Source organism: Somniosus microcephalus, chromosome 31, assembly GCF_052327205.1.
Source record: "Somniosus microcephalus isolate GS21.2 chromosome 31, FLI_Smic_1.0, whole genome shotgun sequence".
Classification (NCBI taxonomy): Eukaryota; Metazoa; Chordata; class Chondrichthyes; order Squaliformes; family Somniosidae; genus Somniosus; species Somniosus microcephalus.
The window spans coordinates 39657154-39728687 of record NC_141017.1 but is presented as its reverse complement, the minus strand read 5'-3'; the positions used below and the strand labels follow the sequence as shown (position 1 = coordinate 39728687).

General features: G+C 48.0%; 1 protein-coding gene across 2 annotated transcripts; it reads left to right on the top strand.

Moving 5' to 3' along the window:
- Positions 1–14865: 14865 nt before the first annotated feature.
- LOC147097788 (vascular cell adhesion protein 1-like) lies at positions 14866–63202 on the top strand. 2 transcript variants are annotated; one of them, XM_085971897.1, is made up of 8 exons: positions 14867–15076; positions 26114–26377; positions 27700–28014; positions 31880–32158; positions 48783–49046; positions 50369–50683; positions 54549–54827; positions 62714–63202. In XM_085971897.1, the coding sequence occupies exons 1-8, from the start codon at positions 15010–15012 to the stop codon at positions 62887–62889; spliced, it is 1959 nt and encodes a 652-aa protein (XP_085828023.1). In that variant the 5' UTR covers positions 14867–15009; the 3' UTR covers positions 62890–63202. The 2 variants fall into 2 exon arrangements, with proteins under 2 accessions (XP_085828024.1, XP_085828023.1); XM_085971898.1 differs by lacking the exons at positions 48783–49046; positions 50369–50683; positions 54549–54827; positions 62714–63202 and adding an exon at positions 33420–35293 and having other exon boundaries at positions 14866–15076.
- Positions 63203–71534: the final 8332 nt, after the last annotated feature.

Here is a 71534-nt window from a genome sequence, read left to right as displayed (position 1 = left end):
AGAAACTGAAGGCAGGAGTTGGTTTCACAGGTGTTTACTGAACAAAGTCTGGAGGTTAACTAACTGATACAAGACAATATACAGGCTTAAATAGCCCGAGTGGACATTACCGGCATTACAGTGCACAGGGGGCTCTTAAAGGCACATGCACTACAAGTGGGGTTTCACGGGGCTCAGTGAGAGGCTATGTTGGGGTGGGCGGCACTGAGTGGGGTTCCACGGGGCTCAGTGAGAGGCTATATTGGGGTGGGCGGCACTGAGTGGGGTTCCACGGGGCTCAGTGAGAGGCTATGTTGGGGCGGGCAGGGAGTGGGGTTCCACGGGGCTCAGTGAGAGGCTATGTTGGGGTGGGCGGCACTGAGTGGGGTTACGGGGCTCAGTGAGAGGCTATGTTGGGGTGGGCGGCACTGAGTGGGGTTACACGGGGCTCAGTGAGAGGCTATGTTGGGGTGGGCGGCACTGAGTGGGGTTCCACGGGGCTCAGTGAGAGGCTATGTTGGGGTGGGCGGCACTGAGTGGGGTTACACGGGGCTCAGTGAGAGGCTATGTTGGGGCGGGCGGCACTGAGTGGGGTTCCACGGGGCTCAGTGAGAGGCTATGTTGGGGTGGGCGGCACCGAGTGGGGTTACACGGGACTCAGTGAGAGGCTATGTTGGGGTGGGCGGCACTGAGTGGGGTTACATGGGGCTCAGTGAGAGGCTATGTTGGGGTGGGCGGCACTGAGTGAGGTTCCACGGGGCTCAGTGAGAGGCTATATTGGGGTGGGCGGCACTGAGTGAGGTTCCACGGGGCTCAGTGAGAGGCTATGTTGGGGTGGGCGGCACTGAGTGGGGTTCCACGGGCTCAGTGAGAGGCTATGTTGGGGTGGGCGGCACTGAGTGGGCTTACACGGGGCTCAGTGAGAGGCTATGTTGGGGTGGGCGGCACCAAGTGGGTTCCACGGGGCTCAGTGAGAGGCTATGTTGGGGTGGGCGGCACTGAGTGGGTTCCACGGGGCTCAGTGAGAGGCTATGTTGGGGTGGGCGGCACCGAGTGGGGTTCCACGGGGCTCAGTGAGAGGCTATGTTGGGGCGGGCAGGGAGTGGGGTTACACGGAGCTCAGTGAGAGGCTATGTTGGGGTGGGCGGCACTGAGTGGGTTTACACGGGGCTCAGTGAGAGGCTATGTTGGGGTGGGCGGCACCGAGTGGGGTTCCACGGGGCTCAGTGAGAGGCTATGTTGGGGTGGGCGGCACTGAGTGGGGTTCCACGGGGCTCAGTGAGAGGCTATGTTGGGGTGGGCGGCACCGAGTGGGGTTACACGGGGCTCAGTGAGAGGCTATGTTGGGGTGGGCGGCACCGAGTGGGTTCCATGGGGCTCAGTGAGAGGCTACGTTGGGGTGGGCGGCACTGAGTGGGGTTCCACGGGGCTCAGCGAGAGGCTATGTTGGGGTGGGCGGCACCGAGTGAGGTTCCACGGGGCTCAGTGAGAGGCTATGTTGCGGTGGGCGGCACCGAGTGGGTTCCACGGGGCTCAGTGAGAGGCTATGTTGGGGCGGGCAGGGAGTGGGGTTACACGGAGCTCAGTGAGAGGCTATGTTGGGGTGGGCGGCACTGAGTGAGTTTACACGGGGCTCAGTGAGAGGCTATGTTGGGGAAGGCGGCACCGAGTGGGGTTCCACGGGGCTCAGTGAGAGGCTATGTTGGGGTGGGCGGCACTGAGTGGGGTTCCACGGGGCTCAGTGAGAGGCTATGTTGGGGTGGGCGGCACCGAGTGGGTTCCACGGGGCTCAGTGAGAGGCTATGTTGGGGTGGGCAGCACTGAGCGGGGTTCCACGGGGCTCAGTGAGAGGTTATGTTGGGGCGGGCAGGGAGTGAAGTTCCACGGGGCTCAGTGAGAGGCTATGTTGGGGTGGGCGGCAGGGAGTGGGGTTCCACGGGGCTCAGTGAGAGGCTATGTTGGGGCGGGCACTGAGTGGGGTTCCACAGGGCTCAGTGAGAGGCTATGTTGGGGTGGGCGGCAGGGAGTGGGGTTACACGGGGCTCAGTGAGAGACTGTGTTGGGGTGGGCGGCAGGGAGTGGGGTTCCACGGGGCTCAGTGAGAGGCTATGTTGGGGTGGGCGGCAGGGAGTGGGGTTCCACGGGGCTCAGTGAGAGGCTATGTTGGGGTGGGCGGCACTGAGTCGGGTTCCACGGGGCTCAGTGAGAGGCTATGTTGGGGTGGGCGGGCAGGGAGTGAGGTTCCACGGGGCTCAGTGAGAGGCTATGTTGGGGTGGGCGGCAGGGAGTGGTGTTACACGGGGCTCAGTGAGAGGCTATGTTGGGGTGGGCGGGCAGGGAGTGGGGTTCCACGGGGCTCAGTGAGAGGCTATGTTGGGGTGGGCGGCAGGGAGTGGGGTTCCACGGGGCTCAGTGAGAGGCTATGTTGGGGTGGGCGGCAGGGAGTGAGGTTCCACGGGGCTCAGTGAGAGGCTATGTTGGGGTGGGCGGCACTGAGCGGGTTCCACGGGGCTCAGTGAGAGGCTATGTTGGGGTGGGCGGCATTGAGTGGGGTTACGGGGCTCAGTGAGAGGCTATGTTGGGGTGGGCGGCAGGGAGTGAGGTTCCACGGGGCTCAGTGAGAGGCTATGTTGGGGTGGGCGGCACCGAGTGGGTTCCACGGGGCTCAGTGAGAGGCTATGTTGGGGTGGGCGGCACTGAGTGGGTTCCATGGGGCTCAGCGAGAGGCTATGTTGGGGTGGGCGGCACTGAGTGGGTTCCACGGGGCTCAGTGAGAGGCTATGTTGGGGTGGGCGGCACCGAGTGAGGTTCCACGGGGCTCAGTGAGAGGCTATGTTGGGGTGGGCGGCACTGAGTGGGTTCCACGGGGCTCAGTGAGAGGCTATGTTGGGGTGGGCGGCACCGAGTGGGGTTCCACGGGGCTCAGTGAGAGGCTATGTTCGGGCGGGCACTGAGTAGGTTCCACGGGGCTCAGTGAGAGGCTATGTTGGGGTGGGCAGGGAGTGGGGTTCCACGGGGCTCAGTGAGAGGCTATGTTGGGGTGGGCAGGGAGTGGGGTTCCACGGGGCTCAGTGGGAGGCTATGTTGGGGTGGGCGGCACTTTGTGGGGTTCCACGGGGCTCAGTGGGAGGCTATGTTGGGGCGGGCAGTGAGTGGGGTTACACGGGGCTCAGTGAGAGGCTATGTTGGGGTGGGCGGGCGGGGAGTGAGGTTCCACGGGGCTCAGTGAGAGGCTATGTTGGGGTGGGCGGCACCGAGTGGGTTCCACGGGGCTCAGTGGGAGACTATGTTGGGGTGGGCGGCACCGAGTGGGTTCCACGGGGCTCAGTGAGAGGCTATGCTGGGGCGGGCAGTGAGTGGGGTTACACGGGGCTCAGTGAGAGACTATGTTGGGGTGGGCGGCACCGAGTGGGTTCCACGGGGCTCAGTGAGAGGCTATGCTGGGGTGGGCGGCACCGAGTGGGTTCCACAGGGCTCAGTGAGAGGCTATGTTGGGGTGGGCAGTGAATGGGGTTACACGGGGCTCAGTGAGAGGCTATGTTGGGGTGGGCGGCACCGAGTGGGTTTCACGGGGCTCAGTGAGAGGCTATGTTGGGGTGGGCGGACACCGAGTGGGGTTACACGGGGCTCAGTGAGAGACTATGTTGGGGTGGGCGGCACCGAGTGGGTTCCACGGGGCTCAGTGAGAGGCTATGCTGGGGTGGGCGGCACCGAGTGGGTTCCACAGGGCTCAGTGAGAGGCTATGTTGGGGTGGGCAGTGAATGGGGTTACACGGGGCTCAGTGAGAGGCTATGTTGGGGTGGGCGGCACCGAGTGGGTTTCACGGGGCTCAGTGAGAGGCTATGTTGGGGTAGGCGGACACCGAGTGGGGTTACACGGGGCTCAGTGAAAGGCTATGTTGGGGTAGGCGGCAGTGAGTGGGTTCCACGGGGCTCAGTGTTGGGACCACAACAGTTTCTAACTTACACCAAGGACTTGGATTCAGAAACTCGAGGCAAAGTTTGAAAATGATACCAAACTAGAAGGGGCAGTAAAATCAGAGGAGGCAGTTCAGAAATTAGAGAATGGGTTGGACAAAATATGTAAGTGGGTAGAACAACAGCCGATGAAATTTAATGCAGACAATATGTAAAGTGCTGCACATAGGAAGGAAAAAGTGAAATGGCTTAGAATTAAACCGAAAGATGCCTCGGACCCTGAATAGACTGGAGGCTCAACATGTCCAACCAATGCAGAGCAGTAATCAGCAAAGCCAACAGGATGTCGAGCTTCACAGTCAAAAGTGAAGAATATAAGTCAGAGGAAGTGGTGATCAACTGTACAGGGCTGTGGTCAGACCACTGCGTCCATTAAGAACATAAGAACATAAGAAATAGGAGCAGGAGTCGGCCATTCAGCCCTTCGAGCCTGCTCCCCCATTCAATGAGATCATGGCTGATCTTCTGCCTCAACTCCATTCACTGGCCCTATCACCATATCCCTTGATGCCCTTACTAGTCAGAAACCTATCGACTTCTGTTTTGAATATACCCAATGACTGAGCCTCCACAGCCTTCTGGGGTAGAGAACACATGGATAGGACAGTGAAGCCAAAAGCCTTGCACATTTGATAAAGAATTGGATGCTGCAGTCTGGATATTTCACTGAGAAACAATACCGGGGCAGTGTAGAGAAGAGCCACGAGCTTCATCCATAGTGATAGTGTAGTGAGGAAAGATAAAAGAACCAGGGCTTTTCAGCCTGGAGCGGAGCTGTTTGAAAGGTGATCTTACAGAGTATATTAGATAGTAAACTGTACAGAAAGGTCAAGGTAAAGTATTAAATAAAACTGCAAGAGTGGGACAATGGGACTCAGGTTGAAGCTAGTAAAAGGTAAATTTAGGACTGATATCAGGAAGCTCTTATTCACACAGAGCATGATCAACACATGGATAGAACAGTGGAGACAAAAGCCCTGCACATTTAGTAAAGAATTGGATGCTGCAGTCTGGATATTTTGGGATGGATGAGCCAAGGAGATTGGAAAGGCTTTCATCACTCTCAAAGACCTTGTGAGCACTGCACACCTGCAGGTTCACAGACACAAACCCATTGATTGTTAAATAACAAGGCTCTAAAAAAAATCATTGCACAGAATTTCCTCAAGTGTAACAACAACAACTGGTATTTATAAAGCGCCTTTAACGTAGCAAAACGTCCCAAGGCGCTTCACAGGAGTATTGTAAGACAAAAAATTTGAAACCGAGCCACATAAGGATAAATTAGGGACAGGTGACCAAAAGCTTGGTCAAAGAGGTCGGTTTTAAGGAGCGTCTTAAAGGAGGAAAGAGAGGTAGAGAGGTTATGGGAGGGAATTCCAGAGCTTAGGGTCTCGGCAACAGAAGGCACGGCCACCAATGGTGGAGCAATTATAATCAGGGATGCTCAAGAGGGCAGAATTAGAGGAGTGCAGATATCTGTATATCCGCCGTGATTGCACCAAAAAGATGAAGGAAATTGCGTTTAGTGCATTGTGCCACTTATGTGCCGTTAGTGCGCTGAGGGCGAGTTTCCTCAATCTTTTTAAAAAGCACAAATATGATGCCCATCAAAGCCACTCAGGGCTCATTTGCATAACTGCAATATGCAAATACACAGAAGTTTCCTGAGTTTATGTTCCTGGTACAAGTTGTTTTTGTTGTTGTAGTTTACACCACTCCTGCATTCGGTGTAAATTACACCCCCAGGAACCAGTCGAACAGCTGTGGTCACTACAGACCAGTGTAAGTGAGGAGCTGCTGAGCTGAAGAGGGTTCCAACTGCTCGCACTGGCTGCAGGCTACCCACAAACTATGTTTAACCCCTTCCTTCACATTGTTAAAATGACTTCCCAAATTCCTGACCCTACCTTCTCCGCTGCCCCAGTGTTGTGCCCAGTGTCTGTAGCGCGACAGGTGCTTGTCTGCTCAGGCTGGACAAGAGGGTCGGGCGACTGCGGTGGCCCCCGCTGAATGGTTCAGCAGCGGGGTCCCGGGACAGCCTCTGCTGCCGGTTTCTCTGGCAGGGCTCCTGCAAAAGCCTGGTCTCTCTGGAGGGGCTCCTGTAACAGCCTGGTCTCTCTGGAGGGGCTCGTGTAATGGCCTGGTCTCTCTGGAGGGGCTCCTGTAACAGCCTGGTCTCTCTGGAGGGGCTCGTGTAACAGCCTGGTCTCTCTGGAGGAGCTCCTGTAACAGCCTGGTCTCTCTGGAGGGGCTCGTGTAACAGCCTGGTCTCTCTGGAGGGGGCTCGTATAACAGCCTGGTCTCTCTGGATGGGCTCGTGTAACAGCATGGTCTCTCTGGAGGAGCTCATATAACAGCCTGGTCTCTCTGGAGGGGCTCGTGTAACAGCCTGGTCTCTCTGGAGGAGCTCCTGTAACAGCCTGGTCTCTCTGGAGGGGGCTCGTATAACAGCCTGGTTTCTCTGGAGGGGCTTGTGTAACAGCCTGGTCTCTCTGGAGGGGCTCCTGTAACGGCCTGGTCTCTCTGGAGGGGCTCGTGTAACAGCCTGGTCTCTCTGGAGGAGCTCCTGTAACAGCCTGGCCTCTCTGGAGGGGCTCGTGTAACAGCCTGGTCTCTCTGGAGGGGCTCGTGTAACAGCCTGGTCTCTCTGGAGGAGCTCCTGTAACAGCCTGGTCTCTCTGGAGGGGCTCGTGTAACAGCCTGGTCTCTCTGGAGGGGGCTCGTATAACAGCCTGGTCTCTCTGGAGGGGCTCGTGTAACAGCCTGGTCTCTCTGGAGGAGCTCATATAACAGCCTGGTCTCTCTGGAGGGGCTCGTGTAACAGCCTGGTCTCTCTGGAGGAGCTCCTGTAACAGCCTGGTCTCTCTGGAGGGGGCTCGTATAACAGCCTGGTTTCTCTGGAGGGGCTTGTGTAACAGCCTGGTCTCTCTGGAGGGGCTCCTGTAATGGCCTGGTCTCTCTGGAGGGGCTCGTGTAACAGCCTGGTCTCTCTGGAGGAGCTCCTGTAACAGCCTGGCCTCTCTGGAGGGGCTCGTGTAACAGCCTGGTCTCTCTGGAGGGGCTCGTGTAACAGCCTGGTCTCTCTGGAGGAGCTCCTGTAACAGCCTGGTCTCTCTGGAGGGGCTCGTGTAACAGCCTGGTCTCTCTGGAGGGGGCTCGTATAACAGCCTGGTCTCTCTGGAGGGGCTCGTGTAACAGCCTGGTCTCTCTGGAGGAGCTCATATAACAGCCTGGTCTCTCTGGAGGGGCTCGTGTAACAGCCTGGTCTCTCTGGAGGAGCTCCTGTAACAGCCTGGTCTCTCTGGAGGGGGCTCGTATAACAGCCTGGTTTCTCTGGAGGGGCTTGTGTAACAGCCTGGTCTCTCTGGAGGGGCTCCTGTAACGGCCTGGTCTCTCTGGAGGGGCTCGTGTAACAGCCTGGTCTCTCTGGAGGAGCTCCTGTAACAGCCTGGTTTCTCTGGAGGGGCTCGTGTAACGGCCTGGTCTCTCTGGAGGGGCTCGTGTAACAGCCTGGTCTCTCTGGAGGGGCTCCTGTAACGGCCTGGTCTCTCTGGAGGGGGCTCGTGTAACAGCCTGGTCTCTCTGGAGGGGCTCCTGTAACGGCCTGGTCTCTCTGGAGGAGCTCCGGTAACAGCCTGGTCTCTCTGGAGGGGCTCGTGTAACGGCCTGGTCTCTCTGGAGGGGCTCGTGTAACAGCCTGGTCTCTCTGGAGGGGCTCCTGTAACGGCCTGGTCTCTCTGGAGGGGGCTCGTGTAACAGCCTGGTCTCTCTGGAGGGGCTCCTGTAACAGCCTGGTCTCTCTGGAGGAGCTCCTGTAACAGCCTGGTCTCTCTGGAGGGGGCTCCTGTAACAGCCTGGTCTCTCTGGAGGGGCTCCTGTAACAGCCTGGTCTCTCGGGGGGGCTCCTGTAACAGCCTGGTCTCTCTGGAGGAGCTCCTGTAACAGCTTGGTCTCTCTGGAGGGGCTCCTGTAACAGCCTGGTCTCTCTGGAGGGGGCTCGTGTAACAGCCTGGTCTCTCTGGAGGGGCTCCTGTAACAGCCTGGTCTCTCTGGAGTGGCTCCTGTAACAGCCTGGTCTCTCTGGAGGAGCTCCTGTAACAGCCTGGTCTCTCTGGAGGGGCTCCTGTAACAGCCTGGTCTCTCTGGAGGGGGCTCGTGTAACAGCCTGGTCTCTTTGGAGGAGCTCCTGTAACAGCCTGGTCTCTCTGGAGGGGCTCCTATAACAGCCTGGTCTCTCTGGAGGAGCTCCTGTAACATCCTGGTCTCTCTGGCAGGGCTCCTGTAACAGCCTGGTCTCTCTGGAGGGGCTCGTGTAACAGCCTGGTCTCTCTGGAGGAGCTCCTGTAACAGCCTGGTCTCTCTGGAGGGGCTTGTGTAACGGCCTGGTCTCTCTGGAGGGGCTCCTGTAACAGCCTGGTCTCTCTGGAGGGGCTCGTGTAACAGCCTGGTCTCTCTGGAGGAGCTCCTGTAACAGCCTGGTCTCTCTGGAGGAGCTTCTGTAACAGCCTGGTCTCTCTGGAGGGGGCTCGTGTAACAGCCTGGTCTCTCTGGAGGGGCTCCTGTAACAGCCTGGTCTCTTGCGGGGGCTCTGGTAACAGCCTGGTCTCTCTGGAGGAGCTCCTGTAACAGCCTGGTCTCTCTGGAGGAGCTCCTGTAACATCCGGGTCTCTCTGGAGGAGCTCCTGTAACAGCCTGGTCTCTCTGGAGGGGCTCGTGTAACAGCCTGGTCTCTCTGGAGGGGCTCGTGTAACAGCCTGGTCTCTCTGGAGGAGCTCCTGTAACAGCCTGGTCTCTCTGGAGGAGCTTCTGTAACAGCCTGGTCTCTCTGGAGGGGGCTCGTGTAACAGCCTGGTCTGTTGCGGGGGCTCCGGTAACAGCCTGGTCTCTCTGGAGGAGCTCCTGTAACAGCCTGGTCTCTCTGGAGGAGCTCCTGTAACATCCTGGTCTCTCTGGAGGGGCTCCTGTAACAGCCTGGTCTCTCTGGAGGAGCTCCTGTAACAGCCTGGTCTCTCTGGAGGGGCTCCTGTAACAGCCTGGTCTCTCTGGAGGGGCTCGTGTAACAGCCTGGTCTCTCTGGAGGGGCTCCTGTAACAGCCTGGTCTCTCTGGAGGGGCTCGTGTAACGGCCTGGTCTCTCTGGAGGGGCTCCTGTAACAGCCTGGTCTCTCTGGAGGGGCTCCTGTAACAGCCTGGTCTCTCTGGAGGAGCTCCTGTAACAGCCTGTTCTCTCTGGAGGGGCTCGTGTAATGGCCTGGTCTCTCTGGAGGGGCTCGTGTAATGGCCTGGTCTCTCTGGAGGGGCTCCTGTAACAGCCTGGTCTCTCTGGAGGAGCTCCTGTAACAGCCTGGTCTCTCAGTGGGGCTCCTGTAACAGCCTGGACTTGCCCCTTGTTATATGTAGGCCACAATTTGTTTGCGATTATAAAATCCAGAATAGATAAAAGCCTGCGCGGATGCGGGTACTCTGGATTTTTATAGTAATTCATAGTAACTTTTTCTTTTAAATGGACAACGGAAAAGAGCAGAACTGAAAGGAACAATTTCAGCTTGTTTAAATATTAACAGGAAGGGAAAGCGAACAAACACTGTTTCTTTAAAATAAATGCAGAACACTTCTTTCAGCTCAAGAATGATCTCAAACCCAGTCCGTAAAAAGGGACTGAATGCAAGTTAGCAAGTTGAAACTGCCACTTATTGGCAGAATTTTGTCATTCTTGCTCAGGTGGACCCTAAAAGCAGGGAATTGGAAATGGTACACAGTCCCACGGACAATCGTAGTACGAAAAGGTTGAGCAACTGCCAAGAGTTTGGTCTTTACAGCAGGGGGTGATTCTATAGACATGAACTTCCACACAGTTCAGTTCTTTTAATTTCTGTTCAGTTCAGTTACTGGCCATTCAACTGATTGCTGTCTGTGGGACCTTGCTGTGTGCAAATTGGCTTCCGTGTTTACCTACAAAATAACAATGCCTGCATGTCAAAAAGTAATTAATTGGCTATGAAGTGCTTTGGAGTGTCAGGATGCCAAAGTGCTGGTTCTTTGAGTACTGCACTGTGCAATGTTGTGGACTTTGGGTAGATTGTGTAAGGAAGTCCAGGGTGTCTGGCTCCAGGCAGCTTCTCTGATGTTTGGAGCTTGAGCACATTGTCTGGGCAACATAACCGGATAGGAGCCCTGCACTGAACACCACTCAACATTCTCGCCAGATGCAAACGGAAAGGTGTTTCTATCCTCAGCACCGGTTTGTAAAGCAGAGAAAGCTTCTAATAGTTTGAACAGGATCACTTTTGTCCACAGGAACACCGGAAAAGTCCAATCTGCATTTTTCTGACTGTTGTGTGAAACAACAGAATTTCCTGTGAAGCAGTTACGGGTCCTTTCATTAAATGTGTATTAGCAAAATTGCTGGTTAGACCTCAGCTGGACTATTGTGTTCAATTCTGAGCACCACACTTTAGGAAGGATGTCAGGGCCTTAGAGAGGGTGCAGAGGAGGTTTCCTAGAATGGTGCCAGGGATGGGGAGAGACTGGAGATGCTGGAGTTGTTCTCCTTAGAGCAGAGAATGTTAAGAGATGTTCAAAATCATAAAGAGTTTTGATAGAGTAAATAAGGAGACACTGTTTCCAGTGGCAGGAGGGTCGGTAACCAGAGGACACAGATTTAAGGTGATTGGCCAAAGATTCAGAGGTGACTGGAGGAAAAATAAATGTATGCAGCGAGTTGTTGTGACCTGGAATGCGCTGCCTGAAAGGACAGTGGAAGCAGATTCAATAATAACTTTCAAAAGAGAATTGAAGGGAAACAATGGCAGGGCTTTAGGGAAAGAGCAGGGGAGTGGGGCTGATTGGATCGCTCTTTCAAAGAGCTGGTACAGACACGATGGGCTGAATGGCCTCCTGTGTGGGATCAGTCTATGAATGTCGTCTTTGGTGTCCATAGGTCATTGGAGAAAATGAGAAAGAAGTACTCTGAACTGAGGACTAAAGTGTGCCTATTTAATGGAAAGCATTCACCTAACACTGAACCTACAACATGCTGCCACATCAACAATGCAACCTGGAAAGATTTGGCTCCATCCCTCATATATATTACAGCTCCTAAATCCCATGTCTGAAAAGCTACAATTTCAAGTTGGTGGCTCCCAAATGGAAGCTTCCTTTAACTCGCATAACTGTCGCAAGTCCTCCCCAAGTCACTGAGGATCCTCTTGCATGCTCCGTATTCCGTATTCATTAAGGTGTTGTTTCCCAAACTGGGGAGTGTGCAACAATGTTATTGGGGGGGGTGGTGCGTGAGGAGGACGGGCTGAGTTGGAACATTGGCCCGGAATTTACAGTGTGTAATAACGACGAACTAACAGCGTTCGCTGTCATTACCCCTTTGAAACTGACCGCAACTTCAGGATGTAGTGCACGTGCATCTGAACATGGAGATCCTGAAGTTGCGGTCAGTCATTCACTGCTCCGACACTGGCTACGCTGTGGCCTTCCCCCCACCCCCCTTCCCATAGCTGGCAATCACTGAAACTGACGAAAACTTGTGCTTTTCTGCAGTAATATCGCTGTTAAACACCCCATTAAATGTTAAACCTTGTTGGATTAGGTGCAACTGGGGTTTTTACAGCGTATTGACAGATAAACTTGCCAGCGACGTCCACGTCCCACGAATGAATAAAACAAACATTATGGCCCTGAAAAACTAATTTTAATTTTATGGAGTGTCAAATTTCTCTATTATGATAAAAATTACAGTTTTTAAGAAACTTAAAAAAAAATTCTATATTTTTTTTAAAGTTCATTCATACTTATTTCAGGTTTACCTTTTCCTCGTGTAAGAGCCCCAATCTTTGTTTTTCTCTCTGTAACATTTATAAAAAGTCCGGATCAAAGCAGCTTCTCATTTCCTGGTTCACTGTCTGTGAGAATTCTGCATTGTGATTGGTTGCTTAGACAGCTTGTTGCCATCACAGTAGCTTGCGTTAGGGATTCCCCATTATATTGCACTGAAATCACTTAGGCGTTGAAAAAGGCAAACTTCTCGCCACAGAGATCGCAAGATCTTTGCGGGCAGCTTTCTTCGGGGCCAGCGGCGAATGCCTTTGCTTCGCCGCTGACCGCAAATTCTGGGCCATTAGTTACCCGGACAGCCACTAGCTCCTGTCTTTCTCGCTCCTTTTTCGGGTTGCCGGCCAAATCACATTTACTGCTTGCTAGGCTTCCAGGCACTGTTTCCATGTTTGCGAGCAGTTGGTTGATGGTTTCTGTGGAGTTGGGGCAGACGGACAGTCTCCAGGCGCGAGCAAAGCTGTCTCGGAATCGCCAGTCTGCCGCCGCTGCCACACACACGGGGGGGGGGGGCAAGTGTGACAAGTCCCGCTGCGGCTTTTTCTTACTAACACATTCATCCAATAAGAGCAAGTGTGAAATCCATTCCCTCCACCTGCTTCACCGTTCACCATTCACCACACCGGGTACATCAGTGAAATACAAGTAATGTCCTCACAGCAAAAGGTCATGCAAGAGAATTTACACAAAGGGGAAATACATTAATGTAGGAGATAGAGTGCAACGTGAAACAGGATATTTTATAAATTTTACACCAACATGGACTCAATAATGCTTTCCTATGGCAAGTCTCTTTGTGACTATAAAATGGAGTAAAAGACTTGCAAACACTCTGGCAGTGCTTTACATTTCAGGGCCAGAGAGGTGCTACTAAAAGCCTGATTTTATTCAGTGCGGAATTGTCAGTTTCTCCCAAGATTTCATTTTTGTGCAATTCAGTTATAAACTGGTTGAGACCTGGAAAGACACCCAGAGGGCTTGGAAGGTGTTTGATGTTGACTGATTTGTGGTTGAAATTCTGAAATCAAACCGAGATTTTATAAATTGTACGCTAGCAGCAAACAGGCTCATCGTGCTCACTGTCTACAAGGCAACTTCACCCCACCACTAGACTGCAGACCTCTTATATCATCTCCGCCCATCCTCTGTTTACAACCAGGACATGTCCTAGTCTCTGCCATTCCCATGTAACCTGAATTCCCTCTGCATCCATTTGCACAATGCGGCTGCTGTTCTGGACCTCAGAGCACATTATCTCTTACTCGGGCTCCTCTCTCCTGTCTCCTCCCCTTCTTGTCAACCAGTCACGCCAGCTTCTATTTCTTCCCTCTCAGGACCTTCCCCACTCCCAATCCCTACCCAACAAACAAGGTAGGACAAATGCACATAATGAAAATCCTCAGGGATAAAGGAAAGTACATCGTGAATATGATTATTCTGTATTTTAACTGAGGAATTCTGGTGTCAACCAGAGTTTATGAACATCAGCCGAGGCAATGAATTTTATCACCTTACCCAAATTTGGCTCACTAGTAATTTTGATGAATTGCATTGATCCTTTTGAAGAACACAAGTGTGAGATATTTTGAACTGGGATTGTTTTAAAAGAGTTATCAAGAAAACTTTTAAATCAAAGCGAGTTTGTGTGAATGGCAGAGAATGTAGATCGGCAGCTATGCCTCTTCACAGAAATAGATTTAAAACATTCTGGATGAGGAGGCCTGTTTCAGCTCATTCTGTCCAGAAATAAAGCACATCCACCAATCACAGCCTGCGACTGGCTGAGGAGTGACTCCACTATCACACATACCAGTCTATTCAAGTCTTGATTACTCATGTGAAGAAATTCTTCATCATCTCGCTGCTGAATTCTTTCCCTACATTGAACCCATACCCATTGTGACATTATAGTGGTTTACCTTGACGTATTGCAGAGTTGTGAGGATGTGCAATTCATTTCCAGAGTTAGTGATTGAGGCAGAAACTATGTCAACATTCAAGATTGCCTGGATGAGTGCAGCTCCAGCAACATTCAAGAAGCTCGACACCATTCAGGACAAAGCAGTCCGCTTGATTGGCACCCCATCCACCACCTTAAACATTCACTCCCTCCACCACCGGCGCACCGTGGCTGCAGTGTGTACCATCTACAAGATGCACTGCAGCAACTCGCCAAAGCTTCTTCGACAGCACCTCCCAAACCCGCGACCTCTACCACCTAGGACAAGGACAGCAGGCGCATGGGAACACCACTACCTCCAAGTTCCCCTCCAAGTCACACACCATCCTGACTTGGAAATATATCGGCCATTCCTTCATCATCACTGGGTCAAAATCCTGGAACTCCCTCCCTAACAGCACTGTGGGAGAACCTTCACCACACGGGCTGCAGTGGTTCAAGAAGGTGGCACACCACCACCTTCTCAAGGGCAACTAGGGATGGACAATAAATGCTGGCCTTGCCAGTGATGCCCACATCCTGAGAATGAATAAATTAAAACATATATTAGATTGGATAGGTGGATAAAAGAAGAGGGGATAAAAGGATATGGGTTGAGGGTGGGTTCATGTGATTAGAGCCTGTGTCAGATAAACCTGGACAGGGACTAGTTGGGCATTTTGGACTGTTGTATTTTTTATGTATTTTCTTTTTCTACATCATTTAATAGCTTAGATACTTTTGTAAAGGTACCCTCTTTACCAAAGAAATATAAATGTTGGCCTTTGTGGAATTAGACCAAAGAGGGAGAATTTTGCGAGAGAACCTCAGACAATCTGTAGGACAATCTACGAAGCACAGCTTGAACTGCTCGCAGGCAGTTCACTATTCACATGGATCTCTGCAGAATTATTTTTTCACAAAATGTTGCATTCACATATGTAGCTCTCTGTATCTAAACTTGCCATGGGCCTATCGCTTACTTTGATTTAAATTTATGGTGAAAACAGGAAATGAAAGGATTACTGGCAGAACAGGCCAGTGTTCCAGCTGCCGGTAATGATAATACCCAATACTGTTCCCGGACTTTAAAAAAAAAGGCGGGGCCCATAGATTCTTCAATCCGCGAAAAATCCTGCCTGCATTTACCAGTCACTATATAAATAAATCAGGGTTAACCCAAGAGTAGGGAGCGTGCGAACCTTTCAGGATTAGAAATCTGGACAAGCAATTCTCTGAAGATTTTGTACTTGCAGACTCTTAATTATGGATTTCAGGCTCACTTCGTGGTTTGGATATATTTGGCTTTTCAGTCTGTTTTTCACTGTAACAGGTAATTGCATGTTGATAGAGTGTTTATACAGTATGTCTGTGTGTTGTTGATGGGGTTAGTCCAGGTTATACTGTGGGTGGCAGATGCGACCTGGCTCGTTGGCAGTGTCTATCGCCGTGGGTTTTATGCAGCGTGCCTTCTGAAGGTCACTTCGTTTTAAAAAAAAAGTTTTTCGAAACTTTGATTGCATCTCCAGCACCACCCGCTCCCCAACCATTGAAGAGTTTCTCTCAATGATTAAAACACTCAGCCGAAGCTCTCCCTCGGCATGGCATCCAATACTTGTTCTGGACCTCGGCTGCTTTTCTGAGTTTGGGATCGCGGGGAGCCGCCTCCCTCCCTCGGTCAGTCAGCTTGAAGTTGCTGGCGCCGGCTGCAGCAATATCCAGGATTCTCATTAACCCGCAGGAATGGGCAAGCCGGCTTCGGCAGTGTCAGTATTGGCGCATTGACTGAGCGCGTTAATCGGATCAACATAAATAACTAACTGGTTTTAGCAGATAATTGTGGTCAATTTATAATGTATTATTAAATAAACCAACAAATTAGCAAAAGAACCAGAGGTGAGACGAGGAGAAAGTTTTTAACAGTGAGCTTGCCATGAACAGAGGGACAACCAGTAAACTAAGACAAGAGTATATATAAACAAGGCGAATGTATATTTATAAAGTCAGGGATATACCTGTTTATACACTGTATGAATGGAACCGCGTTTATGTGTTCAACCATAAATGTATTTTGATGCTTTGGCAACATAAGATGTACCTTATCATGCCAATAAAGCGATTTGTATTGTATTGTATTATTATTGAGTGGTTGTGATCTCTGTGATCTTAACTCTGTAATCTCCTTCAGCCCCACAACCCCCCCAGATATCTGCGCTCCTCTAATTCTGCCCTCTTGAGCATTCCTGATTTTAATCGCTCAACCTTTGGTGGCCGTGCCTTCAGTTGCTGAGGCCCTAAGCTCTGGAATTCCCTCCCTAAACCTCACCTCGCTACCTCTCTTTCCTCCTTTAAGATGCTCCTTAAAACCTACCTCTTTGACCAAGCTTTTGGTCACCTGTCCTAATTTATCCTTATGTGGATCGGTATCAATTTTTTTGTCTTAAAATACTCCTGTGAAATGCCTTGGGATGTTTTACTACGTTAAAGGCGCTATATAAATACAAGTTGTTGTCGTTGTTGTGATCTGGAATGCACTGCCTGAAAGGGCGGTGGCAGCAGATTCACTTTCTAAGGAGACTTGGATAAATACTTGAAGGGGAGAAATAGCTGTGGGGAAGGGGTGGGGGGGGGGTTAATTGGACAGCTCTACCAGAGAGGCAGGATGGGCCGAATGGCCTCCATCTTTCACACGTTGCACTAACAGAAGAACGCAGTGCCTTCTGATACTGTTCATCTCAGAAGAATGAGAGGTGATCTCATTGAAACATACAACATTCTTACAGGGCTTGACAGGGTAGATGCAGGGTAGATGTTTCCCCTGGCTGGGGAGTCTAGAACCAGGCATCACAGTCTCAGAATAAGGGGTCAACCATTTAGGACTGAAATGAGGAGAAATTTCTTCACTCAGAAGGTGGTGAATCTTTGGAATTCTCTACCCCAGAGGGCTGTGGAGGCTCAGTCGTTGAGTATATTCAAGACAGAGATCGATAGATTTTTGAATATTAAAGGAATCAAGGGATATGGAGATAGTGCAGGAAAGTGGAGTTGAGGTCGAAGATCAGCCATGATCTTATTGAATGGCGGAGCAGGCTCGAGGGGCTGAATGGCCGACTCCTGCTCCTATTTCTTATGTTCTTATGAATGTCCACAGTGCAAGCCTGTAGGTGTCAATCTCAATGTCAGCTATTTCACAAGCTTCCAATGATATATTTGATCTCTTCAGGCGCTATCATATTGCGTAATACACTGTTTTGGGTAAAATATATTTATCAGTCTACATTTGAATGTTACTTCATTGTAGATTTATTTAGTAGCCCCCATTGTAGCCGATATGATAATATTCTGAATCACAGAAGTAGAGGAGGTTTTTAAAAAAAATCACTCCAGGTTGTTCTGGATGCTGATTTCCAGAGGGGAAATAAACTAAGAGTAATAAATGAAATTAATTACGGCAACAAATGGAAAGTGTGTTTTTAAATGTGAGTACACTAACATTGTGCCAGTCATAATTTTGCTTGGCTAAAAGCACTTTAGTCATACGTGGCCCATTCACTAGTTGCGATACACTGCTCCCAGCTCTGAAAGGTCACATACCCCTGATATAGGTTGACATTCCAGTACCGTACTGAAGGAGGGCTGCATTGTCCAAGAAGTTGTCCCTTGGCCTCGCCCCTCCCTATCTCTGTAACCTCCTCCAGCCTTACAACCCTCTGAGATCTCTGCGCTCCTCCAATTCTGACCTCTTGTGCATCCCCGATTTCCTTCGCTCCACCATTGGCGGCCGTGCCTTCTGTTGCCTGGGCCCTAAGCTCTGGAATTCCCTGCCTAAACCTCTCCACCTCTCGCTCCTCCTTTAAGACGCTCCTTATAACCTACCTCTTTGACCAATCATTTGCCTTAATCTTTGTGTCTCGGTGTCAGATTCTGTTTGCTAATCGCTCCTGTGAAGCACCCTGGGACATTTTATTACGTTAAAGGCGCTGTGTAAATCCAAGTTGTTGTTGTTGATTCCAAGTGTCAGACTGAGATACGAGAAGTCAAGAAACTTGAGCTTTTTAGCCTTGAAAGGAAGTGACTTTGTAGACAAAGCAGACCTGGAGCGCTCCCAATAAACTGACGGTAAGATCCAGTGGAAGGCAAATTTAGGACAGGTGTCAGAAAGTACTTCTTCACACAAAGAGTGACCAACACAGAAATTGAATTCCTGGATAGGGTGATTGAAGTAAAACCCCTGGAATCATTAGGAGATAGTTGGTTACTTTGATTGGGTTGTAGGGACTGCAGGAGCTTTCGGGGTGGATGTTTAAGTGGGCCGAATGGCTTTCCTCATCTGCATCTATTTTGTGACTACACAGTAGTCGGAGTGTGCCTTTAGTTATCTTTGAGGGGAATTCTTCCTTCCTCCTCTATCTGTGGTGATTGGAGCGAGCTGGATCCAGGATTCCCTGTATTGTTCACTCGGCTGTCCTGCCAGTTTTGTATCAGTATAAATTCTGTAACAGGGTGTTGTTTCCTGTAATTCTTTTATTAGGCAATCTCAAAACATAGGAAGCAATAAATTGGGAGCTTTCTTGTTTTTTATGAAGTAATGGAGAGAAATGAGGAATTGATTTAATTCCAAGACTGCATTGTGATTAATGAGAGCTGCACGATAACTCTTTCATAGTGCAAATTGAAGCTGGACTGGTTAAAGAAGCAGTCTTGCCTCTTGCCTGCAGCCAACACTTAACTAAGAGGAAACTGTTAACTAAATGAAACCCAGTGATTTTGGGGTCAACTTCTGCAGAAATGTAGAACACTGTCCAGCAGAACCCTTCCTGCATCTCCGACTTCTGCAACCAACTCCCCTTCCCGCAACAGTTTCACCTGAGCCACTCTTGCTGAGGTGGACGAGATGTTTAATAAAGAGAGACGAACTCATTCAAAAAAGGAGTGGATAGAAATTGGATTGGAGGTTCCAGAGGTTGAGACTGAGTTGATGAAATATTACAATTGCTGTGCGGTTGGTGGAGAGCATGACATGGTGGAGAAGGATAAACATTCTTGAATGTTAGTTTTTCCCCTTTGGGGAACAGGAAGTATTTATAAAAGAAAGAAAAGGCTTGTATTTACATAACGCCTTATCCTTATCACACCGCAGAGCATGCCGAAACTTGTCACATCGAATTCGTTACTTGGAAGTGCAGTGAATGCTGTGCAAGCATAGGCAGCAGCTATTTTGTGCATAGCAAGTTCCCACAAGCAGAAATTAGACCAATTCCTCTGTTTCGGGTGGAGTTGGTTGAATGATAACTGCTTGCCAGGGAAAAGGAAGAAACCTCCTGCTCTTCTTCAACTAAGGTCAAAGAACCTTCAACATCTACCTGAAGCACAATAAAAGAGAGATGTCTAATTAACATCTCATCCAAAGGGCAGTACCTCCAACAGTGCCGAACTCCCTCAGCACTGCATTGGAGGGTCAGCTTGGATTATGTGCTCAAGTTGTGGAGTTGGACTTCGCCCCACTTTATGCAGAAATGGTGCCCTTCCGACTGGCCACCCAGGAGTTGTGGGCCCATTGTAAGACTAGCGAATAGCAGGCTGCAGTAGTGGTTCTGCTGCACAGGACGGGAGGAAAAAGAGTGGGAGAGCTATAGTGATAGGGGATTCTATTGTAAGGGGAATAGATAGGCGGTTCTGCGGCCGCAAACGAGACTCCAGGATGGTATGTTGCCTCCCTGGTGCAAGGGTCAAGGATGTCTTGGGGCGCCTCAGGGTATTCTGGAGGGGGAGGGTGAACAGCCAGTTGTTGTGGTGCATATAGGTACCAACGATAAAGGTAAAAAAATTGGATGAGTTCCTAAAAGCTGAATATAGGGAGTTAGGAGGTAAATTAAAAAATAGGACCTCAAAGGTAGTAATCTCAGGATTGCTACCAGTGCCACGTGCTAGTCAGAGTAGAAACAGAAAGATATTTCAGATGAATACGTGGCTAGAGGAATGGTGCAAGGGGGAGGGATTCAAATTCCTGGGACATTGGAACTGGTTCTGGGGGAGGTGGGACCAGTACAAACTGGACGGTTTGCGCCTGGGCGGGACCGGGGCCGATGTCCTAGGGGGAGTGTTTGCTGGTGCTGTTGGGGAGGGTTTAAACTAAAATGGCAGGGGGTTGGGAACCTGTGCAGGAAGACAGAGGAAAGGGAAGCAAGGATAGAAACAAAAGACAGGAAGGAGAAAAGCAAAAGTGGAAGGCAGAGAAATCAAGGGTGTAAATCAATCACGGCCACAGAAAATAATAATTCTAAAAGGACTAAGAGTGTTAAAAAAACAAGCCTGAAGGCTTTGGCTAAAAATTGATTGGAGGCGCAAACGGGGCGCCCAGATCGCCTGGGCGCAAAAATTACCACCGCGATCAGAGCAGTAGCAACCGCCGGAAATTCAGTGTGAACGCCCCAAGAGGGACACGGGGCGCTGCTCGAGGCGCCCCGCGTCCCTCTTGGGGCGCTCAAACTGAATATCGCAGGGCAACGTACCGCAGCACCACACGCTGCGGCACGGCGCGCTGCGGTACTGCAGGCCCTCCTCCCGTTCTTAAGGGGGAGAGGCCTGCACCAGCACGATGCCCGATCGCGACTGCCGGCAAAAGAGCCCGGCACCGAGGAGAACTGCCGGGCTCTCGAAAAACAGCCGGCAATGCCACGGGGGCCGATCAGGAGGCCGGGGACGGAGGTGCTGGATGACAACCGCCGGAAAAAACGGCCGCCGCGCACCTCCACCTTAAGTTGCGCCTCTGCCGCCACAGGTAAGCTCCGTGAACCGGGCGCCATTTGCGAACGGCACAACAGAGGCAGTCGCTGCCTAATATCGAGTTCGGGGCGGTAGCGGGGCGCTGCACACTCCAATGACGTCATCAGAGGCGGCACAGCGCAACAGGTTAACGCAGCCAGTAGCGCCCCAGCTGAATATCGCGGGAGGTGTGGCCAGTGGCGCTAAAGCCACTGACTGCCCTCTTTAGGCGCTAACTGGTGGCGCTACCCACCGAATTTTTAGCCCTTTGTGTCTTAATGTGAAGAGCATTCGTAATAAGGTGGATGAATTAGCTGCGCAAATAGATGTAAATGGATATGATGTAATTGGAATTATGGAGACATGGCTCCAGGGTGACCAAGGCTGGGAATTCAACATCCAGGGGTATTCAATATTCAGGAAGGACAGGAAAAAAGGAAAAGGAGGTGGGGTAGCATTGCTGGTTAAAGAGGAGATTAACACAATAGTAAGGAAGGATATTAGCTCTGATGATGTGGAATCTGTATGGGTAGAGCTGAGAAATACCAAGGGGCAGAAAACGTTAGTGGGAGTTGTATACAGACCCCCAAACAGTAATGCTGAGGTTGGGGATGGCATTAAATGGGAAATTAGAGACGCATGCAATAAGGGCACAGCAGTTATCATGGGTGACTTTAATCTACATATAGATTGGGCTAACCAAATTAGTAACAATACTGTGGAGGAGGAATTCCTAGAGTATATGGGATGATTTCCTGGACCAATATGTCGAGGAACCAACTAGAGATCAGGCCATCTTAGACTGGGTATTATGTAATGAGAAAGGATTAATTAGCAATGTTGTTGTGCAAGGCCCCTTGGGGAGGAGCGATCATAATATGATAGAATTCTACATTAAGATGGAGAGTGAAGTACTTGACTCAGAGACTAGGGTCCTGAATTTAAATAAAGGAAACTACGATGGTATGAGGCGCGAGTTGGGTAGGATGGATTGGGGAACGTTACTTAAAAGGTTGACGGTGGATAGACAATGGCAAACATTTAAAGATTGCATGGATGAACTACAGAATTTGTTCATCCCAGTTTGGCATAAAAATAAAACAAAAAAGTTGCCTCAACTGTGGCTAACAAGGGAAATTAGGGATAGCATAAGATCCAAGGAGAGGACATATAAATTGGCCAGAAAAAGCAGCAAACCTGAGGATTGGGAGCAGTTTAGGATTCAGCAAAGGAGGACAAAGGGATTAATTAAGAGGGGGGAAATAGAATATGAGAGCAAGCTTTCAGGGAACATAAAAACTGACTGTAAAAGTTTCTATAGATATGTGAAGAGAAAAAGATTGGTGAAGTCAAGCGTAGGTCCCTTGCGTCAGAATCAGGGGAATTTATAATTGGGAACAAAGAAATGGCAGACCAACTAAATACATACTTTGGTTCTGTCTTCACAAAGGAGGACACAAATAACCTTCCAGAGATGTCGGGGAACATCCTAATGAGAGGAAGGAAATGAATGAAATCAGTATTTGTAGGGAAATTGACAGGATTGAAGGCCGATAAATCCCCAGGGCCTGATAATCTACATCCTAGGGTACTCAAGGAAGTGGCCCTAGAAATAGTAGATGGATTGCTGGTCATCTTCCAAAATTCTATAGACTCTGAAATAGTTCCCATGGATTGGAGGGTAGCTAATGTAACCCCACTACAGGTAGACTACCCTTTATCTGGACTTCCGAAAACCGAAACCCTCTAAAAACCGAAGGTTTTTTCGTTCAGCGTAAGTCGTGCGTACGAACGAAAAAACCTTCGGTTTTTAGAGGGTTCCGGTTTCGGAAGTTCGGATAAAGGGTAAGTCGTGCGCACGACCCCCCGCCGACCCCCCCGCGGACCCCGCCGGCCCCGCCAGCCCCGACAACCGCCGACCCCCCCCGCGGACCCCGCCGGCCCCGACAACCGCCGACCCCCCCGCGGACCCCGCCGGCCCCGACAACCGCCGATCCCCCCCGCCAGCCCCGACAACCGCCGACCCCCCCGCGGACCGCGCCGGCCCCGACAACCGCCGATCCCCCCCGCCGACCCCCCCGCGGACCCCGCCAGCCCCGACAACCGCGGACCCTGCCGGCCCCGACAACCGCCGACCCCCCCGCGGACCCCGCCGGCCCCAACAACCGCCGACCCCGCCACCGCCGACCCCCCCGCGGACCCCGCCGGCCCCGACCCCCGCCGACCCCGACTGACTTACGCTGAGCGTCAGCGTAAGTCGTGCGCACGACCCCCCCGCGGACCCCCGGCCGACCCCCCCCCCGCGGACCCCCGCCGACCCACCTTCCGAAATCCGAAATTCTCCTTTATCCGAAACTCGGCTGGTCCCGAGGTTTTCGGATAAAGGATAGTCTACCTGTATTTAAAAAAGGTGGCAGAGAGAAAACAGGGAATTATAGACCGGTAAGGTAAAGATGTAATAGCAGAGTTCTTGGAAAACAGTGACAGGATCGGACAAAGTCAACATAGATTTACAAAAGGTAAATCATGCTTGACTAAGCTACTGGAATTTTTTAAGGATGTAACTGGTAGAATGGATAAGGGAGAACCAGTGGATGTGGTGTATTTGGACTTTCAGAAGGCTTTCGATAAGGTCCCGTATAAGAGATTGGCGTGCAAAGTTAAGGCACATGGGATTGGGAGCAAGGTACTGACTTGAATAGAGAACTGGTTGGCAGACAGGAAGCAAAGAGTTGGAATAAACGGGTCTTTTTCCGAGTGGCAGGCAGTGACTAGTGGGGTACCGCAGGGATCGGTGCGAGGACCCCAGCTATTCACAATATATATTAATGATCTAGACGAGGGAACTAGATGTAATATCTCCAAGTTTGCAGATGACACAAAGCTGGGTGGGCGTGTGTGCTGTGAGGAGGATGCAGAGAAACTCCAGTATGATTTGGACAGGTTGGGTGATTGAGCAGATGCATGGCAGATGCAGTATAATGTGGATAAATATGAGGTTATCCACTTTGGTGGCAAAAACCGGAAGGCAGATTATTATCTGAACGGCAATAAATTGGGAAAAGGGGAAGTGCAATGAGACCTGGGTGTCCTTGTGCACCAGTCGCTGAAGGTAAGCATGCAGGTGCAGCAGGCGGTTAAGAAGGCAAATGGTATGTTGGCCTTCATAGTGAGAGGATTTGAGTACAGGAGCAAGGATGTCTTGCTGCAGTTGTAGAGGGCCTTGGTGAGACCACACCTTGATTATTTTGTGCAGTTTTGGTCGCCTCATCTGAGGAAGGATGTTCTTGCCATGGAGGGAGTGCAGCGAAGATTCACCAGACTGATACTTGGGATGGCAGGAATGACGTATGAAGAGAGATTGGGTCGATTATGCTTATATTCGCTAGAGTTTAGAAGAATGAGAGGGGATCTCATTGAAACTTATAAAATTCTAACAGGACTAGACAGACTAGATGCAGGAGGGATGTTCCTGATGGCGGGGGAGTCCAGAACCAGGGGTCACAGTCTAAAGGTAAGGGGTAAGCCATTTAGGACTGAGATGAGGAGGAATTTCTTCACCCAGAGAGTGGTGAACCTGTGGAATTCTCTACCACAGAAGGCAGTTGAGCCAATTCATTAAATATATTCAAGAAGGAGTTAGATATATTTCTTAAGGCAAAAGGGATCAAGGGGTATGGGGAGAAGGCAGGGACAGGGTACTGAGTTTGGATGATCAGCCATGATTGCATTGAATGGCGGAGAAGGCTCGAGGGGCCGAATGGCCTACTCCTGCTCCTATCTTCTATGTTTCTATAATGGTATTTAGGCCCTGAAACTGGCAAAAGACCTTAATTTAATGATATTCATTGGGCACATGCGGTTTCAGGCGAGAGAGGGAGAGACCAAATATAAACTAGACCATTCTTACTGTCCCCCAAAACATTTAATATGAACATCATCTTTAACATTTCATACATCTTAGGGGCTGAATTTCCTTGCCATTTGCAGCGCTGGAATGGCTTAGAAATGAACTTTAGAAGGAACTCGGGATTCAGCAATTTACGTTGCTTGTCCACCTTTAAATCGTTTCCCCAAAGTTCTCTCGATCATTTTGGTCCTTTCCATGAACCCACTGGGCTCATTTGCATACTTGCGCCTGTCAGCCAGTGGCACTGTAGACACGACTTTCCTGGATTTACACCGTATTGCACTTTGAGGTGCAGCAGCGGCCTGTGTCACCCGATCAAGGCAGAGCTGAGGAGTTTGTGAGGTTTGAAGAGTCTGCAAACTTTGCTATTGATTTCTGCAATTTGGAAGCAATTTTTCAATCCTTTTTTTTGTTGCTTTGTTTCCTACTGAGACCTGCACTAAATTTCACTCCTTCCTCCTGGGTCAGACCACCCAATGATTTTCGGACCCCCCCCCCCCCCGCCCCACCCCACCCCGTCACCAGAATTAGAGAAATTCAGGAGCAAGTATGGCTTTTCTCCTCCGCATTCCACTCTAGGCCATTACTTCGGAGGAGGAGGAGCAGCACAAGTTGCAGGGATGGTGACTCGAGCATTATGTCAGAAGATACAGCCCATCAGGTATTAACCCCACCAAAAAATGTGTAGGCAGCACAGGTCCTATGAGGACCTCTGCATCAGAAGAGTTTATTTCTCAAAAGCTGCAATTGGCCATCTCTCTGAGCTACTGTGTGACGATCTCCAGCCGCGTTCATCCGTCAGCATGGCTCTCTGTGGCAATGAAGGTCACCACTGCCCTCCATTTTTATGGCTCAAGCTCCTTTCAGACAGCTACAGGGGAATCTCTATTGGAAGCCAGCGAGCAATACGAGCATGTATTCGCAAGGCCACTGATGCCCTGTACAGCAGAGCAACCCACTTCATTAGCGTTGGCACATAACCAGGCAGCAGAAAGGGCCACACAGTTCTGTAGGAATCCTGGCTTCCCTAAGGTACATCGTTGGCACCCACGCTGCACTGAAGGTGCCCATAGAGCAACCTCTCACCTACATGAACAGAAAAGGATTCCACTGTGTGAATGTGCAGATAGTGTGTGACGCCTCTCAGATGATGGTCTGACTTCAGTAACCCCAAACACAAGCAGAAGAGCGATACAATGAGGCCCACACAGCCAGCAGGCTGATGAGTGAGAGGACCATTGAGGTGCTGAAGGCCCGTTTTCAATGCCTGGGTAGCTTGGTGCCACCCACATCCAAGAGTCTGTTGGTCCTCCTCAATGCCCCCAGGAGGGCTTGGAGGTGTGAATGAGCGATGCTGTGCATTCTTCTCCTCTTGACATCCTGCTCTCTGGGCACAGATTGACACCTGAGTATTCATAATTCTGTCCAAGTATAATAAAAATCTTGGTCAGAAATGCAATGAAGTAATTTGAGAGAGAAATGAAAGAGCCAAGCAGTGTTCTGATGAAAGGTCATTGGCCTGAAATGTTAACTGTTTCTCTCTGCACAGATGCTGAGTATTTCCAGCATTTTTTGTTTTATTTCAGATTTCCACCACCCGCAGTGTTTTGCTTTTTAAAAGGCTTGGAGATTTACTCTGAACTGTTCAACCTCTTAATGTATTCCATATCTTTGTATTTACTGTTTTCTCAACAGAAATCATGGCTGGAGTTGAGATGTGGATTGACGCAAGCCCCCCAGCTGTGGCGTTTGGAGAGTCTTTGGTGGTGAACTGCAGTGCAACATGTGCAACCAAATCAATAATAATGGAAGGAATAAAAGATAACCACCCAAAACATGGGGCTCAATGGAGCACCGTTTCTTCAACAAGTATCCAATCATGGTCTACCTTAGTGACATGTTTAGTACAATGCACATCAGGGGAAAATAAGACGAAGCAAAAAAGGATGACTGTATACAGTAAGTTAAAAATCTTGTATTAATAAGATATAAAGGGAAAATGATAATGATGGGTGAACTGTTTAAGGATGTGCAGAAAGTGTCTGGCTCAGGGCAGCTTGGTGCTGGTGTGTTGATAACCTGCTGTGTAGTAGGAAATTGGATTACACAAAGTGAGGCCCTGATCTCTGCTGATTTCAACTGGGGCTATGGAGCATTATCAAATAAAGGAGAGTGGGGAAATCAGAAGACTGGTAAATCTGGCCTAATACATAAGGGGCTGCTTGTATCCTTCACGCTACGGTGCACCTTGTAACTGGGCTGGCTTTAAAATCCTTCAAGTTAAGGAAGGTTCCCCATCTCATTCCATTTCAATGTGGCTTTATTCACGTTAAAAAGTTTCAGGAAATCAACCACAGAATGTAACGAGGAATTCTTCCTGAGGTTCCCACATAATTACGCTCGTAGAAGAATGAGAAAATCAGGGGGGGTGGGGGAAGCAACCCTCATAAATCTCCTAGCATCCATCTTAAGCTCTTCAAAGGTCCAACAACAGATCAGATAACTGTGTCCCTGTCACAAATTGGCATATGGCTCAGAGGTAGGGAATACTAAAGAGTGAAGAAAGTATTATAAATGGGTTTAATATTACTAGTTATCAAGTTGCTGGAGGAGGTTACAGAGGTAGGAGGGGTGAGGCCAGGGAAGGATTTGAAAACAAGGATGAGAATGTTATAATCAAGACGTTGGTCAGCGAGCACTGGGTGATTTTCACACTAAGTTTCACCACCACTTGGCACTCTGCTGTACAATAGCTTCATGGGAGTTTGCTACAATCTTTCAATAGTGAGAGATTTTTTAAATATTTAAACAATAGTCTTCAAAAATCAAGTTTCAATTTGAAACTGGGACTAATCCAGATCAAATGAAAGTTAATCCGCAATGGGTTGGCTCAGTTTGACTCAACATGGAGCAGTGGCTATTTAGCGACCAGATTCTCTGTAAAATGAAGATTTGTATTGTAAGCTGTTTCAGTGATCTTCAGTGGGAAATATCTTACTTTGATGCATATCTTTATTAATGTTGTTGATGTCCGTAGTGTTTCAGTTTTCCAATCGGACTGCCAGGTTTTAGGACCGTGCAGATTGAAGAGTCCAAACATCAAACCAGTATTCTGATCCTTAATAAGGGACAGTGACCCACAAGGCACACACGTTGTTCGGACAGGCTTCTTGTTTGTTGCTCACATTGTGCGACAGTGGATATCTGCAAGGGAAGGTAGCCCACAGTGCTCAGGCACATTATTTCAGTGAATTCTGTTAACTGTGATCCTCCTTTAACAGATCGAGAGTTAAACATTACTTCGCCCCCTGACGTGCTGGAAGTTAACAAAACATATAGTCTGGAGTGCACTGGTCCCAGGGTCTATCCAAACAATAAGCTCGTACTCACATGGCTGAGAGGGAGTGAGATTGTTCAGAGTGTTTCCACAGAAGAACCAGGATTGCCGGGTGACGATAAAAGATTGAGGAATGTCTTCAATTTCACTGCAAGTATGTCAGATGATGGCCAGGAGTACACCTGCTTGGCAGAAGTGGACTTGAGCTCCAACATCACAAAACCAATCACAAACTCCTCGGTGACTCTGCAAACTTACTGTAAGTTCCACTTGAACACATTTTTGTTGACTCATTTTCTGCATTATGTTGGGAGTGGTATGGAGCTTTTATCATTGAATTATTATCACTGTAATCTTCTGTCCTACAGCATTGATCAGTAGCAGGTACAACTTAGAGTGCATAATTAAAACCGGAGGTGGGGGAAGAGGGGTTGTAAACCAGTTCTTCTGTTACATGATTACTGATTAAACTGCAGAGGGCCGAAAAATAAGATGCTGCACTGGCAACCAAAGTGAAACAATGTGATTGATCTTCCCAATTTCTATCTATTACATCTTAAAGGTAAACCCTGATGCATCAGTTGCCCCTCTCGATGGACGATAAGAACAAGAGTTAATCTTTTTCATTGCTGTACCTTGCCTCACCTCTGATGCATGCTAGTGTAATTTACCGCTTTTAAGGAGATTATAAGGACAAGCAGACCCAGCACATGTTACTATGGGTCGCAAGCCACGTACTCCATTAAAGCCACTCATAAATTCAATAAGGAATTCAGGAGAAAATTACCTGGAGAGTGGTTAGAATGCAGAACCTGCTACCACAGGGAGTGGTTGAGGCGAATAACAGAGGTGAATTTAAGGGGAAGCTAGTTAAGTACATGAGGGAGAAAGGAATAGAAGGATATGTTGATGGGGTGAGATGAAGAGGGGTGGGAGGAGACGAGTGTGGAGCATGGACCAGTGGGGCTGAATGGCCTCTTTCTGTGCTGTACATTCTGTGTCAATCCATGTACTTAAAGATAAAAGCAGGAAATACTGGAAACACACAGCAAATCAGTCGGCATCAGTGGAGAGACCAAACAAGTCAATGTTTAGGGTTGGGCCGTTCTAGAGAACTGAAAAATAAAATGAACATGAAAAACCGTGCACCAGGCTCATTAAAGCCTCAGGAATTATGCAAATGAGGCCCTGAGATTTTGACTGGAGCGCCCGGTAGCGCCGCGGGCAGGTGGGGGGAATTTTCATGCATCCGATTCCAACGGGTGGGAAGTGGGGATTGCGAGGAGAGGAATCTGAATTTGATTTATTCCAGGGTCAGGAAGCCAGTATGTAGGATGCTGTCCATTATTTCCCCTACTGCCACCAGAGCACAGTCTGTGATTCCACGGAGCTGGAGGCACTGACTGATCCTTGGCTGCTTCTTAGATGGGGGTCCATTGCAGATTCCAATGTAGCTGCCATACATTAGAATCATAGAATCGTTACAGCACGGAAGATGGCCATTTGGCCCATGGAGTCCATGCTGGCTCTCTGCAAGAGCACCTCAACTAGTCCCACTCCCCGCCCTATTCCAACTCCCTTTTGAAAGCCGTGATTGAATCTGCCTCCACCACCCTTTCAGGCAGTGCATTCCAGATCCTAACCACTCGCTGAGTAAAAAAGTTTTTTCTTATGTCGCCTTTGTTTTTTTTGCCAATCACCTTAAATCTGTGTCCTCTGTTTCTTGACCCTTCCGCCAATGGGAACAGTTTCTCTCTATCTATTCTGTCTAGACCCTTCATGATTTTGAACACCTCTATCAAATATCCTCTCAATCTTCTCTGCTCCAAGGAGAACAGCCCCAGCTTCTCCAGTCTATCCATGTAACTGAAGTCCCTCATTCCCGGAATCATTCTCGTAAATCTTTTCTGTACCCTCTCTAAGGCCACTTCCAACTACACCAGCGCCCTCAGACTCTGTGAATCACCCAGTGCCACTTCCTTATCAACACGATCTAATTCTCCCTGGGTGAAAAAATGAGCTGATGCATGGGAGTAAAGAAGAAAATGATGCAGGGGGTGTGTTTGAGGGACTTGGGGAAGAGGAATTCACAGGTTGGTTGATTCATCTCCTTCATATCCTTCTTCATTGTTATTCTCCTTGTCTTACCCATCATCAACATTGTTCACAAAGAAGCAGTTGTGTCATTGTTCTTCCTCATCATCATTTTCCTCCTCCTGTGGCAAATTTGCAGGAAGGAAAGGAACAAGCTAAGAATGAACCCCTTGGGATTAAGGAGACAGAGAAGCTTCACAGGGATGCAATCGCAACACTGTTGGTGTTCAGTATCTTTGAAGTCAGCATCTCACACGGCAAGAGCAGAGTGCCTCTCCCTCCATCTCCTCGTGCGGCATTATGTGTTTCAGACTGGGAATGCTCCCTTCGATGGCTCGCCTCTTCCAGGCATTGGGCACCAATCTTTGCGGCAACAAGATTGAGTAAATTAGGTGAAGGCTTGCAGTTGAGGAGTGGCGTAGGGCAGCTGAAGTAAGAGATGTGGTGGTATCACTCTGTTAAAGTGGAGGAAGGGGTTTTAGGGTTATGCAGGTAATTGTATGTAGGCAAGATGTGCAGCCATATTGTAAGAAAGAAATACAAAACTTGCATTTTTATAGCGCCTTTCACACCCTCCGAATATCCCATAGCCCTTCACAGCCAATGAATAACTTTTGAAGTGTGGTCACTGTTGTAAGGTAGGGAAACACGGCAGCCAATTTGCGCACAGCAAGCTCCCACAAACAGCAATGTGATAATGACCAAATAATCTGTTTTTTGTTATGTAAATATTGGCCCCAGGACACCGGGGAGAACTCACCTGCTCTTCTTCAAAATAGTGCCATGGGATCTTTTACTTCCACATGATAGAGCAGACGGGGCCTCGGTTTAACGTCTCATCCGAAAGACGGCACCTCCGACAGTGTGGCACTTGTTGCTGTAATCTTAGCCAGAACTGGATTTTTAAAGGCTGCGCTTTAATTTCCATACACTGTAGCAGATTTCTCCCATTTTATATGGATTATACGCTAATCACTACTTCAATGGATATGCAAATGTTGTGACCAGGAAATTCTGATTTAAGTACCTCTCCAGGTCATGGGAAGGCACAACTCATTGTCCATTGGCATACAAGTGGTGCAACTCACTGCGTGGCGCCATTGTCTAATCTGCATTTTATCATCACACTTGTGTGCATGGAAATCTCTGTGTTAAGCTGCCACTTGGTTGACTCATCTCAAAATGATGAAACAACAAATCATAACTAAGAAGGTTGTGAACATACCAATGAATGAGTGCAAGCAGCAACAAAGACTACCAATTACAATGATCCAAAACTAACCACCACAAACAGGAAAACATCTACCAATAGTCAGCAGCAGAAACACAACCAATCAAAGCACTCCAAATACTTTTGGAAAATCTTTTTTGCCACCATCTTGCTTTCTCACTAAGTTGAAGACTGGAAACAGCATAATCAAAACATTAAATGATAAAATTCACCATATATAATTGCCTTTTGTGTGTTTTGAAATATCTCTAGCAAAGTCTCTGAACACATCTCTTATACACTGTTCCAATTATGTACCACTTCTGCACTCCCCACCCCAACAAACCCTCCAGCAATAGTGTCCCCTCCAACTCCCCATAATAATCCAAAGGCAGCCATACTTGATTACATCATAGTCAGAGCACTTCAAAGTAATTGACTGCGTGCAAGGGCTTTGAGATATTTATTCAAGATTATCTTGTGCAATATAAATTCAAGTCTTTTTTGGGGGGAAATATCTAGGAGCATTGATTCTATCAATGTGCAGCTCTGGAGTCTGGCAGGATGCCCCCAACGACAAGCCCGCATTTCAGGTGGCCCCTTACAGTGCAGCATTTTCTCAGAGGAATGAAGCACAATTTGATAGTGAGTCAGCTCTGGCTGTTTCTGCACCTTTACAGTGACAAAGGTCTGGGCACAGAATCGCTTCTGCTGAAGCCTAGCGCACGACACAAAGCAATTCAAGTTAAAAGGAGCTACAATTGCTCTCTAACAAAATCAAATGGAAGTCATATTTTTAATTTTTTCTTTTCTTTTACAGATAAACCTACAGGCACAATTGTATCAGCAAATAACAAAACCATCTCCGAGTCCCCAGTACATTTCAGTAATGGTGATAGTATCACATTAATCTGTGATGCCCAAGGAAACCCACAGCCTACAATGAAATGGGACTACCCCCAAAAAAGCAATATTGTGATTAATCCTCCTGGAGTCCTCCATATTTCCGATGCCACAACAGAAAATAATGGAATGTATAAATGTACAGCTACTAATAAACTTGGGGCTGATGAGAAGAGCGTGCACATCAAAGTCAAAGGTCAGTTTGAAATCTTGATGATAAAACATTTAACTTTACCCTCCTGGTCAGGGCTCGAGTCAAACAAGATTTGTGGTGAATAACCAGACCAGCCACTTGTACGGCAGGTGTGCTCAGGTTTGAGGCCGTAAGACTTTAGGTGAAGGTGGGACTGTAACCGAGAACAGCAGGGCTCTGAGATGGTGAGTAACTTGGTGGGGACAAGGACATCGAAGGCAGAGTAAATCACTGATGGCAGTGAAGGAATACAAGCACAAATACTGCGATTAATTCCCAATCTAGTCTGAACTGAAGGGTTGGTGCTCTGTAGAGGATGCTGGATCTTCCCATGGGAGAAGGCGGTTGTTAGTTCACACCTCTCAGCAGCCAGGCAAAGCAGAGAGATGGCAACAGGTTGCATACCTACCGTACTGACTTCAGACCAGGCAGACATAGCAGGCATAGGAATAAATTATTGAAGAACTTGCACATGCAGAAGGATTGAAGTTAGTTGCTTGCTTGCCTCCCCTCAATCATGGATTGGTGCGTGTTGTAGGGAGAACATAGTTGGTGGCATTCAATAATAATTCTTGCGACTGAAAACAGTAGAGCAAGTAAATAAGTGATGCATCCGTAGGATCTAACTTTGGAATCTGACTTTTAAGAGCTTTACAATGAGCAGTCCAGGAAAAAGGTAGTGAATATTCTGTATAGGAATCTGTTAAATATATGCTTGTTCCACTCTTAAAGACCACATAATTCACAAGCAACAAGTTACAAAGTGATTTACAGAGTCTTTTGCAAGAGTGGAATAAACATCTCATTCAACAACCTCCGATGTACTATTCCCATTTATGCGGCATGCACTCCTGTTGCATGTTATTTTGCTAATTTTAAAATGGGTCACCCGTTTAGTTGCAGAATTTTGGTCTGGTGATCTCTTTTTTTGCGTGATGTGGAGTTCAGTGAAGTAGCACACAGTTGCCAATGGTAGCGTTCTAAGCACAAACACTGCGGTGAGGGTCCTTGACTGTTCCATTCTGTGGTAGAAGGTTCAGTGGCAGTATTAAACATTAGTTGCTATGATTATGCTCTCTGCTATGTGACTGTACAACTGCCAGTGACTTTCAAAAATGCAGTTCTGCTTGGACACACATGGAACAAAATATGTATTTGACATGTTATGGATTACAATTGCTTATCAAATTGTACTATTGCTAAAATAGATTATAGAATACAGTTTTACAAATTACTTTACTCAACTTCCATTTTTTTCCCACAGGTGTAACAGCTAGCATAGCTGCAGCAAGTGTGTCAGTGGTGGCCACACTTGCCCTTGTAACAGGAGCCATTACTTATTATTTGTACCAAAAAGCCCAGAAAAAAGGAGACTACAAAGTACAAAATGCAAAGCCCAACAACAATCCACAAATCCCGAATGGGAATCAAAATCAGTAAACTATCACTCTAACGGAATCAAAGCCAAAACCTACAAGGGACAAGAATACAAAACCGGTTTCATCAATTTAAAAACAGTGTTTGCCAACTACTCTGCAAAAGATAAATGGGGTGAATTTGCGCAGTGGTTCTTCTGCCCGTCTGCCATGGGGTTTTAGTAGATGAGCGGTAGAACCACCGCGCAAATTCACCCCCAACCTTTCTGAATTACCTCCTGTCTCTGTCACCTTCTCCGCCCCCCCGAGATATCTCACACCTCCTCTAGCCCCACAACCCCCCGAGATCTCTCTCACCTCCTCCAGCCCCACAACCCCCCGAGATCTCTCTCACCTCCTCCAGCCCCACAACCCCGAGATCTCTCTCACCTCCTCCAACTCTGTAATGATCAATAACATGTCATTCTATAGTGGACACTAGGTGGAGCCATAGAGCTGTGTAGAGCTGTATATAAGACTACACTACCCAGCTGTATGGATATTAAGACTTCATTACCCATGAGGCACTAGGCTACCCACAAGGCAGCAGTCAAGATGGAAGCCTCTACAGATACTGTACCTAGTCCACATGTGTCATAATAAGAATGTCTATTTATTAATGAACATAAGATGGTACCAGGATGGTGAAGATCTGCTGAAAATTGTGAAAAGCGACATGGAGAATTTGAAGCCACCAGACCGTTTGAAACTCACAGGAAACATCGACTACAATTGGCAGACTTTTAAACAACAATTCGAACTCTACATTGCAGCCATCGGATTCGGTACGAAGCCAGACGCAAGGAAGATGGCGTTGCTGCTTACGGTTGCAGGCCCACAGGCGATAGAGGTATTTAATACATTTGTATTTAATCCAGAGGAGAACAGAGAAAAATTAGAAGATGTGCTAAAAAAATGATGCACATTGCTCTCCCAAAAAGAATGAGACGTATGAAAGATACATCTTCCGTTCTCGGACACAGCAACAAAATGAGACTTTTGATAACTTTATAACTGATCTGAAACTGAAAGCACAGACATGTAATTTCTCTGAGCTGAAATCATCCATGATTCGTGACCAGATTGTGTTTGGTATTCATGATAAAAAAGTCAGGGAACGTCTGTTGAGAGAAACCGAACTAAATTTGGAAAATGCAGTGAAAATATGCCAAGCCAGCGAGCTAGCTCGAAAGCACGCGAAGACTTGAAATCAGTAATGATGCGATTGTAATGAGTGATAATGCTGCTGTCGGTGCTGTGTCCTACAAGGGGAAGAAACGTGGGCAGAACAGAAATGAAAAGCAATCGGAGGATGAAATTTTTAATTGTAAATGCTGTGGTTACAAACACCAGTTAAGACAATGCCCAGCGTTTGGAAAAATGTGCACAAAGTGTAATGGAAAGAATCACTTTGCCAAACAATGCTTTTCAAAAGTAAAAACTAAGAAAGGGCAATGAGTTAATGTAATTGAGGACACTGATTTAAGTGAGACATTTTTTGTACGAATGGTGTCATGTGACAATATCAAAAAGGATACAAAAAATGTGCAGCCCTCAGAAATGGACAATGCTGAACATAAAGTTAATGCAGTAAAAGAGGACAAATGGATGATCCCACTGCAGGTAAATGGAGCATTAGTTACCTTGAAACTAGACACTGGGGCAAAAGCAAACTTAATCAGTATGAGTGACATTAACAACATGAAAGAAAAGCCCAAAATACAGAAAAAGTCAGTACTACTGAAGGACTATAATGGACAGAAAATAGATAGCTTAGGTGTATGCAGACTTAAAGTGACAGTCAAAGACAAAGTGCATCATCTCATGTTTTCTGTTGTGGCTGAAAGACTTGATTCACTACTGGGTGACAAAGCTTGTGAGGACTTAGAACTGGTCAAGAGAGTCTACCGTATAAACTGTGCCATAAGCAGACCAGATGACTCGGTGGATTCTGTAGTGAATAATTTCCAGGATGTGTTCAAAGGATTTGGAGTTCTACCATTCACTTACAAGATCCAGCTAAAGGAGGATGCTCAGCCAGTGGTACATGCTCCACGAAGAGTTCCAGCACCCCTGCGTGACCAGCTCAAGAATGAACTGGACAGAATGACCACACTAGGAGTCATCAGGAAAGTCGAAGAGCCAACAGACTGGGTTAACTCCATGGTATGTGTAAAGAAAAAGAACAATGATCTAAGAATATGCATGGATCCAAAGGACTTAAATGCAAACATAAAACGTGAACACTACCAGATTCCCAAGCGAGAAGAAATCACCAGTGAAATGTCAGGTGCCAGATACTTTACAAAGCTCGATGCCTCACAAGGATTTTGGCAACTAAAACTGGATGAAGAGAGCACCAAATAATGTAGCTTCAACACACCATTTGGCAGGTATTGTTTCCTCAGAATGCCTTTCGGGATAATATCTGCATCTGAAATCTTTCATAGAGCGATGGAACACATAATTGAAGGTCTGGAAGGAGTTCGGGTCTATGTTGATGACATCATCATCTGGGGCTCCACACTGAAAGAACACAATGAGAGACTGACTAAAGTGCTACAGAGCATACGCCGGAATGGACTGAAGCTCAACAAAGCCAAGTGTCAGTTTGGCGTCCAGGAAGTCACTTTCCTAGGGGATAATCTATCTGGTAAAGGAATAGAGCCAGATATGGAAAGAGTAAACGCCTTACTCAAAATGCCCCGACCCACTGACAAAAAAGGAGTGCTACGCATAATGGGGATGATAAACTTCATTGGAAAGTTCATTCCTAACTTGTCAGCCAAGACAGCCTGTCTGCGAGACCTGCTACATAAAACAAATGAGTTCGCATGGACAGAAAGACATGAACAAGAGTGGATAAACCTCAAAACAGTGCTGACAACCACACCTGTACTCACCTTCTTTGACCCAACAAAAAGAATCAAAGTGTCAACGGATGCATCAAAAGATGGCCTAGGTGCGGTCTTGCTACAAGCAGAGAGTGAAGATTGGAAGCCTGTTGCCTATGCCTCCAGGTCTATGACTGATACTGAGTGTCGATACGCCCAGATTGAAAAGGAATGTCTAGGCTTGGTAGTTGGACTAGAAAAGTTTCATGGCTACATATATGGACTTCCCACCTTCACAGTTGAGACAGACCACAGCCCTCTGGTTGCCATCATAAAAAAGAACCTGAATGAGATGTCTCCAAGGATTCAACGACTCATGATGAAGCTGCAAAGATATGACTTTGAACTGATCTACACACCAGGCAAATACATAGTGTTAGCAGATGCACTATCCCGAGCACCCACAATTAGTCATGTGAGCTCTACTGAAGAAGACGTGGATGTTCATGTGAGTATGGTCACTGCTGCGCTGCCCGTGTCAGACACAAAATCAAAGCAAATAGCAGAAGAAACAGTAAAAGATACAGTATTACAAACAGTAATAGAGAACATTCATCATGGTTGGCCAAAAGGTTCCTGTCCAAAATATTTTCACAAGGTCAGAATTGAGTGTCGCAAGTGGACTATTACTAAAACAGAACAGAATAGTCATTCCACAGGCTCTACGTCAAGACATGCTCAAAAGGATTCATGAGGGACACCTCGGAATTGAAAAATGCAAAAGGAGTGCAAGAGACACTGTTTATTGGCCTGGCATAAATAAGGACATTGAGAACATGATAGGCAAATGTGAGACATGTCAGAAACACCAAAACAAACAAGCAAAGGAACCAATGATAGTAGCTGACATACCAACAGCACCATGGCAAAAGGTTGGTATGGACCTTTTTCATTTAAATGGTAAAGACTATCTAATAGTGATTGACTACTATTCTAACTATCCTGAGATGGCGCTGCTCTCAAGCACCACAGCAAGCAGTGTCATAATGCATGTGAAATCCATCTTCGCCAGACATGGAATTACCAGGATTGCCATTAGCGACAATGGTCCGTGCTTCAACTGTAAGGAGTGGCAACAGTTTGCAGCACATTATGACTTTCAGCACATCACATCCAGTCCTTTGTATGCTCAGTCAAATGATAAGGCAGAGAAAGGTGTTCAAGTTCTCAAGCAGCTACTGAAGAAAGCGACAGAAAGCAAGTCTGATCCTTATCTCGCCCTGCTGAGCTACCGAGCCTCACCTTTAGACTGTGGTTCTTCACCTGCTGAACTACTAATGGGTCGCAAGTTGCGCACCACGCTACCCTGCTGTGCAAAAGAACAGCAAAGTGAGGAACTGAGACAGAGACTTCAACTGTTAAAGCTGAAATAGAAATCATACTATGACAAGTCATCCAAAACTCTAAAACCATTGACAAGGGATGATGTTGTCAGGATTGAGGATCCAGATGCATGGAACAGGAAAGCTACAGTTCTTGAGGAAGTAGGACCAAGGTCATACACTGTTAGAACTGAGGAAGGACAGATTCTCAGGAGGAACCGCCGTTCCCTCCTAAAAACACAAGAGACTATTCAAGACCAGATTGATGACAATGCCGCAACTGCATCTTGTCATTCACCGCCAGAACAATCTCATGCAGACACATCAGACTTACCCGTGTTGAGAAGATCCACACGTGAAGTAAAAAAGCCTGATAGACTTAATCTTTGAGTACAATGTAAAGCTTTGAAAATGTGTTGACTGTTTTGAAAATGTTTATGTTTATATAGCACTAACAAAAGTGTTACTGATATTATCTTTATTGTTTTCTTGAAAGTTGATTGATATTGATTTTGTTAAACCTCAAAGAAAGGGGGATGTAATGATCAATAACATGTCATTCTATAGTGGACACTAGGTGGAGCCGTAGAGCTGTGTAGAGCTGTATATAAGACTACACTACCCAGCTGTATGTATATTAAGGCTACATTACCCATGAGGCACTAGGCTACCCACAAGGCAGCAGTCAAGATGGAAGCCTCTACAGATACTGTACCTAGTCCACATGTGCTCAATAAAAGTGTCTAGCAAAAGCTAGCTGTGTTCATAATAAGAATGTCTACTTACTAATGAACATAAGACAGCTCCACCACCCCCCGAGATCTGTCACCTCCTCCAGCCCCACCCCCGCGAGATCTCTCTCACCTCCTCCAGCCCCACCACCCCTGAGATCTCTCTCTCCTCCTCCAAACCTCCGAGATCTCTTTCACCTCCTCCAGCCCCACCACCCCGAGATCTCTCTCTCCTCCTCCAAACCCCCGAGATCTCTTTCACCTGCTCCAGCCCCACCACCCCGAGATCTCTCTCTCCTCCTCCAAACCCCCGAGATCTCTTTCACCTGCTCCAGCCCCACCACCCCGAGATCTCTCTCTCCTCCTCCAAACCCCCGAGATCTCTTTCACCTGCTCCAGCCCCACCACCCTGAGATCTCTCTCTCCTCCTCCAAACCCCCGAGATGTCTTTCACCTGCTCCAGCCCCACCACCCCGAGATCTCTCTCTCCTCCTCCAAACCCCCGAGATCCCTTTCACCTGCTCCAGCCCCACCACCCCGAGATCTCTCTCTCCTCCTCCAAACCCCCGAGATGTCTTTCACCTGCTCCAGCCCCACCACCCCGAGATCTCTCTCTCCTCCTCCAAACCCCCGAGATCCCTTTCACCTGCTCCAGCCCCACCACCCCGAGATCTCTCTCTCCTCCTCCAAACCCCCGAGATCTCTTTCACCTCCTCCAGCCCCACAACCCCCTGAGATCTCTCACCTCCTCCAGCCCCACCCCCCCGAGATCTCTTTCACCTGCTCCAGCCCCACCACCCCGAGATCTCCCTCTTCTCCTCCAAACCCCCGAGATCTCTCACCTCCTCCAGCCCCACCACCCCGAGATCTCTCTCTCCTCCTCCAAACCCCCGAGATCTCTCACCTCCTCCAGCCCCACAACCCCCTGAGATCTCTCACCTCCTACAAACCCCCAAGATCTCTCTCACCTCCTCCAAACCCACAACCCTCCGAGATCTCTGCGCTCCTCCAATTCTGGCCTCTTGCGCATCCTTAATATTAATCGCTCCACCATTGGTGGCCGTGCCGTCAGTTGCCGAGGCCCTAAGCTCTGGTATTCACTCCCTAAACCTCTCCGCCTCTCTACCTCTCCTCCTTTGAGATGCTCCTTAAAACCTCGGTCAGTCAGCTTGAAGTTGCTGGCGCCGGCTACAGCAATATCCAGGATTCTCATTAACCCGCAGGAATGGGCAAGCCGGCTTCGGCAGTGTCAGTATTGGCGCATTGACTGAGCGCGTTAATCGGATCAACATAAATAACTAACTGGATTTAGCAGATAATTAAAAATGTGATCAATTTATAATGTATTATTAAATAAACCAACAAATTAGCAAAAGAACCAGAGGTGAGATGAGGAGAAGGTTTTTAACAGTGAGTGGTTGTGATCTCTGTGATCTTAACTCTGTAATCTCCTTCAGCCCCACAACCCCCCCAGATATCTGCGCTCCTCTAATTCTGCCCTCTTGAGCATTCCTGATTTTAATCGCTCAACCTTTGGTGGCCGTGCCTTCAGTTGCTGAGGCCCTAAGCTCTGGAATTCCCTCCCTAAACCTCACCTCGCTACCTCTCTTTCCTCCTTTAAGATGCTCCTTAAAACCTACCTCTTTGACCAAGCTTTTGGTCACCTGTCCTAATTTATCCTTATGTGGATCGGTGTCAATTTTTTTGTCTTAAAATACTCCTGTGAAGTGCCTTGGGATGTTTTACTACATTAAAGGCGCTATATAAATACAAGTTGTTGTTGTTGTGATCTGGAATGCGCTGCCTGAAAGGGCGGTGGCAGCAGATTCACTTTCTAAGGAGACTTGGATAAATACTTGAAGGGGAGAAATAGCTGTGGGGAAGGGGTGGGGGTGGGGGGTTAATTGGACAGCTCTACCAGAGAGGCAGGATGGGCCGAATGGCCTCCATCTTTCACACGTTGCACTAACAGAAGAACGCAGTGCCTTCTGATACTGTTCATCTCAGAAGAATGAGAGGTGATCTCATTGAAACATACAACATTCTTACAGGGCTTGACAGGGTAGATGCAGGGTAGATGTTTCCCCTGGCTGGGGAGTCTAGAACCAGGCATCACAGTCTCAGAATAAGGGGTCAACCATTTAGGACTGAAATGAGGAGAAATTTCTTCACTCAGAAGGTGGTGAATCTTTGGAATTCTCTACCCCAGAGGGCTGTGGAGGCTCAGTCGTTGAGTATATTCAAAACAGATATCGATAGATTTTTGAATATTAAAGGAATCAAGGGATATGGAGATAGTGCAGGAAAGTGGAGTTGAGGTCGAAGATCAACCATGATCTTATTGAATGGCGGAGCAGGGTCGAGGGGCTGAATGGCCGACTCCTGCTCCTATTTCTTATGTTCTTATGAATGTCCACAGTGCAAGCCTGTAGGTGTCAATCTCAATGTCAGCTATTTCACAAGCTTCCAATGATATATTTGATCTCTTCAGGCGCTATCATATTGCGTAATACACTGTTTTGGGTAAAATATATTTATCAGTCTACATTTGAATGTTACTTCATTGTAGATTTATTTAGTAGCCCCCATTGTAGCCGATATGATAATATTCTGAATCACAGAAGTAGAGGAGGTTTTTAAAAAAAATCACTCCAGGTTGTTCTGGATGCTGATTTCCAGAGGGGAAATAAACTAAGAGTAACAAATGAAATTAATTACGGCAACAAATGGAAAGTGTGTTTTTAAATGTGAGTACACTAACATTGTGCCAGTCATAATTTTGCTTGGCTAAAAGCACTTTAGTCATACGTGGCCCATTCACTAGTTGCGATACACTACTCCCAGCTCTGAAAGGTCACATACCCCTGATATAGGTTGACATTCCAGTACCGTACTGAAGGAGGGCTGCATTGTCCAAGAAGTTGTCCCTTGGCCTCGCCCCTCCCTATCTCTGTAATCTCCTCCAGCCTTACAACCCTCTGAGATCTCTGCGCTCCTCCAATTCTGACCTCTTGTGCATCCCCGATTTCCTTCGCTCCACCATTGGCGGCCGTGCCTTCAGCTGCCTGGGCCCTAAGCTCTGGAATTCCCTGCCTAAACTTCTCCACCTCTCGCTCCTCCTTTAAGACGCTCCTTATAACCTACCTCTTTGACCAATCATTTGCCTTAATCTTTGTGTCTCGGTGTCAGATTCTGTTTGCTAATCGCTCCTGTGAAGCACCCTGGGACATTTTATTACATTAAAGGCGCTGTGTAAATCCAAGTTGTTGTTGTTGATTCCAAGTGTCAGACTGAGATACGAGAAGTCAAGAAACTTGAGCTTTTTAGCCTTGAAAGGAAGTGACTTTGTAGACAAAGCAGACCTGGAGCGCTCCCAATAAACTGACGGTAAGATCCAGTGGAAGGCAAATTTAGGACAGGTGTGAGAAAGTACTTCTTCACAGAAAGAGTGACCAACACAGAAATTGAATTCCTGGATAGGGTGATTGAAGTAAAACCCCTGGAATCATTAGGAGATAGTTGGTTACTTTGATTGGGTTGTAGGGACTGCAGGAGCTTTCGGGGTGGATGTTTAAGTGGGCCGAATGGCTTTCCTCATCTGCATCTATTTTGTGACTACACAGTAGTCGGAGTGTGCCTTTAGTTATCTTTGAGGGGAATTCTTCCTTCCTCCTCTATCTGTGGTGATTGGAGCGAGCTGGATCCAGGATTCCCTGTATTGTTCACTCGGCTGTCCTGCCAGTTTTGTATCAGTATAAATTCTGTAACAGGGTGTTGTTTCCTGTAATTCTTTCATTAGGCAATCTCAAAACATAGGAAGTAATAAATTGGGAGCTGTCTTGTTTTTTATGAAGTAATGGAGAGAAATGAGGAATTGATTTAATTCCAAGACTGCATTGTGATTAATGAGAGCTGCACGATAACTCTTTCATAGTGCAAATTGAAGCTGGACTGGTTAAAGAAGCAGTCTTGCCTCTTGCCTGCAGCCAACACTTAACTAAGAGGAAACTGTTAACTAAATGAAACCCAGTGATTTTGGGTTCAACTTCTGCAGCAATGTAGAACACTGTCCAGCAGAACCCCTCCTGCATCTCCGACTTCTGCAACCAACTCCCCTTCCCGCAACAGTTTCACCTGAGCCACTCTTGCTGAGGTGGACGAGATGTTTAATAAAGAGAGACGAACTCATTCAAAAAAGGAGTGGATAGAAATTGGATTGGAGGTTCCAGAGGTTGAGACTGAGTTGATGAAATATTACAATTGCTGTGCGGTTGGTGGAGAGCGTGACATGGTGGAGAAGGATAAACATTCTTGAATGTTAGTTTTTCCCCTTTGGGGAACAGGAAGTATTTATAAAAGAAAGAAAAGGCTTGTATTTACATAACGCCTTATCACATCGCAGAGCATGCCGAAACTTGTCACATCCAATTCGTTACTTGGAAGTGCAGTGAATGCTGTGCAAGCATAGGCAGCAGCTATTTTGTGCATAGCAAGTTCCCACAAGCAGAAATTAGACCAATTCCTCTGTTTCGGGTGGAGTTGGTTGAATGATAACTGCTTGCCAGGGAAAAGGAAGAAACCTCCTGCTCTTCTTCAACTAAGGTCAAAGAACCTTCAACATCTACCTGAAGCACAATAAAAGAGAGATGTCTAATTAACATCTCATCCAAAGGGCAGTACCTCCAACAGTGCCGAACTCCCTCAGCACTGCATTGGAGGGTCAGCTTGGATTATGTGCTCAAGTTGTGGAGTTGGACTTCGCCCCACTTTATGCAGAAATGGTGCCCTTCCGACTGGCCACCCAGGAGTTGTGGGCCCATTGTAAGACTAGCGAATAGCAGGCTGCAGTAGTGGTTCTGCTGCACAGGATGGGAGGAAAAAGAGTGGGAGAGCTATAGTGATAGGGGATTCTATTGTAAGGGGAATAGATAGGCGTTTCTGCGGCCGCAAACGAGACTCCAGGATGGTATGTTGCCTCCCTGGTGCAAGGGTCAAGGATATCTCCGGGCGCCTCAGGGTATTCTGGAGGGGGAGGGTGAACAGCCAGTTGTTGTGGTGCATATAGGTACCAACGATAAAGGTAAAAAAATTGGATGAGTTCCTAAAAGCTGAATATAGGGAGTTAGGAGGTAAATTAAAAAATAGGACCTCAAAGGTAGTAATCTCAGGATTGCTACCAGTGCCACGTGCTAGTCAGAGTAGAAATAGAAGGATATTTCAGATGAATACGTGGCTAGAGGAATGGTGCAAGGGGGAGGGATTCAAATTCCTGGGACATTGGAACCGGTTCTGGGGGAGGTGGGACCAGTACAAACTGGACGGTTTGCGCCTGGGCGGGACCGGGGCTGATGTCCTAGGGGGAGTGTTTGCTGGTGCTGTTGGGGAGGGTTTAAACTAAAATGGCAGGGGGTTGGGAACCTGTGCAGGGAGCCAGAGGAAAGGGAAGCAAGGATATAAACAAAAGACAGGAAGGAGAAAAGCAAAAGGGGAAGGCAGAGAAATCAAGGGTGTAATAAAACAGGGCTACAGTAAATAATAATTCTAAAAGGACTAAGAGTGTTAAAAAAACAAGCCTGAAGGCTTTGTGTCTTAATGCGAAGAGCATTTGTAATAAGGTGGATGAATTAGCTGCGCAAATCGATGTAAATGGAAATGATGTAATTGGAATTATGGAGACATGGCTCCAGGGTGACCAAGGCTGGGAATTCAACATCCAGGGGTATTCAATATTCAGGAAGGACAGGCAAAAAGGAAAAGGAGGTTGTGTAGCATTGCTGGTTAAAGAGGAGATTAACACAATAGTAAGGAAGGATATTAGCTCTTATGATGTGGAATCTGTATGGGTAGAGCTGAGAAATACCAAGGGGCAGAAAAGTTAGTGGGAGTTGTATACAGACCCCCAAACAGTAATGCTGAGGTTGGGGATGGCATTAAATGGGAAATTAGAGATGCGTGCAATAAGGGCACAGCAGTTATCATGGGTGACTTTAATCTACATATAGATTGGGCTAACCAAATTAGTAACAATACTGTGGAGGAGGAATTCCTAGAGTATATGGGATGATTTCCTGGACCAATATGTCGAGGAACCAACTAGAGATCAGGCCATCTTAGACTGGGTATTATGTAATGAGAAAGGATTAATTAGCAATGTTGTTGTGCAAGGCCCCTTGGGGAGGAGCGATCATAATATGATAGAATTCTACATTAAGATGGAGAGTGAAGTACTTGACTCAGAGACTAGGGTCCTGAATTTAAACAAAGGAAACTACGATGGTATGAGGCGCGAGTTGGGTAGGATGGATTGGGGAACGTTACTTAAAGGGTTGACGGTGGATAGACAATGGCAAACATTTAAAGATTGCATGGATGAACTACAGAATTTGTTCATCCCAGTTTAGCATAAAAATAAAACAAAAAAGCTGACTCAACTATGGCTAACAAGGGAAATTAGGGATATCATAAGATCCAAGGAGAGGACATATAAATTGGCCAGAAAAAGCAGCAAACCTGAGGATTGGGAGCAGTTTAGGATTCAGCAAAGGAGTACAAAGGGATTAATTAAGAGGGGGGAAATAGAATATGAGAGGAAGCTTTCAGGGAACATAAAAACTGACTGTAAAAGCTTTTATAGTTATGTGAAGAGAAAAAGATTGGTGAAGTCAAGCATAGGTCCCTTGCAGTCAGAATCAGGGGAATTTATAATTGGGAACAAAGAAATGGCAGACCAATTAAATACATACTTTGGTTCTGTCTTCACAAAGGAGGACACAAATAACCTTCCAGAGATATCGGGGAACAGAGGGTCTAATGAAAGGGAGGAATTGAATGAAATCAGTATTTGTAGGGAAATTGACGGGATTGAAGGCCGATAAATCCCCAGGGTCTGATAATCTACATCCTAGGGTACTCAAGGAAGTGGCCCTAGAAATAGTAGATGGATTGCTGGTCATCTTCCAAAATTCTATAGACTCTGAAATAGTTCCCATGGATTGGAGGGTAGCTAATGTAACCCCACTATTTAAAAAAGGTGGTAGAGAGAAAACAGGGAATTATAGCCTGATGTAAGCCTGACATCGGTAGTGGGGAAAATGCTAGAGTCCATTATAAAAGATGTAATAGCAGAGCTATTGGAAAACAGTGACAGGATCGGACAAAGTCAACATGGATTTACAAAAGGTAAATCATGCTTGACTAATCTACTGGAATTTTTTAAGGATGTAACTGGTAGAATGGATAAGGGAGAACCAGTGGATGTGGTGTATTTGGACTTTCAGAAGGCTTTCGATAAGGTCCCGTATAAGAGATTGGCATGCAAAGTTAAGGCACATGGGATTGGGAGCAAGGTACTGACTTGAATAGAGAACTGGTTGGCAGACAGGAAGCAAAGAGTTGGAATAAACGGGTCTTTTTCCGAGTGGCAGGCAGTGACTAGTGGGGTACCGCAGGGATCGGTGCGAGGACCCCAGCTATTCACAATATATATTAATGATCTAGACGAGGGAACTAGATGTAATATCTCCAAGTTTGCAGATGACACAAAGCTGGGTGGGCGTGTGTGCTGTGAGGAGGATGCAGAGAAACTCCAGTATGATTTGGACAGGTTGGGTGATTGAGCAGATGCATGGCAGATGCAGTATAATGTGGATAAATATGAGGTTATCCACTTTGGTGGCAAAAACCGGAAGGCAGATTATTATCTGAACGGCAATAAATTGGGAAAAGGGGAAGTGCAATGAGACCTGGGTGTCCTTGTGCACCAGTCGCTGAAGGTAAGCATGCAGGTGCAGCAGGCGGTTAAGAAGGCAAATGGTATGTTGGCCTTCATAGTGAGAGGATTTGAGTACAGGAGCAAGGATGTCTTGCTGCAGTTGTAGAGGGCCTTGGTGAGACCACACCTTGATTATTTTGTGCAGTTTTGGTCGCCTCATCTGAGGAAGGATGTTCTTGCCATGGAGGGAGTGCAGCGAAGATTCACCAGACTGATACTTGGGATGGCAGGAATGACGTATGAAGAGAGATTGGGTCGATTATGCTTATATTCGCTAGAGTTTAGAAGAATGAGAGGGGATCTCATTGAAACTTATAAAATTCTAACAGGACTAGACAGACTAGATGCAGGAGGGATGTTCCTGATGGCGGGGGAGTCCAGAACCAGGGGTCACAGTCTAAAGGTAAGGGGTAAGCCATTTAGGACTGAGATGAGGAGGAATTTCTTCACCCAGAGAGTGGTGAACCTGTGGAATTCTCTACCACAGAAGGCAGTTGAGCCAATTCATTAAATATATTCAAGAAGGAGTTAGATATATTTCTTAAGGCAAAAGGGATCAAGGGGTATGGGGAGAAGGCAGGGACAGGGTACTGAGTTTGGATGATCAGCCATGATTGCATTGAATGGCGGAGAAGGCTCGAGGGGCCGAATGGCCTACTCCTGCTCCTATCTTCTATGTTTCTATAATGGTATTTAGGCCCTGAAACTGGCAAAAGACCTTAATTTAATGATATTCATTGGGCACATGCGGTTTCAGGCGAGAGAGGGAGAGACCAAATATAAACTAGACCATTCTTACTGTCCCCCAAAACATTTAATATGAACATCATCTTTAACATTTCATACATCTTAGGGGCTGAATTTCCTTGCCATTTGCAGCGCTGGAATGGCTTAGAAATGAACTTTAGAAGGAACTCGGGATTCAGCAATTTACGTTGCTTGTCCACCTTTAAATCGTTTCCCCAAAGTTCTCTCGATCATTTTGGTCCTTTCCATGAACCCACTGGGCTCATTTGCATACTTGCGCCTGTCAGCCAGTGGCACTGTAGACACGACTTTCCTGGATTTACACCGTATTGCACTTTGAGGTGCAGCAGCGGCCTGTGTCACCCGATCAAGGCAGAGCTGAGGAGTTTGTGAGGTTTGAAGAGTCTGCAAACTTTGCTATTGATTTCTGCAATTTGGAAGCAATTTTTCAATCCTTTTTTTTGTTGCTTTGTTTCCTACTGAGACCTGCACTAAATTTCACTCCTTCCTCCTGGGTCAGACCACCCAATGATTTTCGGACCCCCCCCCCCCCCGCCCCACCCCACCCCGTCACCAGAATTAGAGAAATTCAGGAGCAAGTATGGCTTTTCTCCTCCGCATTCCACTCTAGGCCATTACTTCGGAGGAGGAGGAGCAGCACAAGTTGCAGGGATGGTGACTCGAGCATTATGTCAGAAGATACAGCCCATCAGGTATTAACCCCACCAAAAAATGTGTAGGCAGCACAGGTCCTATGAGGACCTCTGCATCAGAAGAGTTTATTTCTCAAAAGCTGCAATTGGCCATCTCTCTGAGCTACTGTGTGACGATCTCCAGCCGCGTTCATCCGTCAGCATGGCTCTCTGTGGCAATGAAGGTCACCACTGCCCTCCATTTTTATGGCTCAAGCTCCTTTCAGACAGCTACAGGGGAATCTCTATTGGAAGCCAGCGAGCAATACGAGCATGTATTCGCAAGGCCACTGATGCCCTGTACAGCAGAGCAACCCACTTCATTAGCGTTGGCACATAACCAGGCAGCAGAAAGGGCCACACAGTTCTGTAGGAATCCTGGCTTCCCTAAGGTACATCGTTGGCACCCACGCTGCACTGAAGGTGCCCATAGAGCAACCTCTCACCTACATGAACAGAAAAGGATTCCACTGTGTGAATGTGCAGATAGTGTGTGACGCCTCTCAGATGATGGTCTGACTTCAGTAACCCCAAACACAAGCAGAAGAGCGATACAATGAGGCCCACACAGCCAGCAGGCTGATGAGTGAGAGGACCATTGAGGTGCTGAAGGCCCGTTTTCAATGCCTGGGTAGCTTGGTGCCACCCACATCCAAGAGTCTGTTGGTCCTCCTCAATGCCCCCAGGAGGGCTTGGAGGTGTGAATGAGCGATGCTGTGCATTCTTCTCCTCTTGACATCCTGCTCTCTGGGCACAGATTGACACCTGAGTATTCATAATTCTGTCCAAGTATAATAAAAATCTTGGTCAGAAATGCAATGAAGTAATTTGAGAGAGAAATGAAAGAGCCAAGCAGTGTTCTGATGAAAGGTCATTGGCCTGAAATGTTAACTGTTTCTCTCTGCACAGATGCTGAGTATTTCCAGCATTTTTTGTTTTATTTCAGATTTCCACCACCCGCAGTGTTTTGCTTTTTAAAAGGCTTGGAGATTTACTCTGAACTGTTCAACCTCTTAATGTATTCCATATCTTTGTATTTACTGTTTTCTCAACAGAAATCATGGCTGGAGTTGAGATGTGGATTGACGCAAGCCCCCCAGCTGTGGCGTTTGGAGAGTCTTTGGTGGTGAACTGCAGTGCAACATGTGCAACCAAATCAATAATAATGGAAGGAATAAAAGATAACCACCCAAAACATGGGGCTCAATGGAGCACCGTTTCTTCAACAAGTATCCAATCATGGTCTACCTTAGTGACATGTTTAGTACAATGCACATCAGGGGAAAATAAGACGAAGCAAAAAAGGATGACTGTATACAGTAAGTTAAAAATCTTGTATTAATAAGATATAAAGGGAAAATGATAATGATGGGTGAACTGTTTAAGGATGTGCAGAAAGTGTCTGGCTCAGGGCAGCTTGGTGCTGGTGTGTTGATAACCTGCTGTGTAGTAGGAAATTGGATTACACAAAGTGAGGCCCTGATCTCTGCTGATTTCAACTGGGGCTATGGAGCATTATCAAATAAAGGAGAGTGGGGAAATCAGAAGACTGGTAAATCTGGCCTAATACATAAGGGGCTGCTTGTATCCTTCACGCTACGGTGCACCTTGTAACTGGGCTGGCTTTAAAATCCTTCAAGTTAAGGAAGGTTCCCCATCTCATTCCATTTCAATGTGGCTTTATTCACGTTAAAAAGTTTCAGGAAATCAACCACAGAATGTAACGAGGAATTCTTCCTGAGGTTCCCACATAATTACGCTCGTAGAAGAATGAGAAAATCAGGGGGGGTGGGGGAAGCAACCCTCATAAATCTCCTAGCATCCATCTTAAGCTCTTCAAAGGTCCAACAACAGATCAGATAACTGTGTCCCTGTCACAAATTGGCATATGGCTCAGAGGTAGGGAATACTAAAGAGTGAAGAAAGTATTATAAATGGGTTTAATATTACTAGTTATCAAGTTGCTGGAGGAGGTTACAGAGGTAGGAGGGGTGAGGCCAGGGAAGGATTTGAAAACAAGGATGAGAATGTTATAATCAAGACGTTGGTCAGCGAGCACTGGGTGATTTTCACACTAAGTTTCACCACCACTTGGCACTCTGCTGTACAATAGCTTCATGGGAGTTTGCTACAATCTTTCAATAGTGAGAGATTTTTTAAATATTTAAACAATAGTCTTCAAAAATCAAGTTTCAATTTGAAACTGGGACTAATCCAGATCAAATGAAAGTTAATCCGCAATGGGTTGGCTCAGTTTGACTCAACATGGAGCAGTGGCTATTTAGCGACCAGATTCTCTGTAAAATGAAGATTTGTATTGTAAGCTGTTTCAGTGATCTTCAGTGGGAAATATCTTACTTTGATGCATATCTTTATTAATGTTGTTGATGTCCGTAGTGTTTCAGTTTTCCAATCGGACTGCCAGGTTTTAGGACCGTGCAGATTGAAGAGTCCAAACATCAAACCAGTATTCTGATCCTTAATAAGGGACAGTGACCCACAAGGCACACACGTTGTTCGGACAGGCTTCTTGTTTGTTGCTCACATTGTGCGACAGTGGATATCTGCAAGGGAAGGTAGCCCACAGTGCTCAGGCACATTATTTCAGTGAATTCTGTTAACTGTGATCCTCCTTTAACAGATCGAGAGTTAAACATTACTTCGCCCCCTGACGTGCTGGAAGTTAACAAAACATATAGTCTGGAGTGCACTGGTCCCAGGGTCTATCCAAACAATAAGCTCGTACTCACATGGCTGAGAGGGAGTGAGATTGTTCAGAGTGTTTCCACAGAAGAACCAGGATTGCCGGGTGACGATAAAAGATTGAGGAATGTCTTCAATTTCACTGCAAGTATGTCAGATGATGGCCAGGAGTACACCTGCTTGGCAGAAGTGGACTTGAGCTCCAACATCACAAAACCAATCACAAACTCCTCGGTGACTCTGCAAACTTACTGTAAGTTCCACTTGAACACATTTTTGTTGACTCATTTTCTGCATTATGTTGGGAGTGGTATGGAGCTTTTATCATTGAATTATTATCACTGTAATCTTCTGTCCTACAGCATTGATCAGTAGCAGGTACAACTTAGAGTGCATAATTAAAACCGGAGGTGGGGGAAGAGGGGTTGTAAACCAGTTCTTCTGTTACATGATTACTGATTAAACTGCAGAGGGCCGAAAAATAAGATGCTGCACTGGCAACCAAAGTGAAACAATGTGATTGATCTTCCCAATTTCTATCTATTACATCTTAAAGGTAAACCCTGATGCATCAGTTGCCCCTCTCGATGGACGATAAGAACAAGAGTTAATCTTTTTCATTGCTGTACCTTGCCTCACCTCTGATGCATGCTAGTGTAATTTACCGCTTTTAAGGAGATTATAAGGACAAGCAGACCCAGCACATGTTACTATGGGTCGCAAGCCACGTACTCCATTAAAGCCACTCATAAATTCAATAAGGAATTCAGGAGAAAATTACCTGGAGAGTGGTTAGAATGCAGAACCTGCTACCACAGGGAGTGGTTGAGGCGAATAACAGAGGTGAATTTAAGGGGAAGCTAGTTAAGTACATGAGGGAGAAAGGAATAGAAGGATATGTTGATGGGGTGAGATGAAGAGGGGTGGGAGGAGACGAGTGTGGAGCATGGACCAGTGGGGCTGAATGGCCTCTTTCTGTGCTGTACATTCTGTGTCAATCCATGTACTTAAAGATAAAAGCAGGAAATACTGGAAACACACAGCAAATCAGTCGGCATCAGTGGAGAGACCAAACAAGTCAATGTTTAGGGTTGGGCCGTTCTAGAGAACTGAAAAATAAAATGAACATGAAAAACCGTGCACCAGGCTCATTAAAGCCTCAGGAATTATGCAAATGAGGCCCTGAGATTTTGACTGGAGCGCCCGGTAGCGCCGCGGGCAGGTGGGGGGAATTTTCATGCATCCGATTCCAACGGGTGGGAAGTGGGGATTGCGAGGAGAGGAATCTGAATTTGATTTATTCCAGGGTCAGGAAGCCAGTATGTAGGATGCTGTCCATTATTTCCCCTACTGCCACCAGAGCACAGTCTGTGATTCCACGGAGCTGGAGGCACTGACTGATCCTTGGCTGCTTCTTAGATGGGGGTCCATTGCAGATTCCAATGTAGCTGCCATACATTAGAATCATAGAATCGTTACAGCACGGAAGATGGCCATTTGGCCCATGGAGTCCATGCTGGCTCTCTGCAAGAGCACCTCAACTAGTCCCACTCCCCGCCCTATTCCAACTCCCTTTTGAAAGCCGTGATTGAATCTGCCTCCACCACCCTTTCAGGCAGTGCATTCCAGATCCTAACCACTCGCTGAGTAAAAAAGTTTTTTCTTATGTCGCCTTTGTTTTTTTTGCCAATCACCTTAAATCTGTGTCCTCTGTTTCTTGACCCTTCCGCCAATGGGAACAGTTTCTCTCTATCTATTCTGTCTAGACCCTTCATGATTTTGAACACCTCTATCAAATATCCTCTCAATCTTCTCTGCTCCAAGGAGAACAGCCCCAGCTTCTCCAGTCTATCCATGTAACTGAAGTCCCTCATTCCCGGAATCATTCTCGTAAATCTTTTCTGTACCCTCTCTAAGGCCACTTCCAACTACACCAGCGCCCTCAGACTCTGTGAATCACCCAGTGCCACTTCCTTATCAACACGATCTAATTCTCCCTGGGTGAAAAAATGAGCTGATGCATGGGAGTAAAGAAGAAAATGATGCAGGGGGTGTGTTTGAGGGACTTGGGGAAGAGGAATTCACAGGTTGGTTGATTCATCTCCTTCATATCCTTCTTCATTGTTATTCTCCTTGTCTTACCCATCATCAACATTGTTCACAAAGAAGCAGTTGTGTCATTGTTCTTCCTCATCATCATTTTCCTCCTCCTGTGGCAAATTTGCAGGAAGGAAAGGAACAAGCTAAGAATGAACCCCTTGGGATTAAGGAGACAGAGAAGCTTCACAGGGATGCAATCGCAACACTGTTGGTGTTCAGTATCTTTGAAGTCAGCATCTCACACGGCAAGAGCAGAGTGCCTCTCCCTCCATCTCCTCGTGCGGCATTATGTGTTTCAGACTGGGAATGCTCCCTTCGATGGCTCGCCTCTTCCAGGCATTGGGCACCAATCTTTGCGGCAACAAGATTGAGTAAATTAGGTGAAGGCTTGCAGTTGAGGAGTGGCGTAGGGCAGCTGAAGTAAGAGATGTGGTGGTATCACTCTGTTAAAGTGGAGGAAGGGGTTTTAGGGTTATGCAGGTAATTGTATGTAGGCAAGATGTGCAGCCATATTGTAAGAAAGAAATACAAAACTTGCATTTTTATAGCGCCTTTCACACCCTCCGAATATCCCATAGCCCTTCACAGCCAATGAATAACTTTTGAAGTGTGGTCACTGTTGTAAGGTAGGGAAACACGGCAGCCAATTTGCGCACAGCAAGCTCCCACAAACAGCAATGTGATAATGACCAAATAATCTGTTTTTTGTTATGTAAATATTGGCCCCAGGACACCGGGGAGAACTCACCTGCTCTTCTTCAAAATAGTGCCATGGGATCTTTTACTTCCACATGATAGAGCAGACGGGGCCTCGGTTTAACGTCTCATCCGAAAGACGGCACCTCCGACAGTGTGGCACTTGTTGCTGTAATCTTAGCCAGAACTGGATTTTTAAAGGCTGCGCTTTAATTTCCATACACTGTAGCAGATTTCTCCCATTTTATATGGATTATACGCTAATCACTACTTCAATGGATATGCAAATGTTGTGACCAGGAAATTCTGATTTAAGTACCTCTCCAGGTCATGGGAAGGCACAACTCATTGTCCATTGGCATACAAGTGGTGCAACTCACTGCGTGGCGCCATTGTCTAATCTGCATTTTATCATCACACTTGTGTGCATGGAAATCTCTGTGTTAAGCTGCCACTTGGTTGACTCATCTCAAAATGATGAAACAACAAATCATAACTAAGAAGGTTGTGAACATACCAATGAATGAGTGCAAGCAGCAACAAAGACTACCAATTACAATGATCCAAAACTAACCACCACAAACAGGAAAACATCTACCAATAGTCAGCAGCAGAAACACAACCAATCAAAGCACTCCAAATACTTTTGGAAAATCTTTTTTGCCACCATCTTGCTTTCTCACTAAGTTGAAGACTGGAAACAGCATAATCAAAACATTAAATGATAAAATTCACCATATATAATTGCCTTTTGTGTGTTTTGAAATATCTCTAGCAAAGTCTCTGAACACATCTCTTATACACTGTTCCAATTATGTACCACTTCTGCACTCCCCACCCCAACAAACCCTCCAGCAATAGTGTCCCCTCCAACTCCCCATAATAATCCAAAGGCAGCCATACTTGATTACATCATAGTCAGAGCACTTCAAAGTAATTGACTGCGTGCAAGGGCTTTGAGATATTTATTCAAGATTATCTTGTGCAATATAAATTCAAGTCTTTTTTGGGGGGAAATATCTAGGAGCATTGATTCTATCAATGTGCAGCTCTGGAGTCTGGCAGGATGCCCCCAACGACAAGCCCGCATTTCAGGTGGCCCCTTACAGTGCAGCATTTTCTCAGAGGAATGAAGCACAATTTGATAGTGAGTCAGCTCTGGCTGTTTCTGCACCTTTACAGTGACAAAGGTCTGGGCACAGAATCGCTTCTGCTGAAGCCTAGCGCACGACACAAAGCAATTCAAGTTAAAAGGAGCTACAATTGCTCTCTAACAAAATCAAATGGAAGTCATATTTTTAATTTTTTCTTTTCTTTTACAGATAAACCTACAGGCACAATTGTATCAGCAAATAACAAAACCATCTCCGAGTCCCCAGTACATTTCAGTAATGGTGATAGTATCACATTAATCTGTGATGCCCAAGGAAACCCACAGCCTACAATGAAATGGGACTACCCCCAAAAAAGCAATATTGTGATTAATCCTCCTGGAGTCCTCCATATTTCCGATGCCACAACAGAAAATAATGGAATGTATAAATGTACAGCTACTAATAAACTTGGGGCTGATGAGAAGAGCGTGCACATCAAAGTCAAAGGTCAGTTTGAAATCTTGATGATAAAACATTTAACTTTACCCTCCTGGTCAGGGCTCGAGTCAAACAAGATTTGTGGTGAATAACCAGACCAGCCACTTGTACGGCAGGTGTGCTCAGGTTTGAGGCCGTAAGACTTTAGGTGAAGGTGGGACTGTAACCGAGAACAGCAGGGCTCTGAGATGGTGAGTAACTTGGTGGGGACAAGGACATCGAAGGCAGAGTAAATCACTGATGGCAGTGAAGGAATACAAGCACAAATACTGCGATTAATTCCCAATCTAGTCTGAACTGAAGGGTTGGTGCTCTGTAGAGGATGCTGGATCTTCCCATGGGAGAAGGCGGTTGTTAGTTCACACCTCTCAGCAGCCAGGCAAAGCAGAGAGATGGCAACAGGTTGCATACCTACCGTACTGACTTCAGACCAGGCAGACATAGCAGGCATAGGAATAAATTATTGAAGAACTTGCACATGCAGAAGGATTGAAGTTAGTTGCTTGCTTGCCTCCCCTCAATCATGGATTGGTGCGTGTTGTAGGGAGAACATAGTTGGTGGCATTCAATAATAATTCTTGCGACTGAAAACAGTAGAGCAAGTAAATAAGTGATGCATCCGTAGGATCTAACTTTGGAATCTGACTTTTAAGAGCTTTACAATGAGCAGTCCAGGAAAAAGGTAGTGAATATTCTGTATAGGAATCTGTTAAATATATGCTTGTTCCACTCTTAAAGACCACATAATTCACAAGCAACAAGTTACAAAGTGATTTACAGAGTCTTTTGCAAGAGTGGAATAAACATCTCATTCAACAACCTCCGATGTACTATTCCCATTTATGCGGCATGCACTCCTGTTGCATGTTATTTTGCTAATTTTAAAATGGGTCACCCGTTTAGTTGCAGAATTTTGGTCTGGTGATCTCTTTTTTTGCGTGATGTGGAGTTCAGTGAAGTAGCACACAGTTGCCAATGGTAGCGTTCTATACAATACAATACAAATCGCTTTATTGGCATGATAAGGTACATCTTATGTTGCCAAAGCATCAAAATACATTTATGGTTGAACACATAAACGCGGTTCCATTCATACAGTGTATAAACAGGTATATCCCTGAGTTTATAAATATATTTTCGCCTTGTTTATATATACTCTTGTCTTAGTTTACTGGTTGTCCCTCTGTTCATGGCAAGCTGTAACATAGTGTGCCGCCAGTGTTACACAGCTTCTCTCCTCCCCCAGTAGGAATGGGAGTTTTTGGTTGTCAGTCAGATTTCTGAATTCAGGGCATATTTGTGAGAATTTTTGATAGAAATTCTCTCTGATGCCCTGATATTTTCCACAGGCTGTGAGGAAGTGCATCTCTGTCTCAACTACTCCCTGACTGCAGTGAGAGCATATCCTGTCTTCTCTTGGCAGCCTGGTCTGCCTGTGTCTGCCTTTTTCGATCGCTAGGCTATGTTCGCTAAGTCTGTACCTTGTCAAGGTTCTTCTCAGTTTGTTATCCTTTACCATGGTCAGGTAATCAGCTATGTTGTATTGTCTGTTTAGGGCCAAGTAGCAATTGAGTTTGCTTTGGGTTTTTGTTGTTTCTGCCCAATATGACAGATATTTTTCCTTTTGCTTAGCGACGATTGTGTTGGGTCGAATTCTTTGTGTTACCCTGTCACTGTCCTGGGGCTGGTTATTGTTAGTATTGTTATTCGTTACTTTATTGAGTCCCAGGACTAGTTGACTGAGGGTATTCTTCTTTATGGTCAGCTCTTGGCATTTCAGGGCGTCGTAGTGATAGCATTGGGGGTTGCTCATTTGTAGGTGATTCCAAAATTTGGTGGCTCTTTTTTGGATAGTGATTATTAATGGGTATTGGCCTAGTTCCGCCCTGCATGCGTTGTTTACTGTTTTCCTTTGAGTCCGGAGGATACTTTTACAGAATTCCGCATGTAGGATCTCAATTGGGTGTTTGTCCCATTTTGCAAAATCTTGTTGTGTTTGTGGTCCCCAGACCTCACTGCCATAGAGTGCAATTGGTTCAATTACTGATTTGAAAATTTTGAGCCAAATGCTAATTGGGATTTCTATTTGGATTGATTTTTTGATGGCATAGAAAGCCCTTCTTGCTTTCTCTTTCAGTTCATTCACAGCCAGTTTGAAGTTTCCCGTAGAACTGATTTTTAAGCCCAAGTATGTGTAGTGAGTGGTTTGTTCAATTTTGGTTGTTCCTACTGTGAAATTTATTGTGGGTCCATGTTGTTTGGATCTTTGCTGGAACACAAGGACTTTGGTTTTTTGGGGATTTATTGTCAGGGCCCAAGTCTGGCTGTACGACTCCAGCAGGTCCAGGTTCTGCTGTAGACCCTCCTTAGTTGGTGACAGCAGAACCAGGTCATCGGCATAGAGGAGGAATTTAACCTTGGATTCATATAGGGTGAGGCCGGGTGCTGTAGATTGTTCAAGTAGTTTTGCCAATCCATTAATGTAAATATTAAAGAGTGTCGGTGAGATTGGCGAGCCCTGCGTCACCCCCCGCCCCTGTGGGAAGTATTTTGTTTGTTTGTCTCCAATTTTAACTGCACATTTATTGTTTGTATACATTGATTTAATTACATCATATGTTTTCCCTCCTACCCCGCTTTCGATAAGTTTCAGGAATAAACCGTCATGCCAGATGGAGTCGAAAGCCTTCTGGAAATCTACAAAGCATGCGTAGATTTTGCTTTTGTTATGGTGAACGTGTTTGTCAATTAGGGTCTGTAGGGTGAAGATATGATCGGATGTTCTATAGTTTGGCAGGAATCCAATTTGGCTTTTACTCAAGACATTGTGCTCTTCAAGGAAGTTTATAAGTCTTTTGTTTATGATGCTACAGAATACCTTCCCCAGGTTACTGTTTACACAGATGCCTCGATAGTTGTTTGGGTCGATTTTGTCCCCACTTTTGTATATGGGTGTTATGAGTCCTTTGTTCCAGATGTCAGGGAAATAACCGACACTCAGAACCAAGTTGAAGAGTTTTAGGATAGCCAGTTTCAGTTTGTCGTCTGCGTGTTTAATCATCTCGTTTAGTATGCCGTCTGTCCCGCAAGCTTTTCCTGGTCGCAGGTCCTTGAGTTTTTCAAGAAGTTCTTTTTCTGTTATTATGGCGTCTAGCGGGTTTTGGTTATCTTTTATGGCCATTTCAAGCTTTTCAAGTTTTTTGCGTATTTGGTGTTGCTCTGGTCCTAGTGTGTTTTTCTGGTATAATTTTTCAAAGTGGTTTACCCATGTGTCCCCATTTTGAATGGACAAATCGTCGTGTAGTGTTTTCAAGTTGTCCCAGAAACAATTCGACTCAATGGATTCCTCCATGGAGCTGAGTGTATTCTTAATAAATTGCTCTTTTTTGGTCCTGAGTGTGTTTCTGTATTGTGTTAGCGTCTGACAATAAGTAAGGCGTAATTCCTCATTTTCTGGATGTCTGTGTTTTTGGTTTGATAGTTTTCTAAGTTTTTTCCTCATGTTATGGCAATCATGGTCAAACCATTTTTCATAGTTTTTTGTTTTGGGTTTGTTCTTGCGAGCTTTCAAGTTTGCATTTGTTGCCAAATTATCAAAAATATTGTTTAGTTTACTAACTGCCCGGTTTACGCCTTCTTTATTGTGAGTGTATATGTTATCCAGAAAGGTGTCTAAGAGAGCTTGAGTTGATGCATTGCTAATTGTTTTCTGGTATTTTTCCGTGTCATTTTTGGCCCATCTGTGCGATTTTTTGGTGTTGTACAGTTTACTGGGTTGTGTTTCTATGTTGTTTGTTTCTGTCTTTTTGAGAAACATAGTAATTTGGCTGTGATCTGACAGTGTTGTTTGTGGTTTGACTGTGAATGCTCTGAAAGAGGATGGGTCCAAGTCTGTAATCATATAGTCTACTGTGCTGCAGCCAAGAGGTGAGCAGTAGGTCGATCTTCCTAGGAGGTCTCCTATGAACCTACCATTGACAATGTACAGACCCAGGTTTTGACAGAGCTGTAGTAGCTGTTTACCGTTGGTATTTGACTGCTTGTCGCAGTTATGCCTGTATGGAATGGAAGGGATGTCAAAGTGGTTATTCCCGAATACGTAATTGTTGCCCTGATTATTGGTGAAGTCTGGTTCTTCGCCCGTTCTTGAATTGAGGTCCCCACAGATCAACACGTTCCCCTGGGCCTGGTATTGGATAATTTCCCCCTCCATGTTGGAGAAGGTGTCCTCTTTGTAGTACGGGGAATCGATTGGAGGGATATAAAGTGCGCAAATGTAAACATCTTGGGTGTTTGAGATAATCTCCCTCTCAAGTTTGAGCCACATATGGTTTTCGCCCTTTTTTATAAATTTGATGTAATTCTTAAGTTCTGTTTTAAACCAGATCAGTATGCCTCCGGAGTCTCTGCCTTGGGTTACACTTGGTAATTTATTGGAGGGGACCACTAGCTCAGTGTACCCTTGGGGACAGCCGGTGTGTCCTTTTCCTTTATACCAAGTTTCCTGTAAAATGATAATATCTAGATCTTTAGTTTCCTCTATGAACTCTGGGGTCCTACTCTTCACTTCTCGCAGTGAAGAGCGTAGACCTTGGATATTCCAGGTCGAAATATATAAGGATTTCATGTTAAGTTTTATCTTTTTCTATGATAGGTTAAAGAGTGGTACGTGTTTGTCGTGTCTAAGTGTGGGGAAAAAAAAGATCACCCCAGTTGTCTACAAAAGTTAATACAATTTGGTTACAGTTCTTTCTATTAATTAGTCCTTGATCTATAAGGCGGAAGTAGATGCTGCTGCACACCTGCTTATTGTCTCTTAATGGATTGTTTCTGTCTGAGGTATTGCGTACGTCCTGTGCATCTCTCCCTCTGTCTGGCTGGTAGCGGTCCTATTCCCCTGTGGGACAGGAGTGGTGCAGGTCTGATAATGTTGTTTTGCATGGGGATCCTCTCCGGTCTCGGTTGGTGTGGTGGTGGTCTTTGTAGTGTTCCTGATATGTACCCCGCTGATCTCTGGTGGTCGGGGGGGGGTCCTCTTGGAGTCTGGGTATGGACCCGGTTAAAAGCGACGTCCTTCAGGGCTTTAGCAAAGATCGATATTTTTTGCCTTTGGATGTGGACGTGGTCGTAAAGACATTCTTCATCGAGGGTGGGGTGTTGGGCCAGGTGTACGTTGTGGTTTGATTCGCATTCTGTTGCTATGCTGGCATTTATCTCATGAATTGTGTTGTTGTTGAAGTCTGTTCTCGGCAATATTGTGGAAACAGTGATTCTAGTGTTTGGAAATGTACTGCTTGCCTTCCTAATCATTGCTCTGAGCGATGTTGCTACCTCTTTCTGTTTGGCCTTTAGGTCATTTGTGCCTGTGTGTATTATTATGTGTTGGGGGGAGCCTAATCTGGCTTTGGTCAGCCATCCCATGGCTCTGTCTGTTGTTGGGCACCAAATCTTTTCTACTTTACTTCTAGGGAAGAGCTTTTTCTCCCATAGAAATTTCCCATTTGAGTCTATGAGTATTACGACGTCAGCCTTGTTTGTGTTTACTGTCTGGTGGCTTTCGCCTGGACTCATAGTGTGTGTGCTGGGCTGGGGTGTCTGGTGTGTGCGTACCTCTTGTGAGCGGCTCGCTTGTGGTTCCATGGTGGTGGGGGAAGATTGCGAGTCAGCATGCTGGTCGGTCTGTGTGGCACCCCTTGTATTGTGTGTCTGTTGCTTTTGTTCCGTGTGGGGGTGCAGCCGTTCCGTCCGGCTCTGTCTTGTCTTATCTCTAGTCTCTGGTTGCTGGTCTAATGGTGTTTTCTCTCCTCTATGGCTCTCTTCTTTTTCCTGCAGCTCTTTCACCTGATTCTTAAGTAGATTCACCTGGTTATCAAGTCTATTCAGCTCTCTCTTGTGTCTCTCCCTCTCCTGCTTTTGTTTGTCATTCAATTTGAGGACCTCCTCTCTAAGTTTAACCATCTCTATCTCTAATTGATCAAATTTATCTTTTGGTTGTATCTGGCTGTGTGATCCCGGGGTATGTGTCTGGTCGGCCCTGGAAGGCTCACTCACTTCCTGGCTAAGCTGGTCGGCCCTGGAAGGCTCACTCACTTCCTGGCTATGCTGCTCTTCTCTTGGTGGGCTGGGAATGGTAGGGGAACTATGTGTGGCTTCCTCCGTGGTAGTTATGCTGGGGTTTGTCAGTTGTATCGTGTGGCTGTGGTTCCCCGGGGTTAGTGTCTGGTTTGAACTGTGTGGCTCGTTCATCCCTTGACCATGCAGATTTTCTCCTGGTAAGTTGTCAATGTTGGGGGGAGTGCGGGCCACTCTGGGGCTGTTCATTCCCCTCGTAGTTGATCTTTTCAGTGTCCTGAAGGCCGTTGCAAATTTGTTGAGGTTGCCTTGCACTAATATTGTTCCGGTATTGTACGCGTTGACAGTCGTGATTGAACTGTCTCCTGGTGTGTTAATTTTCATTATGGACCCATTTGCGGTATTTTTTAGCTTAACACTGGTATGGTGTGATTTTATTGCTCTGATCCAAGCCGCTGGCTGATCTGAGTAGAATATGAGGTTACTTTTTGTCCCATTGTTGTAACAGTCAGTAAAGAGAGTTTCTGGTTTTTCTCTCATCTGAGCATGCTTGATCGTTTTTATAGCTTTTTTTGTGGTGTTGGGGGGAATCTGGAAGCGGGGCTGTTGTGGATCTTCTGATTCGCTCATTTTTGGTAAAGTATTGTTGATCTTAGAATAAGCTTTTCTGGGGCCCCGGGTTTGGTGTTACCCTCTCCCTGTTCGCGAACTTTCCCGGTCCCCCTCTCCGACCCCGTGGTCCCTGGGCCTCGGCTCCTGGGTTCACCCTTCTCAGGTCTGAGTCTGTGAGCCACTGTTTCCCGGTGCCTTCGGGCTGTTCCCCTCCCCCTCAGAGGTCTCTGGGCCTCTGTTTCGGCCTGGCTCCTCGGGCCTTTCCCTGGGCCTCCCTCCCTGGGCCCTGTACTCACGGTCTTGGTTGCGAGCCTTCTGGTTGCTCTCCTTCTCCTCAGAGGTCTCTGTGCCTGCTGGCCTGGCTCCTCGGGCCTTTCCCGTGCTGGATTGTTGGGCTGTGGCCCGAGTCCCCTCGGCTGTGCTGATTGCTGGATTTCCGGGCTGCGTTCCGAATCTCCTCGGCTGTGCCGATTTCTGCGATGCGGCCCGAGTCCTCTCCGCTGTGCCGATTGCCGGGCTGCGTTCCGGATCTCCTCGGCTGTGCCGATTTCTGGGATGCGGCCCGAGTCCTCTCCGCTGTGCCCGTTGCCGGGCTGCGTTCCGATTTCTGGGATGCGGCCCGAGTCCCCTCGGCTGTGCCGGTTGCTGGACCGCTGGGCTGCGGCCCGAGTCACCTCGCCTCCTCGAACTCGGTCCCGATGCCGCCGACTCAACCACCGCTGCTGAAGCCCCGTGTGGCTGCCGTTCACTGGTTTGTGTAGTTCTTCTCTTGTTTCTTTTTTTTTTGCTTTGGCTTTTTTTTTTCCTCTATTTTCCTCTGGGTTTTTTTTTTTCTTTGGTAGTCTTTCTGGCGGTCTTTTCCTTCTCTACTTTGTCTAGACTAATCTAAACTTAAACTAACCTAAACTAAACTAACTTAACTAGAACTAAATTTAATTTTAAAACCTTTTTAAAAATTGAAATGAAATGAAACTTTTTTCCCCACTTTAGACACTAAAAACACTAAAATCTCAGCAGCCCATCTCTGCTATGTGACTGTACAACTGCCAGTGACTTTCAAAAATGCAGTTCTGCTTGGACACACATGGAACAAAATATGTATTTGACATGTTATGGATTACAATTGCTTATCAAATTGTACTATTGCTAAAATAGATTATAGAATACAGTTTTACAAATTACTTTACTCAACTTCCTTTTTTTTCCCACAGGTGTAACAGCTATCATAGCTGCAGCAAGTGTGTCAGTGGTGGCCACACTTGCCCTTGTAACAGGAGCCATTACTTATTATTTGTACCAAAAAGCCCAGAAAAAAGGAGACTACAAAGTACAAAATGCAAAGCCCAACAACAATCCACAAATCCCGAATGGGAATCAAAATCAGTAAACTATCACTCTAACGGAATCAAAGCCAAAACCTACAAGGGACAAGAATACAAAACCGGTTTCATCAATTTAAAAACAGTGTTTGTCAACTACTCTGGAAAAGATAAATGGGGTGAATTTGCGCAGTGGTTCTTCTGCCCGTCTGCCATGGGGTTTTAGTAGATGAGCGGTAGAACCACCGCGCAAATTCACCCCCAACCTTTCTGAATTACCTCCTGTCTCTGTCACCTTCTCCGCCCCCCCCGAGATATCTCACACCTCCTCCAGCCCCACAACCCCCCGAGATCTCTCTCACCTCCTCCAGCCCCACAACCCCCCGAGATCTCTCTCACCTCCTCCAGCCCCACCACCCCTGAGATCTCTCTCACCACCTCCAGCCCCACCACCCCGAGATCTCTCTCACCTCCTCTAGCCCCACAAACCCCCGAGATCTCTCTCACCTCCTCCAGCCTCACAACCCCCCGAGATCTCTCTCACCTCCTCCAGCCCCACCACCCCCCGAGATCTCTCTCACCTCCTCCAGCCCCACCACCCCCGGGATCTCTCTCACCTCCTCCAGCCCCACCACCCCGAGATCTCTCTCACCTCCTCCAGCCCCACCACCCCCGAGATATCTCTCACCTCCTCCAGCCCCACAACCCCCCGAGATCTCTCTCACCTCCTCCAGCCCCACCGCCCCCGAGATATCTCTCACCTCCTCCAGCCCCACAACCCCCCGAGATATCTCTCACCTCCTCCAGCCTCACAACCCCCCGAGATCTCTCTCACCTCCTCCAGCCCCACCACCCCCGAGATATCTCTCACCTCCTCCAGCCCCGCCCCCCCGAGATCTCTCTCACCTCCTCCAGCCCCACCACCCCCCGAGATATCTCTCACCTCCTCCAGCCCCACCACCCCCGAGATCTCTGTCACCTCCTCCAGCCCCACAACCCCCCCGAGATCTCTCTCACCTCCTCCAGCCCCACAACCCCCCGAGATCTCTCTCACCTCCACCAGCCCCACCCCCCCGAGATCTCTGTCACCTCCTCCAGCCCCACCACCCCCGAGATATCTCTCACCTCCTCCAGCCCCACCACCCCCCGAGATATCTCTCACCTCCTCCAGCCCCACAACCCCCCGAGATCTCTCACCTCCTCCAGCCCCACCACCCCGAGATCTCTCTCGCCTCCTCAAGCCCCACCACCCCCCGAGATATCTCTCACCTCCTCCAGTCCCACAACCCCCCCGAGATCTCTCTCACCTCCTCCAGCCCCACCGCCCCCGAGATATCTCTCACCTCCTCCAGCCCCACCGCCCCCGAGATCTCTCTCACCTCCTCCAGCCCCACCACCCCCCGAGATCTCTCTCACCTCCTCCAGCCCCACCACCCCCCGAGATCTCTGTCACCTCCTCCAGCCCCACCGCCGCCGAGATCTCTCTCACCTTCTCCAGCCCCACCACCCCCCGAGATCTCTCTCACCTCCTCCAGCCCCACCACCCCCCGAGATATCTCTCACCTCCTCCAGCCCCACCGTCCCCGAGATCTCTGTCACCTCGTCCAGCCCCACAACCCCCCGAGATCTCTCTCACCTCCTCCAGCCCCACCGCCCCCTAGATATCTCTCACCTCCTCCAGCCCCACAACCCCCCCGAGATCTCTCTCACCTCCTCCAGCCCCACCGCCCCCGAGATCTCTGTCACCTCCTCCAGCCCCACAACCCCCCCCGAGATCTCTCTCACCTCCTCCAGCCCCACCCACCCCGAGATCTCTCTCACCTCCTCAAGCCCCACCGCCCCCGAGATATCTCTCACCTCCTCCAGCCCCACCACCCCCCGAGATATCTCTCACCTCCTCAAGCCCCACCACCCCCCGAGATATCTCTCACCTCCTCCAGCCCCACAACCCCCCGAGATCTCTCTCACCTCCTCCAGCCCCACCGCCCCCGAGATATCTCTCACCTCCTCCAGCCCCACAACCCCCCGAGATATCTCTCACCTCCTCCAGCCCCACAACCCCCCCGAGATCTCTCTCACCTCCTCCAGCCCCACAACCCCCCGAGATCTCTCTCACCTCCTCCAGCCCCACCACCCCCGAGATATCTCTCACCTCCTCCAGCCCCACCGCCCCCGAGATCTCTCTCACCTCCTCCAGCCCCACCGCCCCCGAGATATCTCTCACCTCCTCCAGCCCCACCCCCCCGAGATCTCTCTCACCTCCTCCAGCCCCACCAACCCCCGAGATATCTCTCACCTCCTCCAGCCCCACCGCCCCCGAGATCTCTCTCACCTCCTCCAGCCCCACAACCCCCCGAGATCTCTCTCACCTCCTCAAGCCCCACCACCCCCGAGATATCTCTCACCTCCTCCAGCCCCACAACCCCCCGAGATCTCTCTCACCTCCTCCAGCCCCACCGCCCCCGAGATATCTCTCACCTCCTCCAGCCCCACAACCCCCCGAGATATCTCTCACCTCCTCCAGCCCCACAACCCCCCCGAGATCTCTCTCACCTCCTCCAGCCCCACAACCCCCCGAGATATCTCTCACCTCCTCCAGCCCCACCGCCCCCGAGATATCTCTCACCTCCTCCAGCCCCACCCCCCCGAGATCTCTCTCACCTCCTCCAGCCCCACCGCCCCCGAGATCTCTGTCACCTCCTCCAGCCCCACAACCCCCCCGAGATCTCTCTCACCTCCTCCAGCCCCACAACCCCCCGAGATCTCTCTCACCTCCTCCAGCCCCACCCCCCCGAGATCTCTGTCACCTCCTCCAGCCCCACCACCCCCGAGATATCTCTCACCTCCTCCAGCCCCACCACCCCCCGAGATATCTCTCACCTCCTCCAGCCCCACAACCCCCCGAGATCTCTCTCACCTCCTCCAGCCCCACCGCCCTGAGATCTCTCTCACTTCCTCAAGCCCCACCACCCCCCGAGATATCTCTCACCTCCTCCAGCCCCACAACCCCCCGAGATCTCTCTCACCTCCTCCAGCCCCACCGCCCCTGAGATCTCTCTCACCTCCTCCAGCCCCATCACCCCCGAGATCTCTCTCACCTCCTCCAGCCCCACCGCCCCCGAGATCTCTCTCACCTCCTCCAGCCCCACCACCCCCCGAGATATCTCTCACCTCCTCCAGCCCCACCACCCCCGAGATCTCTCTCACCTCCTCAAGCCCCACCGCCCCCGAGATCTCTCTCACCTCCTCCAGCCCCACCACCCCGAGATCTCTCTCACCTCCTCCAGCCCCACCACCCCCGAGATCTCTGTCACCTCCTCCAGCCCCACCTGCCCCGAGATCTCTCTCACCTCCTCCAGCCCCACCACCCCCGAGATCTCTGTCACCTCCTCCAGCCCCACAACCCCCCCGAGATCTCTCTCACCTCCTCCAGCCCCACCACCCCCCGAGATATCTCTCACCTCCTCCAGCCCCACCGCCCCCCGAGATCTCTCTCACCTCCTCCAGCCCCACCGCCCCCGAGATCTCTCTCACCTCCTCCAGCCCCACCAGCCCCGAGATCTCTCTCACCTCCTCCAGCCCCACCACCCCCGAGATCTCTCTCACCTCCTCCAGCCCCACCGCCCCCCGAGATCTCTCTCACCTCCTCCAGCCCCACCGCCCCCCGAGATCTCTCTCACCTCCTCCAGCCCCACCCCCCCCGAGATCTCTCTCACCTCCTCCAGCCCCACCACCCCGAGATCTCTCTCACCTCCTCCAGCCCCACCACCCCCGAGATCTCTCTCACCTCCTCCAGCCCCACCGCCCCCAAGATCTCTGTCACCTCCTCCAGCCCCACCAGCCCCGAGATCTCTCTCACCTCCTCCAGCCCCACCGCCCCCGAGATCTCTCTCACCTCCTCAAGCCCCACCGCCCCCGAGATCTCTGTCACCTCCTCCAGCCCCACCAGCCCCGAGATCTCTCTCACCTCCTCCAGCCCCACCACCCCCGAGATCTCTCTCACCTCCTCCAGCCCCACCACCCCCGAGATCTCTCTCACCTCCTCCAGCCCCACCGCCCCTGAGATCTCTCTCACCTCCTCCAGCCCCACAACCCCCCGAGATCTCTCACCTCCTCCAGCCCCACCGCCCCCGAGATCTCTGTCACCTCCTCCAGCCCCACCAGCCCCGAGATCTCTCTCACCTCCTCCAGCCCCACCACCCCCGAGATCTCTGTCACCTCCTCCAGCCCCACCACCCCCCGAGATATCTCTCACCTCCTCCAGCCCCACCGCCCCCCGAGATCTCTCTCACCTCCTCCAGCCCCACCGCCCCCGAGATCTCTCTCACCTCCTCCAGCCCCACCAGCCCCGAGATCTCTCTCACCTCCTCCAGCCCCACCACCCCCGAGATCTCTCTCACCTCCTCCAGCCCCACCGCCCCCCGAGATCTCTCTCACCTCCTCCAGCCCCACCGCCCCCCGAGATCTCTCTCACCTCCTCCAGCCCCGCCCCCCCGAGATCTCTCTCACCTCCTCCAGCCCCACCACCCCGAGATCTCTCTCACCTCCTCCAGCCCCACCACCCCCGAGATCTCTCTCACCTCCTCCAGCCCCACCGCCCCCAAGATCTCTGTCACCTCCTCCAGCCCCACCAGCCCCGAGATCTCTCTCACCTCCTCCAGCCCCACAACCCCCCGAGATCTCTCACCTCCTCCAGCCCCACCGCCCCCGAGATCTCTCTCACCTCCTCCAGCCCCACCACCCCCGAGATCTCTCTCACCTCCTCCAGCCCCACCGCCCCTGAGATCTCTCTCACCTCCTCCAGCCCCACAACCCCCCGAGATCTCTCACCTCCTCCAGCCCCACCGCCCCCGAGATCTCTCTCACCTCCTCCAACCCCATCCCCCTGAGATGTCTCTCACCTCCTCCAGCCCCACAACCCCCCCTGAGATCTCTGTCACCTCCTCCAGCCCCACCACCCCGAGATCTCTCTCACCTCCTCCAGCCCCACTCCCGAGATCTCTCTGACGTCCTCCAGCTCCACCACCCCGAGATCTCTCTCTCCTCCTCCAAACCCCCGAGATCTCTTTCACCTCCTCCAGCCCCACCACCCCTGAGATCTCTCTCACCTCCTCCAAACCCCCGAGATCTCTTTCACCTCCTCCAGCCCCACAACCCCCTGAGATCTCTCCCCTCCTCCAGCCCCACAACCCCCTGAGATCTCTAACCTCCTCCAAACCCCCGAGATCTCTCTCACCTCCTCCAAACCCACAACCCTCCGAGATCTCCGTGCTCCTCCAATTCTGGCCTCTTGCGCATCCCTAATATTAATCGCTCCACCATCGGCGGCCGTGCCTTCAGTTGCCGAGGCCCTAAGCTCTGGAATTCCCTCCCTAAACCTCTCTGCCTCTCTACCTCTCTCTCCTCCTTTGAGATGCTCCTTAAAACCTACCTCTTTGACCAAGCTTTTGGTCACCTCCCCTAATTTATCCTTCTGTGGCTCGGTGTCAAATTTTGTTTGATAATCGCTCCTGTGAAGCGCCCTGGGATGCTTTACTATGTTAAAGGAGCTAGATAAATGTAAGCTGTTGTTGAATTCCTTTTAACTAGGAATTTGGCTGCTTACAGTGTTAAAATGCTACTCACAGCATGCTTTATTCTAACTTCCTGTTTCGGGACAAGTTTTGAAATACTTTACATTTAATTTTGAAAAATGACTGGCGCTCTAATGCTTGATTGCTTGAAACCCATGAAGGTCGGGGAGGCCTCACTTTGTTTCCCACCAATAAACTGGAGATGAGATTTGAGACTGTAAAATAATCATTCATGTGATTACTGATGAATAGAATGCTTTTATAATGTGAAAAGGGTTTTTTAAATATTATATACACCCACTTTCAGGAATATGTTTTGAGCTCTCAAGTGTTACTATTTTCTGAGCATGTTATATCTGGAGTGTTTAATATGAAGAATTGCTGCAGAAATATGTAAATGCTACTTCTTGTAAAAATATTGAGGGACATTTGTCTAATCTTGGCATGCTTGTATAAACAGAAATGTACATAATGAACAGGGAAATAGATACTTTTGAATATGTAATCATCTTTTTTCAAAAATAAAGTCAGTGATTTGCCAAAGTTCTATTTGTTCATGGTAAAGTAAGTTGCATTGCCAATGGCGGTAATTGTGACTTTCCAAAACAAGTTTTGCATTGAAAAATGTTACTGAATAGTTCTTAAAGGCTTTTAAACAAAATTGTGAATGCATTCTTCTAATGCTCCTGACACTGCTGCCCCGACAGCTGATAGCAATGAACTCAAACACTGGGATATATAAAACTTATAAAGCAGAGAGTCTGCTGACCGGATTTTCACAAATTGAGTAAAGAGTCTAATATGACTCTGATCAGTGCAGCATGCCATCTCACTACTTCTCAGGGGCAGGCAGTTACAACCTTCTAAAACTTCAGTGCACTTGAGTAACAACTTAGAAAGGAAAACGTGTCACTGAAATGGCCTCTGATTAGTTCAGACACCTGAAATTGGATTCCTTTAATGTCAGTATATAGAAATGGTTCAGTTTGGAAGCTACTTCAGTATCTCTTCTCCGTGTGCACAGTACAGTGGTATCCCTTAGGCAGGTATCACATGGAGAAGCCCATTATGGAATTCCTGACCGAAGCTTGTAAAAACTTCACCTACAGTTTTGGTTGGTTCGTGCTCTGGAGCTTATCTGAAAACTCCTGACAATTTTTGTGAGTATTTGAGAAAGTGAATTTATGGACTGGGGAAAGGGATTTCTCAATAGGAATTCTTTTTATTCCTGTGTTAAAAGGAGGAAGATAAGGATACAAAAGAGGATATATTGGAGGCTTTTAGAATGAGGGTGACAGAAGATGTTTGTTTCCTACACGTTGATACCCACTCCACTGGGTTTACAGATCTACGAGGCCTTATTTAGATTTCCCATTAATTCTCAGGTGACTGTGCTTCCCCTGGAGGACGTTGGGGAGTTATGGCAGGCGCTGGTTGAAGACCTGCAGCCCACTTCCACCAGGAGCAGAGCTTTGAGTTCTTTCCCCATATTACGGTGCTTTCTGCCTCACGGTTCGGGCCTCTCTGGGATGGAATCTGGGTTAAAGTCACTTTTTCACAAACACATCAATATCTAAATTATTATTCCGGTTCCACACTCGCCATGACGTTCATGCTTTATATATTACATTCTCATATATGTGTTCCTTTTAGTTGAGGTTTTTTTGGTTTATATTTATATATTTTCTTAACGCCATTGGCCGTTTTTGATGCTTTTCTTTCAATTTGAATGCTGGCGCGAGTCGTTCGCAGCTGCTGTGAGAGAGAGAGAGAGAAAGAGAGGGAGAGAGGGAGGGGGAGAGAGAGAGAGCGAGGGAGAGCGACAGAGAGAGAGAGAGAGAGGGGCAGAGACACAGACAGAGAGAGAGGGAGAGAGAGAGACAGAGGGGGAGATCGAGAGAGAGAGAGAGAGAGAGACAGGGAGGGAGGGAGAGGGAGAGGGAAAGAGACAGAGAGAGACACACACAGGGAGAGAGGGAGACGGAGAGGGAGAGTCAGAGGGAGGGAGCGGGAGAGAGGGAGAGAGAGGGAGACAGAGAGAGAGGGAAAGAGAGAGGGAGAGGGAGAGAGAGGGAGAGGGACAGAGAGGGGGAGAGCGAGAGGGACAGAGAGAGGGAGAGAGAGGGACAGAGAGAGAGAGAGGGGGACAGAGAGAGAGGGACAGAGAGAGAGAGAGAGACAGAGGGAGAGAGAGAGAGGGACAGAGGGAGAGAGAGAGAGAGAGGGACAGAGGGAGAGAGAGATAGAGAGAGAGAGGGGGAGAGAGAGAGAGAGGGACAGAGGGAGAGAGAGAGGGACAGAGGGAGGGATAGAGGGACCGAGGGAGGGACAAAGGGAGGGAGAGAGGGACAGAGGGAGGGAGAGAGGGACAGAGGGAGGGAGAGAGGGACAGAGAGGGAGAGGGAGACAGAGAGGGAGGGAGGGACAGCGAGACAGAGAGACAGACAGAGACAGTCAGAGACAGAGAGGGGGACAGAGAGAGGGAGACAGAGAGAGAGCGACAGAGAGAGCGAGAGAGAGGGGCAGAGACACAGACAGAGAGAGAGGGAGAGAGAGAGACAGAGGGGGAGATCGAGAGAGAGAGAGAGAGAGACAGAGAGGGAGAAACAGAGGGAGAGAGCGATGACCTGGTTCTGCTCTCACCAACTGAGGAGGGTCTACAACAGAACCTGGATCTACTAGAGTCGTTCTGTCAGACCTGGGCCATGACAATAAACCCCCAAAAAACCAAAGTTCTTGTGTTCCAGCAAAGATCCAGACATCAGGGACCCAGAATAAATTTCACACTAGGAGCAACTAAAATTAAACAAACTACAAACTGTAATGATATCAGCAAATAGAGATGGTATTTGCCTGTTCGATTATGATGCCTTAATAGCATGTTTGTATGTATTGATTGCTTGTGCCTGACCAGCAGAGGGCATGTGACCGAGAGAAGCAAGGCAGTTAGTTTAGTTTCAGTTTCATTCTAGATGCATCACTAGCATAATGGTGTCTCCTGAATGCTGTATAAAGAGTTGAACAGACTTTGGATTAAAAGTCATCTTCTTTCATAAATGTCTCATCATTGAACCCACAAAGAAATCAATACATGGTGTCAGAAGTGGCTGAAAGAGATGAAGAGAAAAACTCTGAAGTTA

What these genes read in the sequence shown, in the direction of transcription:
- LOC147097788 (XM_085971897.1), top strand. Translation starts at nt 15,010, where the DNA reads ATGGATTTCAGGCTCACTTCGTGGTTTGGATATATTTGGCTTTTCAGT. An exon ending in GGTGACTCTGCAAACTTACT is followed by an intron (nt 28,015 to 31,879) that starts GTAAGTTCCACT and finishes TTTCTTTTACAG; the next exon opens with ATAAACCTACAGGCACAATT. An exon ending in CGTGCACATCAAAGTCAAAG is followed by an intron (nt 54,828 to 62,713) that starts GTCAGTTTGAAA and finishes TTTTTCCCACAG; the next exon opens with GTGTAACAGCTATCATAGCT.